Genomic DNA, 68383 nt, shown 5'->3' with positions numbered 1-68383 from the left:
CTTCCTACTAGTTAACAGGATGCTATAAAAATATTGGCAGTTTCTGGGGGACTCTTATATCTTTCTCTTTTTATTTACTTTTTGACAGCAGCCATGATTATTACTTCACAACCTACCAATATGTACCGTGCATAAGAGAAAAGCCCTGTGTGTGACAGCAGGCAGTGTCTCCAGCACATTTGGCTATCAATGGTTGAGGTCTCTCATGGACAACTCCTGGCTGACTGAGCTGCAGTAGACTGCAGAGCAAACTAAAGATCCCCCTTGCCCTGAATGTCAGTCAGGAAAGGGAAGATATTGCTGGTCACCTTTGGAAATGAGGCTGATGTCTTCCAAGGATCTAGAGAAGATAAAGTCTTAAATCACTGCAATAAGAATCATCTGAGGAGCTGCTGGAGCCTGTGGAACACTGAACAGGTGCTTTATGTCAATGGATAATACTATCCAGGAACTAAGATTTCTGCTGTCTGGTTCCTGCGAAGTGTACAGATGTTAGCTGCTGGCACCAGCATAATTCCTATGGAATTACATCCTTCCAACTTTTCTGATAATTAGTTGGAGGCAGCATGCTATCAAATTAAATAGTAGAAAGACTAATTGGATTACTTCAGCAAAATTTGCTCTGCATGTAGTCAGTGAGATGGAAACAGACTCCACTGTTCTTTTTATTTTAAATTATTTGACAAGTTTGAGACTGCGTTGCAATTTGCAGTGCAGAAGAGCAAGGTAGAGTGCATTCATCTAATTTAGATATAATTCTTTGCTTCTCTCCAGACGTTCTTTAATACACGTTCTGGCATGTACTTCTTATAATTTCGGCCGCTTTTCCTTTCTGCAACTCTTGCAAATGCTGTTAATGGTAATTCTTGCTCCTTTTTATTCATGAAATTCAACATCATACAGAAGAGCACAGCTTATCCCCTGACTTATTTAAATTGTCTCATTACATTTGTGGTCTCAAGTAGGATTAGCAGCATTAGTCTATAAGGTTCTTTGCAGTGTTGCAGAGACCTAAAAATGCATATTATGCAGATTACCCAGCTGATAAGAATCTGATTTTTTTTTTTCCAATTCTTTTTTGTTCATTAGGGTACTAAATGGGATACTTAACTCTGTATTAATGCACAACACATCTTAATAGAGCACTTTTAACATTTGCTTAGTTTATTCTTTTCCTGCCCCTACTTAGCTGTTACTATCCATGTGAGATATCTTGTGGTCTATTACACTACACTCAGGACCTACACTGTTTCATCTCTGAGTTCTCTTCATCAGCCAAAAGGTGGAGACAGAAAATAAAGGTAGTCTGGAAATATCTACATAAAAATAAGTGCAACTTCATGTGAGTACTATGTGATAATGCAAAACCGTGGCTTTTATGTACATATCTTGGAATTCTTGAAGTGACTAAACTTGTTTTATACCATTGTAAGAATCTTCCAAGTAAAGGCTGATAACATTTGGTTAATTATGTTTTCGAATGTAGTATCACTGATCACATTACGTGCTTTTAAGCAATAATGGCAAAAGAAGGAGAATTAGGAGCTTTCTTCGAATGTTCTAGATTCTCACTGTCTAAATGTGAGATGTGTCGTGGGAACCCAGCTGCATTGTGCTGCTGAGTGTCAAAAAGAATCAGATGTAGAAAAAGTTGTCTGAAAAACAAAAATTTAAAAAATAAATGAATCCAGGCTTATTCTATTGCTTTCATTTTATTTAAGTCAAGTCAAGAGAAATTTGAGTCTGATATGCTGAATAAGATAGGATAAATAAATAACAGTATGGAAATGAGATTTATAGAGAGCTTTAGGAAGAAGTAGAAAAAAGATTTTGAGACTGTGCTGAACTTGTAGGAGAGATAGTAATGGTTTCAAAAGACAGCAACTTAAAGAGGAATATGACAAGCCAACAGTGGTAGGTTCTTGTGATACCCAGTGTGATAAAGAAAGAAATGAAAATTTATGAGAAAGTTTAAAAAATATAACTTTGAGAAAAACAGGGTAGGCTGAATGGAAGCATTTGTGTACTGGAGACAGGACAGAGAATAAGAAAAACAAATGCCTAATAGCAGAAAGGCATGCTAAGTTAAGAGGCCACAAAAATAATGTTTGTGGTTGCACATTTATTTCTGTAATTTCTGAATTAAATTTTAAAAATGAGAAAACACAACCTGAAGAGGTCTATATACTCTGATAGAACTAAGGTCTGCACTTGACTTGGTTTGCACTCACAGAGTTGTACTTGCTGCAGTGTGCCAGCACTGCAGTCATGTCCTGAGCCACTGGGACTCTGCTGACACATGAAGGGAAAACAGCTTTTTGTGATGTGGGAAATACGCTTTCAGGTATTCAATGATGAATACCTATCAGAACTGCTGAATTTGAAACAAACAGGTATGTTATCTCGGAGAAAAAGGTCTGTGTCCCTGCTGTGATTTTTATGCTTTCAACTCTTCAAGCATAGGAAGCACTGTGTTTTTACTGTTCCAAAAGGGCATCTTCAGTATTACAGTTATTATTGGCAATTTGTTCAGGTATGGCTGAAGCCACAAAACTCTTCATTCCACTTCAATCATCCAGCTGAAATTCAGTCTTTTTCATTGCAAGTTTGAAATCATGTTCTTTAATTGAAAACAGTAAGAATGCTGTTAAATTCCATGTGGTGTCATTGTAATTAATGAGAAGTGCCATTAGAAATGCTTAAGCCCTTTTGCCTAAGTCATGCTGAAGTGGATAATTCAAATAAATGGCTCTTGCACTTCCATAGATTTCAGATTTGATTTTTATCAGGTTTTTTTATTATTTTCTAAAGATTTCAGATATTTCTAGTGAAGTCTCCAAATTTAAAGCTTTCTGCTATTTCTTAAAACAAATAAGGATGTTTGTTTTATTTTCTGCTATTTCTCTTTACATTTCTGGCTATAACTTTTCTTGTTGATTGGAAAAGTAGTGCTAAACTCCTGCACATGTATCCCCCTGCTCTCTGTTGAGGTGCCATGAAAAGAATGCACCTTTAATGTGTCATCATAAGAGCAACACAAGCTCTGTTCTGCAGATGAAGGGAGCTTTCTGTTTGTAGAAGGTCTTTCAGTCTGCGTGTGTTTCCTCTTTAGCTTCATTATCACATCAAAGCTGAGAGCATGAAAACATGCAGCAGACGGAGTATCACTGTTCTTTTCATGAGTAGCTTGTAAGGTTGAAGCAGGGCTTATTTGCACCCTTTAAGCAAATAAAGTGGTGCAAGTAGCATTAGGGCTGCTTTGAAGGCAGAGCCTCTGCTTAGGGAGGGGAGGACTTTGCACTTTTTTTCTGAGTTCCAGATGCTGTGGGTGCCCTATACCTGGAAGCACTCAAGACCGTGTTGCATGGAGCCCTGGGCAGCATGATTTGGTGGGTTAGCAGCCCTGCCCATGGCAGGAGGTTGGAAATAGATGATCTTTGTTATTCTTTCCAACTCAAGCCACTCTCTTTCTATAAAGTGGGAGACCGGGAGGGGGGGAGGAAGGGGTTGGGAGGAAGCTGAAGGAGCTTGAGCCCCTCTGGAGCTCTGGTGCAGCTTGGCAGGAGAGGAGCTGCCTCAGGCAAAACCAAGACTTTGGCCATCTCAGAAACACAGCACTGAGCTGACCCAGGGAATGTGAGGACACGTTTTTCTGGTCCTGACCCTGGCAGCCATCCATCAGTCATAGTTTGTATAGTGTGCACTTTAAACAATGCTTGTTTATTTCCAGAGTGAGGGGGAGATAGACTGATGTCTGATCTGCTCACTACCTGGCAGACCTGACAGTAAGTTGCTCTTACTGCATTCATTCTGGGCTCATTTCAGCCCCAAGGCTGAAACCAGATCTCTGTTTTGGATATTTACTTGCTCTAGTACCAAACTCTGGTCAGTGAGGTTGCTCTGACATTTACCTATTGCCTCTTCTGATATGAAGCAAAATGTGCTACTTCACAAAATTGCCTAACTTCTGGCATGAATTGCATGCACTTTTTTTTTCTCTTTCTCTCTGTTTCTCAGATAAGTGTCTAAATTTGTGCAGCACTGTTTAAAAGAGTGCCATCATTTACAATTCTCCAACCTACAATTAGCTTGATAATTTTTTACTATTGTGTGGGATTGAATTGATGGCAGTTGCAAATTCTTACAATGTTATGAAAGACAGGGGAAGCAATACTGTATAGAACAGCTTCATTTCCAAGCAGATATTATTTTAGTACTCAGAAGACATCAGTATATCTTTAATTCATTGCATTTGTGTTTGTATTTGAAGCAACAGATGTATAATGGAGTATTGAGAGAGTTTAAGAGTGATTCATTATCATCCCTGACTTTCCAATGTAGATACACTTAATTTAATCTTACGTAAGTCTCAATTTTCATAGCCTTTTTTTTTTTTTTTTCTATTCTATGCCAGATGGATAATTTGTCTCATATAATATGGCTTTATTTTCAAAAATTGAAGTGCTTTGAAGTTTCTTTATTTGCAAAAGCACTTCTCAGGGGCCAAGCCTTTCCTTGCCCCAAATAACCCGTTCCCTCCACCTGTTCATTCCGAGCTCCATAAATGCTCACTGCTGCACGGAGGTGCAGGAGAGCTCTTGTCAGTGGTAATTGCTGACCTGCCACAGTTCCCGTCAGTGATCAATAGATATGGCTTTGCTGCACAGCAACAGTGGGGGGAAATTGCAGAACCCACTGAGAATTTGTTCTCATCGTGCAAACCTGGCTGATGGCCTTCAACAGTAACAGATGTTGGGTAGTGACAGGCACCCTGGGGCAGCTTTAAAGTACTGCTGGAACTTGACTGGGCAAAAAGAAACACAAGCAAATTACTCAGTGCATTCTAACAAATCACATCAAAGGAGGGGAAAAGCCTGAGCAAAAGAAAATTACTACTTTCATTTTCTTTCTTATCTTCTGCTTCGACACAGTATGTGAGCTGCCTTAGCAGTGCTATCAACCATGGTACTAATGAGCTGTTCAGCTGCATGTAGTGATGAAGCTTTTATGGGATTGTCCAAGGAGGCTGTGTTGCAAGATAAACTGGAGAGATTAGGAAGAAGATGTACTCCTGTGAGTGCATTAGCAAATTTTCTTAGTTCTGCATACATAGATTCTCAGGCACGAATCACAGAATCCCAGAATTGTATGAGTTGGAAGAGACCTCTAGAGATTATCTAGTCCAACCTACTGCTAGAGCTGGTTCCCTACAGGAGGTCACACAAGAAAGCATCCAGAGGGGTATTGAATATCTTCAGAGAAGGAGACTTCACAACATCTCTGGGTAGCCTGTTCCAGTGCTCCATCATTCTCACAGTAATGAAGTTATTCAAATGTATTTGCTATTCATTTGCTATATGAATTCAATCCAATGCAGAAAAGTAAATTAAATATGACATTTTTGTTCCTTTTTTAAGTTGATCCTGCAGACATACAATATTTAGTGTATCAGAAGTATCATAGAAGTATGAAAGAATGGCTTGGATTGGAAGAGACCTCAAAGATCATCTAGCTCCATGGGCAGGGTTCAAACGTTACATGAGACTGCCCAGGACCCCATCCAACCTGGCCTTGAACACCCCTGGGGATGGAGCAGCCACAACTTCCCTGGGCAGCCTGTGCCAGTGTCTTGCTATGTTCTCAGTGAAAAAAATCCTTCTATTTTAGTTTAAAAATACTTCCCCTTTTCTTGTTACTATATACCTGCACAAAAATTTGATTTCCTTTATGTTTATAATCTCCCTTTAAATATGAATGGAGTCCTTTTGTTTTCAGGAAAAAAAAAAAAAAAAAACAACAAAATAAAACACTTCAAGTTCAGTGAGTCAAAAAGTATAGGAGCATTTTCAGAAATAGAGTTTCCAAAATACAGTGAAGTTACAATCTTTTTTTTTTTTTTTTTTTTCTCCAGTGCTTTGAAAGAGATTATTACTATTCCACCAAATACAAAGAATTACCAAAATGTTACACAAGTATAGCTTCAGGTTCTCTTAGCTTTGAAATACAAAGCTCTGAGGTGGCTTACTCCTACGCATAATCTATGCACATGTCTGATATGTGAAGGGTCTCATTACAAATAATGGAATTAGAGCCATGCTTCAGAGAAATGCTCTGTTTTGGCAGCAAATAACAAAGAGGTCCATGGATGACAAATGATGATGCAGTTCTCTATGTGTGCTTTTGCCCTTACCTGGGGAATAAGAGCCCATCTCTTATTTGTAGCTTTCCTAATAGAAGTTAAAAATAGAGTTATATGCTACCCCTAAAGATCCTCATGGATGGGCTTAGGACATGCAGAGGTTGCAGCTGGGCATGATATATGCAGTGAGTAAAACAAAGAGGGTTTTGTTCTTCAGAGCAAAGGTTATCAACTGCATCACTGCAGTGCCTACTCCATGCTTGTACCTGCTTGCTTTGCTCTTGTCACTGAGATGTCTGGCTGGGCTGAACTGTGGGAAGGAAAGCTGGTAGATATCTCGGAGAATCTGAACAGACAGTGTGGTGTGAGTTAGTCATGCATGCTACTCTGCTGTCTCCTAAAATCTCCCATAAATTGAATACAATCTCACTCTTCAGCGCAGATTTTTTTTGCCTGATTTGTGTTAATACTTCTATTATATCTCTTCTCATATCTTTAAGCACAAAGTTATAAGAGACAGACAGAGCTGGCCTTAAATAGCTGCTGCAGGCCCTCTCCTACAAAACAGAACTCACAGTTTGTGTTCCTGGATCACTTTGCAGGAGGTACCCATTTTAGATGATTAGAAAGTCAAGATGTCCAATAATGCAACTGTAATAGACCTAATGTTGCTAAGAATTCACTGATTTGAGTTGTTATGAGGTATGCTGTGAAGCAAACATCTATGAGTAAGGAATATATTAATAGTATTTTAATAAAATGTACACTTTTATGTTCAGTATTTTGTTTATGGGCCCATATATATGGATTTTCATAAATATATGTGCATATATATATCTGTCTAACGTCAGTTTATTATTGTTATTAGTCTAATTTAAGCATCATTGTTGGTCTGTATCTAATTACTGCAGAACAGCAAAGAAGGCCATCAGAGTAGTTACAGAAAAAAATCACAGTAATAGTAGTTATGTTATTAAAGCTGTAGCAAACATGCTAAATTTCCACTCCTTTTCTGCAGTTATAATCACTCTTCCCCTGCTCTGTGGGCTCTGAAAGTCAGTCTTCAGTCTGGTGTTTGGTGTATGGGGTTGTTAGGGTATGTTGCCAGCATCTGGATTGCCTCTACCAGAAGGAGTAGGAAGTTCATGTTGCTGATTTCCTCTCCCGGTGTCCACTGGTCATTCGTATGTTTGCTGTGTGCTTTTGCATTTTTCTCTCTTCCACTGTTCTGAGGTCTAGCTGGGCATCGGTTGGGAGGTGGTGAGCATCACTCGTCATATACATATGTATATTTCATAACTATTATCCTTCTCTTTTTCTCTTAGTAAATACTTTTATCTGTAAAATAAATCTACCAGAAGGTCCAGAGAACCACAGATGTAGCAGTTCAGAAGCCTTGCAAATGCAGTATAAGGATTTTGGGGGTGAAAAGGCAATTTTTCCCAAAGAATTTTGCAATACATGGTAATAATACTGTGTTCCTATCTAGGTGCTTTAATGCAGGGAAAGCTGTAACTTCAGCTCCCTGCACCCCACCACGCATACACCCTTTGATAAACTTCAGCTTCTAAAAATCTCTGGAGGTGCTTCCCAAAGTAATTGGGGTCATTAGTCCTTGACTTCCTGGGCTAATTACCAGCACAACTGAAATGTTGTCCTCTGAAGAATTGGAACTTGAACAGGTTAAAGGCTGCAGGCACATACCGGTAGAAATAAAGGTGAAGTGAGAAGATAAGACAATTTTTTGTGGCTGTTTGCATTTTATTCTCTATCTTAATGTGCAAGCTGCATTTGCTTCTACAGGAACTGTATACTTTAACAGGCTCTTAAATCTTAATTTCAGTTCAGACAAGTAGAAAAGAGATGTCTGTGCCTTGACTACATTCTTACTTTAATAGTGTGCTTCCTAAGTATATGTCTTAACTAGAAATCAATTCTGTCTACGTTTTAGTCTGAAGGATGCGTTGTTTTCAACTTCCAGTATTTACTATCACTATTTCTGGCTGGTCCCAAACTGAACAACTTTTTCCAAGTTTGATCAACATTAAAATTTTAATAATGAGATGAAAAACCACAAGAGTTGCCAATGCACTGCAGCATCATTTGTTTTTAAATTCTCTTGTTTTATGTCCAATTTTGAAGTCAGTCTGTAATATCTTGTTTGTGAAGATAGGGAATAATGAGCGAGGAGAGAAAGGTGTAAAATATATGTAAAATATACCTCTCTAATATCTTGTTTGACCTTGAAGTGTAACATGAACATTAACATTTTATAGATAAATCCTTGAGGTCATACTAGCATGTAGAAAGCATTTGTTTCCATGCTTTGAGTTGACAAGTTCACTCAATTTGCAACCTGGAATAAAGTGTATGCTGAAGTGCTGATAAATGCAGGAATAATAACTTACCATCCCAGGTCTGGAATTTTGCTCTGAATTGTTAGTTGTGGTTGGCATACGAGGTACTTAGTAATGAGTTTCCAAAAGCAATTTTGAGGAAGAGATCACAGCATTGCCTCATGTTTCAGATAAATTACAGTAATGCTGATAAGTCAAAATGATTCTATGAGGAAAAATGTAAGTAAGTGTGTCTCTAGGGCAAGATTGCAGCTTTATTTGCATTCCTTTAATAAGAGCATGAGACAGGAGTGTATAGTATACAATATGTTTTCTCTAGATAAGTTTGTTGGGCTGTATGGTGTGGTTGTCTCTGGGAACCGAATGTTAGGGCAAGATTTTGGTCACTGAAGAGTGCATTTAGCAGAACTGCTTTAGGTGCATTGGCTGTTTCCTGCATTTTATCCAGCATTTGGAGTACGCTTTGCACTGCTCTGTGAGGGATGGAAAATGGAGGCTATCTCAGTCCTGTTATGCAGAGTATCTGAGCTTTTCTTTATGCACGTGTGAGCAATGAAAGGGGAGCTGAGAGTTAGCTTTACGCCTGCTGCTTAGGCTGGCGAAAATTCTTTGCAAGAATATATTCTTTGTAAATGAAGAGGCTGAGCTCTTCTAACCTTCTCTCCTTTTTTGCTTATGGCCTTCTTCCAACTTTTGGTTATGTTCAATCAGAACAATTTTGAACAGCCATCAGGCTCTCTGGAGGAAAGGATCACTACTGAATAATCTACTGAATGCTGAAGTTGGGGAGGTATATAGATTTGTAATCATTTGCACTGTACTCAAAAATCGACCTGCACGAATTCCTTTATTACAGCTGAAGCAAACTAATCCACTTTCCTATGTAGAGAAAATGTTATGTTTAACAAAGTTTGGGTTGAATCAATGGCAAAGAGCCATTTAGATTCTGTCACTACTTATATTCTAGGTGGCAGAAAAGTAGGACTTTTTCCCTATATAATTTCTCTAGGAAATGGTTTTTCAATAGAGTAGTTTTAATTATGTCTTGAGACGTGGTTCAAGATGAACAAAAATACAGCCATGGAGCAATCGCTAAGGGGAAAGAAGGGAAGAGATATCTGCAGACAGAAAACACCAAGTGAACTGAACAGCTTATTGTGATGAAGGGCTGAGTGTATTCCCAGAGCTCCAAGTCATGGTCTGGAAGTGAAAGTTCAGGGAATATTTTAAAGATCAGGAAACCCTGAGAAACCAGGAACGTTTTGAAAAGATGAGGGTTACAGCCATGTGCCAGTCCCTGTGAGCCTCTCTGTCAGACAGGACTTATTTACCATACGTGGGAAATGAAAAGAAGAACTGATTTAGAAATTTCTGCTGGAATGATATGTAGGAATCTATATTTCTTAAGATGGAAATTTTGTTTGAAAATATTGAATACTTTACCTCTGAGGGGATAGAAATGAAGATTCTTCTGTCTTGTACTTCCTCTGTGCTGAATGCATTAACTCTGTGCCTCCTCTGTGGCTTGCCTGGGGAGATAAGCAGGAAGTATGAGAGTTACTCAGAGGCTTTGGGGCAAAAGACTTCAGATTCACTTCCCAGGAAAATGATAACGAAAAAGTGAAAATTACAAAAATCTTTCAAGGTGAACTTTGAGTCATGTGTTGCCTGTGGAAAACAGATGTTCCTGAAAAATTCTGTCTGCAGTATGTTATGAAGGCTTGAATTTTGCTGCCCTTGACCCTTTTTGGATTAAAAAAAAACCAACACAACAACAAAAATCCAGTCTTAACCAAATCAAACCCCTCCACCAAAAAAATCATCATTTCATTTCAGAAAAAAAAACTTGTCATATTGTTTCATGACAATGGTATTTTAATATCTGACATAACATAATGCATCTTTTCAAAAGCCAGTTCACCAGCTTACCTGAAAAAATGTCAGAAAATGTATTTGGCGTTGTACTCTATATGCTTAGGAGCATTTCAATTTTCTTGGTAAGAAATTACAACTGTGCATTTTGAAAGCAAGTTGAAATTGCCTAGAAATCCTTTTGTCTAGTTCTGTTCTGATTTGTTTTGTTTTTCTCCCTTTCCAGTTTTATGAAGTTTTTAGTATGACATTTGTTCTTCTGCGTAGATTCTTTACAGTAATTGCAAGCTTGAGAAGTGCCTGAACCAATGCTTCTATTCTACCAGTTCATATAAAAGTTTCTTGTTAATGCATATCTTTATTAGTGTGGATAGTTTGTGTCACAAATGGTTCGTTACCTGCTGAGACCTCAACAGTTTTTAACAAAACAAATAATTATATTTACAGGCAAGCTGAGAGGCTGCTCAGCAGAAATAATAAAAGTCTTTTATCTAACTCACTTGAACAGAATGTAATTGGTTATTGGGCTGGAATTCTGAATGAGGTTGCAAATTGACTGTAAATTATGAGCATCATAATTTTTCCAGTTCATCTCTTCTGTGTAGTAATTCTGACTGTTACCCTCTGTGATTTATTACAGAGCTCTGACAAGAGGAGAAAGAAATTAGAAAACAAGTGTGTGCATGTGTGCATGCTTGTGGGACTAAATTCTTGTGAAATACTGGACCTGATTGCTGGGTTCACAAAAAGCAAGGGGAGAAAATGGGAAGAACCAGACTGAGAAACCTCTTGGGCTGAGTTAAAGATGGAGAAATTGTTATTATCATGGACAGAACAAACTCAAACTTAACTAACCTTAACGTAAGAAAAATTACCTTATTTTATTATAGTTAAAAATATAAGTACTAATTAGGTAGTAGTAAATAGAAAGACAGCCTTTAAAAGAAAACCTTTCCTTTGCTTTCTCACAGGCTCAGTTTTACACCTTTGCTCCAAACTGCCAGCTTCCCACACCAAGTGGGGCAGGTAAGTAATGGGGGCTTGGGCCACTCTATAACAGCTCCTCTCTGTACTCTCTCCCTCTCGTGTATTTCACTGTTCACTCCATTTTGATCTTCTCCATGGGCTGCAGGACAGTCTCTGTTCCAGAGCTTCTTCCCCATCCTTATTCTCTGGTGCTTGCTCTGCTGTTCCTCATGTTTTTCCTCTTATGCAATATTCTGCCCTTTCTTATGTTTTCCCATACATGCCATTCATGTTGCTAATTGCCTCAGTGGTGTGCTGACAAATTTTAAAGTTTTCTTGGACATACAAAGATCTGTGAAGAAATTGGACATTTAACAGTAACAAAATTCTGATCTCCTTTCTCTGTCCTATTCTAACAATGATTGAAAACATCATTTTGAGGATCTTTCCATCCTTTAAAAGACCATAAAAACAAAAAAACAGGTCTGTGCTATTGCTCTGTAACTACAATTCAGTTTTCTTCCAGTAGCACAGTGTGAAAAAGACATAAAAGCATGCCAGTATCTTTCCTTCTCTGTTCATTTGAAGGTTCTCTTTAGTATATTATTGGCAATGATATAAACATAATTTTACTCGTGTCTTTCATTTCAGAAATAAATCTTTATAAAGTAATTACTAATAAGACAGTATTTCTGGTGAATGTGAATGCTAATTAAGTAGGTCTTCCCAAGGTGCCTTTACTGAAAACATGTTATTGATCACTGAAGCTAAATTAGGAAAATTCATCAAGTCTTCTGGAAACTGTTTTCTGTGTAAGAGACAAATATTTTTTAAAATTCAAATATTTAAGAGTAAAATGTGTGTGAGTTTTTTAAAGCTGTCAGTGCACCTTACTCTTGACACGCCTTTATTCCTGTGTAGATCATAGAATTGTAGAATCTTTTGAGATACTTGCTGTTTATGAACTTCCGAAAGACTCTGAATACTCAGCATTGTGTTTCTGGCTCAGCTGTGCTTTCAACCTTTTCCTTGCAGAAGGGCTGAGGAACCTCTCATCACACAGAAAGAGATATATTGTATAAACCCTGTGAAAAGAAGATGTAATCTGTATGTACATACTTTTTTGAAAAACTTGAAAAGAAATGTTTATCAAAAAGAACTTAATTTTGGGATGCCAGATATTCTTTTCTTATCCAATAGGTTGTATTAGCATGGCTGCAGAAAACTATATCTTTGTAGAAACAGGAACACTTACTGCTTCAGAAGGAATGAAAAGACTAAGTCTTTGAAACATTTGTTTTCTGTGTTGATCTGTAAGACAAACTCAATCTCCAGAAAATTTCAGAACAATGAAAAACACCTATCTCACAGAAAGGAAAAGGCGTTGTCCTGATTTTTGCTGGGATAAAGTTAATTATCTTCTTAGTAGTTGGTATGGTGCTATATTTAGATTTATGATGAGAATAATTTTGATAGCAGATGAATGCTTTAGCTGTTACTGAGCAGTGCTTACACAAAGTCAAAGACTTCTCTGCTTCTCCTGCTGCCCTGCTAGTGAGGAACTGTAGGTGCACAAGGAGGTTGGATGGGATGGAACCAGGACAGCTGATCCACAGTGGCCAAAGGGTATCTCGTACCACATGGCATGATGCTGAACAGTAAAACTGAGGAGAGTTGGATGGGGGAGCTGCTGCTGCTGCTGGAGGACTGACCGGGCACATCCCACTGTGGTGGAATGAGTGAATGGCTGTGTGGTGCTGAGCCACCTGCTAGGTTAAACCACAACTGCTGTAATTTACGTTTAATATTCTTTCTAAACATGTTATGTTTTAGAAAACTGTTATTTCAAATGATACTAAAGGACTTTCTAAACACATAACAGAAAAATGAGGTTAAAAAGTCCTACCCCAAATAACGAATCAAAAATAGTATGTGATAGGAAGATGTATAAACCATTTCAGGTGAGCTTCTTATGCTGGATGACTTCAAGTTGAAGAAAGAAGAAGAAAAAACCCTCCTAGGATGTAGTTCTGACATATTTCTAGTTGTCTGCTTTAGGGTGTGATGAATTGCATGCTAAAAGGGATGCAGTCACACCATAGATTCTAAACGAAGCCTTGGGTGACTGGCTCAGATTTAAATGTTTGTACAATAATAGTGGGGAAGAGAAATCCCATTCCTCTTACTCTTTTTCATCTTAGTGCATGATGGGAAAATTTGATTGGTATGTTATGCTGAGGGCAGCTATTGAAAATACCATGTTTTGAGGCATAAATACCTTGATTCTATTATCAGTAATAGTCAGCAAACTGCAAATAGAATTAGAAACTTGCTGAGAATGCCTGTGTTCCTTCAGTCACCTTCAGGGGTATGATCTTAGTTACAACCTTGGAAAGAGGAATAATTTAATGATATATTTCTGCTTGACTGATTTAATATTCTTTCTTTAAAAGAATGAGTATCATGCTGATGTTCTTGAGGCTGTTGTTCAGATTCTATTTTACATTCTTTCATGGCACTTGTAAGTACCACACAGTTGTACAAAATCTGTGTAAGAAATTAAAAAGCTACTTTACCACTTTGAACAAATGGGAATCCTAAGTACAGACAGTTTTGCTGTTGTCTAGGTCCCACAGCAAGTCAATCCCAGCTGAGGAGATTTGAATTTCTCTCTCCCAAGTCCTTGCCTAATGCTTTAATTAAACCAATGCTTTTTCTCTGTAGTGGTTGTTGATAGAAAAATCCATTTGTATCAAGTACAAATATGTGATAGGCATGAATGCAGATCCTGTTCGTTCTGTCAGATATCTGGTGTGGGATTGAACTGTGAAGTGTGACCTAGAGAATCCCTCTCCATCTTTCCTGTAGGCCCCATTTACACACAGAAAGGCCACAATGAGGTCACCCTGAAGCCTTTTATTTTCCAGATTGAACTCAACTCCCTCAGCCTGTCTTCATAGGAGAGGTGTTCCAGCCCTCTGATCATCTTCAAGTCCTTTTTCTGGACCCACTCCAACAGCTCCATATCTTTCTTGTGCTGGCAGCTTGGATCCAAGCTTGGATGTAGTACTCTTGTTGGGGCCCCACGAGAGCAGAGCAGAGGGGGGACAGTCACCTTCCTCTCCCTGCTGGCCACCTTTCTTTTGATGCGCAAAAAATCTTCTTATGGAAGAACTTGGTTTCCTCTGGTCATGAAAAGATACTTCAAATTTTTAATAAACTAAAAGATAAGTATAGCTACTCGATTAACAAACCAACACAAAAATTACTAAAGGATAGCTTTCTGCAAGTTTCCAAGAAAAAATCAAAGCCATGTTATTAGTCTACGTGTATATTATATATATATGTATATGTATATATATATATATATATATATATATATATACAGAAAACATATAGGATTTGAAACAATGTTGGAGCTTTCCTGATTTGAATTAGCTGGCTTGGGCACAGATAGTTTGCTATCTTTGGTCCAGAGCAGCTGGAGCATCTGATAAAGCTTTTGGAACTTGGACGTGCTCTCAGTTCAATGGCCCATATAAAAGCATCCAGGTAACTCAGTTTACATCAGGCTTGTCAGTGCTGTGCTACAGACACAATAAAAATGTTTTAGGAGGCTGACTGGTGCATGATAAGAGTTGATATATTTATCTTATTTGTCTGACAGCCCAAGGTAATACAGCATTAAAATGAATATTTCCTCTGGTTCAGAGTTACAGTTTCAGACTCACAGCATCTCTTTGTGCTGTTTATGCAGGGAGCTGTTTTTGCAGGAAAATGGGAGGCTAAATCCTAAGCAGCTTTGTGTCAAAGAGTAAAGAACAAAACCCTATTTATGTGATTAGCCAGATACTAAATCACAGAATCATAGCAGTTGGAAGGGACATTTAAAGGCCATCTAGTCCAACTTTTCTGCGATGAATAGAGACATCCACAGCTACGTCAGGTTGCTCAGAGCCCCATTCAGCCTGACCTTGAATGTCTCCAGGGATGGGGCATTCACATCTCTGGGCAACCTGTTCCATTTCCTTACCACTCTTATTGTAAAAACTTCTTCATATGCAGTCATTCTTTCCTCATTTTTTTTGAAACCATTTCCTCTTGTCCTCCTATTACCACATACCCTGCTAAAGAGTCTGTCCCTTCTTTCTTGTAGCCCACTTTAGATACCAGAAGGCTGGTATCACTTTGAAGCCTTCTCCAGTCTGCACAGCATCAGCTCTCTCAAATGTCTTCGCAGGGGAAGTGTTCCAAATCTTGATCATTTTTGTGGCCCTCCTCTTTATGCAATCCAACAGCTCTGTGTCTCTCCTGTACTGCAGACTCCACGTCTGCATGCAGCACTCCAAGTGAGCTCTCACAAGTGCATAGTAGAAGGGCAGGATCACCTTTCTCGCCCTATTGGCATGCTTCTTTTGATGGAACCCAAGATGTGTTTGGTTTCTAGGCTGAAAGGGATAAATATCACCATCCCTCTAAGCAAAGACTAAGATCATGAAAATAAGAGACAAAGCAGTGCATAGTCATATTTATGAATGCAAAGACATCTCAGAAATCCCCTTCTAGATCTGTGACAGAAGTAGACATTAACTAAAACACTTCACCCTGCTGTGAATGCACTTTTAATTATTTTCTCTTAATCTGGCAGATTCAAGATTAAAGACTCGGCCTCTGCTGAAGATTTTTTCCACCCTCCAGCTGAGTTTTTTAATTTTTGGGTCAGATATTTGACCAGAACAGAAGATGCCCATCTCAGGCCTTCCTTCCTATGGAACTGCTTAATCTCATATGGAGCTGTGTATTATCTGGGTACATGAGTATGGGCCCTTGGCATCTTAGAGATGCATCCTGGCAGCTCCATCTCTTTCTGGCCCCATGAGCATCTGAATGGTTTACAAAAGCCTGAACACTTCAGTTGAGAGCTTGGGAGGGATGTGCATTGGACAACTACTGCAGCACTTGTTCCTGAGCACAGTCAAATTCTTAACCCCTTGCTCTCTTCCAGTCTTGCCAGTAAAAAGATCACCTATTGAAAGTTCAGTTTAAGAAACTAATATATTGCCTATAAGTTGTAGTATCTATGGAGAACAAAAAAAAGAAAGGCTTCATGGGAGAAAGAAAGGAAGTTAAAGACAAAGAACCACCCAGCTCTAATTCTTACACACACAAGCAAGTCCATGATTTTCACAGTGATGACTTGTGAGTAAGATCCAGTTCCACAATTAACAATCTTGCAGAATTGGGTTTTAAATCAATGGTTTTTCTTTTCCGACAGCCAGGCTCCCTGAGGAGTGAGAAAGCACATCCTCTGAGGACAAATGGATAAGACGGATTTCTATACAAAACCAAACACTTTAATTTGTGTTTGCAGTAAAAAAAATGGTGCTGTCTAATGTAAAATAAACTTGTTCATTAATGCTGTATTCTATCAATAACACTATCTGCTAAGTAAGGACTTCTGTTCCTTCTAATTTCAGTGCTCCCACGCTATAGTTCTCTTTTCTCATTCTTTTTTTTGTTTCCTAATAACTACTAGTACTAGAATTTATTGTCAAAATTAAAATAAGGTAAACTCTTTAATAGGATTAATTATGAGATTACACAATTTTCATGAATTTAATTTGCTGCTGCCAATACCTGAAAAAATAGTGTTTTAAATATAGTATGTTTTGGGATATACTTTTTTGTTTGTTTGTTTGTTTGCTTGTTTATGCTTTTGTGTTTAAGACAGAATCTCAGGAAATAATCTGATATATATGAGTTCTGTCATAACAAAGGATTGTTAAGATTGTGCTGGGTTTCCTCTTTTTGGAGAGGATAGATGATCACAAAGGACTCAGTGCTCTAAGGTGAAATGCATTCTGCATGTTCTAATTCTAGTCCTGAAATCAAGTTGAGGAGCTGAAAAACATGGAAAAGTAGCCAATAAACTTAAAGCTTAGAAGAAAAACTGAAAAGGAGTGGTGAACTAACAGGTGCTAGAGGTTGTTTTCAAGCACTGTCTTCAATTTCAGTATAGCCTGTTGCTTCTGTGAGAAGCATCCTGTCCTTGTGAGTATGTTTGTGAGAGCTGATTTTGCTACGTTTGCTTACTATTATGTTCTTATTTATGTACTTACTTTTGCCTATAGGTTGGAAACGTGCAGATACACTGCATGGAATTGCTCAAAGACCACTGAGAAAATAATCAGGGACATTAAGCATTCTTATTTGGTACGCTCACTCTGCAAGTAGCTCAGTGGCAACTGAAATGCCTCTTGAAAGAAAAATTTAAATTTTGCATGGAAACTGCTAAAATCGCCCTCATTCCTAGCAATTCAAGAAGCTGTGAACCCAGCAGGCTCAAATCTCTCATGTACTGCTTCAAAATGTTTCTTCTGCCTTTACTACTAGCACAAGGTAGCAGAAGGGGCATGAATGGTGACCATGGAAAAAAGTAAATGTACTGAAAACCTATGGAGATGGCAGGCAGTAAGGCAGGCACATGCACTACAACTGAGGGCACTAACGGAGTTACCTGTGAACTATTTTCAGGGGAAAAAGTTAAGAGAATTAATTATTACGAATTGTTGGATAGAATTTAGGATCCCAGGGTTGTTAGAAATTTTCTAGGCAACATTCTAACAAGGTAAATTTTTACTAGCAGGCAATTTTTGAAAACTTCTGCTTTTTCTCTCTAATGTGCATTTTGACTCTTTTTTTCTTCCTTTTTTTCCTTCTGATCTTTGTCGTATGGAGTTGTTTCTACATTGTTATTCCATTCAAACACATTCACCCACTTTCTACCTAAGACTTGGATTTTGGGTGTCTTTGCTTTGTGTCTTCTTTACTGTCTTGCGTTCCTCCAGTATCTAGAGAAGATTTACCTTTGGTTGTCATCTCTAGCTTCCACAACCAGGCCTCCCTACTAAATCAGTCCTTACTGCCTCTTCTGCTATGCTGGGCAGGAGAGACTTGGACCTTCTGCGATCTGCAACTTGCTAGGAGAGAGGTCATAAGGATTTGAGCCTGAAAACCAATTCAGATGTTAATCAGAAGTTCTCTTAAGAGAACTGTGGTACTTGTTGCAATGTTATTCTTGCATTCTCCAGGTCATTGTTTGTGTTACTTATTTCCCATCCATGTATTGGTGACGCATTGGTACGCAATGGAGAAAATCATGAACCAAACGTTCATGGTTTCATTGGCAAATATTTGTTGCTTGTCCATTTGTTTTGTGAGGAGATTTTTATTTATTGGATACTTGAGTTGAGACACTTCTTGGGTAGCAGGTAATTTTTTAACTTTTCTTTACGTTACAATTAGCCACATCAGGTAATAAGTAGAATAATTTTTGAGTTATTAGTCTTAAAAAAAAAAAAAAAAACAACATTTATTTTTATGAAAATACAGACAGTGGCTTGCAATACATGTTAATTACTGTTTGCTTACTGTTCTGAAAGACTGTCATCTCCCTTAATCTATTTCTATGTCAGATATTATCTGAGTTAGGATTAACTTCAAAAAAATTTTTTTTAGTTTATGAAGTTTACTTAGATTTACACTGTGTGTTTTGATAAATATCAAGGTTTTTCTCCCTTTTTTCCAACAAATTGCTTATGGCTTTTTCCCGTATTAGACTCTGAGTTAGACTGTGAATAAATCATCTGTTTAGTGTTTTTTTTTCTTTTTTCTTAGAATCACTGCACGTTCTACTTTGCTAGATCACTCATAATATAATGATGCTCAATTTGGATTTCCAGTATTACTCCCTGTTTCCAAGCCAATTTGAATTGATAGGTAGAACTGTCATTAATCAGAGGTACAGCCTTTATGTAAAAAGAAATTGTGAACAATATTTTCTAATAAAATTGCCCCCAATTTATTTCCCTTTCATTCTGTAGTTTGTGCCTTATTATTAACAGGAATGCAGTCACTTTCCCTGCTGGTAATCATGTTGCTTTTTAAGTCACGAGTTTAAAAGTTTACACTTTTTCTTCAGCAGTGTCACAAATGTTGGGAAAGCTGGTGGATTTTTTTCTACAGGTTGCTGTCAAATAGCAACATGTTCCTGCATGGGGTGACTGTCAGCTCAAGACTTCAAACTTGTTTGAAAATTCTCAGCTTTGTCATTTCTGTGACTGACCTCTTTCAAAGGAAGTAAGAGAAATGAACATGAGGCTATCCAGCTAAGCAATGGTCTTTTTACTGTCATTTTTCATCCTCCATGCCCTGTTCATGTGTCTAGCAGTACCTGCTCTGGTTTGGCTAAGGTCCTTGGTTTTGAAAATATTTCAAATACTGTTTTATTCTACCTTCCAACACTGCAGCCCCAGTGGGACAAAAATGCCTTTCAGGCTTTCACTTAGAAGATGTCTGTGAATGAGGCAGTTTTGAACAAATGTCATTTTTCCCTTTTCAGATCCAAAAGTACCACCTGTAATGTGCCTAATTGCTCTGAAATTCAGTTTTTAGATCCTTTGGCAGAGTATCTACTATGAAACTTGTTTTCCTGAGCTAAGGCAACTCTGTTATATAATGCCATATGTGCACGCTGGTAGAGAATAAACACTTTCTCAGGAGCTAGAGAGAAACATGTTACTCCAAATGAAAGGAGTGAGCCTAGAAGAGTCAAATGGGATACATACTCTATTTCCATTTCAGAAGGTTAATATCTTTTTTTTTTTTTTTTTTTTTTTTTTTTTCTGTTTTGTGTTTTTTAGGTGGCTCAATACATTGTTTATCTGTTACAGAGCACTAAATGAATTTTATGAATTACTGCGTTTCATTTAAATATGTCTCTGTCACTGAATCAGTTCTAGTTTCTAACTCTATCTTCTTAATGGATTTGCCAATTTTAGACATCCAAGAACTTAGATCACACTGTATGATTAAAGTTATCTGGCTGCCAATACTTGGATGAATTTACTGGTTTTATAATTCTTGAGGTAAAGGTATATCTAAATTATGGTAGAGCTGACAAGTTTTCATGTTTTAATGTACTATCAAGAGAACATTATAAGTATTGTTAAAGAAATTACAAGCTTTTCATGCGTTAAGATGATCACATTATAGGGACGATAAGAAAAATACATAAATAAGGATTGTTATCTTGATATTGCTAGGAAAAATGTGAAGTCTAGTAGCTACTATGATCCCTAGAACAAATAGTCTCTTAGGTTAACTAAGTGTTTTGCAAATGTAGGTGAAATCTGTGCAGCTCTTGCACACCAGGTTTGTAGAAAGCATTAGAAGTGCAAAGCTGCTTCCCGGTAAATCAAAAGCTATACTTTACCAAAACTCTAATAAATTTTATTCTTTTTTATTTTTCCTTGACAACAATCACAACTCTGTAAAGTGTCTTGAACATGAGCCTACAGAAAAATATACAAGCCCCATTAAGAATGCCTAGAATTATATTCTTTCTAGTAATAATATATTTTTCTGTTTCTAGCTGATATATTCTTTAGCTTCTAATTATCACTCTTCCTTGAGACTTTTCACTTTAAAATTTGTATATATGAAGTTCTGAACTGGACAAAATATTTCAAAGGTCTTTGTGAAAAGGAAGGCTCTATGGAGATCCAAAGCTGTCAAAAACAGTAGAATAACTTGAGCAATGTGCTTCATTTTCATTTGGGTAATATTTTTTATTATGTATGAAGAGTTAGAGTAAAGTTATAGGGTGCAGAATTTTCTTCTCTCTCTTCTTGATTCACTGGCAACCAAAATGTTCACAGCCTTTATAGTATTCCTCTTGACTTATGTGGACTTGACAAGCCCACTTGGTCTTCTATTAATAATTAAATCATGAGACCTGGACATGAAAAATTTACCAAGGCTGTCTTTAATTGCTGCTGTCTGAGTTGTGTTTTTTTCAAAGAAATGTTTTCACCTTGTTTCACATGATTAATCTTGTAATTGAGTTATGGATTAATTGAAGGATTAAGGCTACTGAAACTTAGAATACTTTAGCTACCTATCATGGCAAAAACATTTGGCAAATTCAGAGTTGGTCATGTATTCCTGTTAATTTTGTGGGCAGTTCCTAATCTCATCTATTCAGATAGAAAAAGCAGGGGTTTCTGCTCAAAAGATACACTTAAGAATGCTTGAATGAATGCTTCTAGGAGCCCAGGAATGCTTACTTTTCAGATTTCTTCATTGACACTGCAGTACCGAGATAGTAGGCAATCTTATTTGCTTTTTATCAGGATGTCACAGATGATGGCCTTTGTTAATAATTAACACTGGGATGCAAGGTGATTTTATTTTTTCTTAGTTTCTGCAGGATTTTGTTTTTTCTCTGGGCCTGAAAGCAAGTAAATGGCATAAGCATAAGCCCTGTCCTTTGCCCAGACTAATGTTCTTTGCAAATAAGTAGAGCTATTGCAGCTAAATTGTTTCCATTACATTCATCAGGTTCACCTAGGACTAATGTCTTCTTCCACAGGGCTCCAGCTTGTGTTGTGCAGATAAGATCTTTGTTTTCCTTCCTGAATTAACCCTTCTGCTCAGAGCACTGTTCAACCTGATTTTTATATTGCCTGTTTCTTTCCTCAGTTGTTTGCTTTTTCCTTCATTTCTGTTTCTCTCTGCCTCCTAAGGAAATGACAAATCAGAAACAGTTGAGTGGTCAAGTGTATCTGAAATAAAACAAGCTGATGCATATGGCATGGTTTGGTGGATGGAGCATTTCATTCTGCGTCAGAAAAAACTCCTTTCTCTGCCACTCATTTTTTTTTTTTTCAGCACTGGACAAGATATTTTATTTTAATTTAGGCAGCAGTGAGACAGAAACAATGCTATAAGCTTTTTGTTGAGTAGTTTGACATCCAGGTTTGTAACATGCTATATGAGATTGACTTACCTTTTACTAATTATGGGAGGAGAACTGAGAAGGCCTGTTTATGTGCAGCTGGCATACATCAGAAAGAAAAGCTAAGAAAATAATCCTTTTTTAGGAACCACTTACCTATGGACTTTCTTTGATCTGTAATAGAGCTTGTCATCTTTTCAGATTCTGTCCCAAAAAACATTTTAAAATACATGATAGATGAGCGTGGAAGCCCTGGAGAGTGCAGAACCTATTCATGTTCTGTTTTCTACTGTCAGAAGGAAAGTCCCATAAGAGATGTGTCCTCTGCATGACAAAATTGCAGAAAAGGGCCAGCACTTGTGCATCTTCAGTATTAATCAGTTCTGCTGATTCCAACTTTGGGCATTGCTCAATCTTGCAGATGCAAGGTAGTGTGATACAGAAACCTCTAGGTGATTCTGCTGGCAGAAATTGATGGTCTGACCAAGTTTATTGGGCCTGTCCCTGCACCCATTAGGCTGGATCTGAGCTGGTGTGTGCAGAAATACCTGCGCTTTGGCCTAGTAGTCCTGCTAAGAGAAGTATGATGTTGTCTGCAAACTGCTAGTGTGTATACATAAGGGCGAAGTGACAGCAGCAGTACTTTGGGGATTGCACTGGCAAGAGCTGTGTTAGCGTAGTGCTTGCACCTGACCTGATGAATCTAATTGGATTGAAGCACCTGAGCTTGTTTTGTTCTGCCACCAGGGCTGCAGGCAATGAAGCTGCTCCATAAAAGGCTATCATCTGCAGCTGCTTTGAAGTACTGTCACAGTAATTTTATCACTGAGGGTGCCAACAGAGCCTAAGTTTTTTATTTTGTAGTTTATTTTTTAGTGGCTGGATGCTTATCTTGAGGAACAAAATGAGAAAACAGTAGGTAAGGGCAAGGTTTGGGCAAAGAGTTCTTTATCTTCTCTATTTTTAACCAAGAAGAATAATCTCTCTAAAGAAATGTATGATAAAACCTGCTAAGGAAAGAACAAAAATTTTATGCTGGGGAAGAGCATTGTTTGAAAGAAAAAAAAATAATAATTATCTTTGAGAGAGATGGACATCACGAGATGCAAAACCAGTGAGTTTATTGAATTTGTGATTATGCTGTCTCATAGAACTCATAATTGCTGCAAATAATGAGTGCTGGGTATCAAATGTTATGTTATTCATGTTATTAAAAACTTTCGTGCTGATCAGAATAGATCCTGACTCAGAAGTAATCTGGATATGTTAACTTCTAATGCTATACACTGATTCTTCTGGTAATATACTTCAAAAGGTGATTCAGAAAGTTGAAGTCTGAAAAGTCAAAGAATGTGAAATGAAGCAGTTGCCTGTTATATGTTAGTCTGTGAAATGATAGCACTTGATGTTGAAAAATACTTTCTTGTAGACTTCCAATGAAAAGGAAGTGAAAACTCTGTACTCAGAATTGAAGCACTGCAGTGTAATTTGGGCTATGATCCATATGTATTGTTGTGTTGGAGTGAAATAGAGGCACTGAATGTTCTCATTTGAATTCTCTTGAACAGGCAAACGTTTGTCTGAGTAAAGGATGATATCAGAAAAGAAAGGCAATAAAGCATCAGATCTTTTTGAGCTGAGCCATTATTTTATCTTGTAGATACTTATCAGAAAGAAGTGAGGTCATACATTAGAAATGCATTTTTTTCTCCCGTTGTTCTACAAGAGATATTAGCAGGTATAAAATCGAGTTGTTTTTTTTAAATATTTTTATTTTTATTTTTTTTCCCCTCATCTCTTTTGGTGGTTATTAGGAGGCATTCACTTTATGGAGGCCTTTTCTATCTGATACTGTCTTGAACCTTAATTGTTCTGGTGCAATTCATTTTTTAGGTTTGCATGAATAAAGGATTTAAGGTTTCCTTACTGAGTCCTGCTCTTTCTTGTGCAAAAGCAGCAACTGGTATTTTGTCTTAGTGATAGCTGCTCTCAGAGCAGTAAGAGGGCTTAGAAAGGACATATCCCCCAAGCTGCTTGCTACTACTGTAAGAGTGAGATGTCTCTGGCCACCTGCATGCCACTAGGCCAGGATTGAATACTACCCTTGGAAAATCAGACTATTAGTCTCATGGTCTTGGGTAGCTTCTGGGAAAAGTTATGGTTACTCTTCTGGTGTTCTTTAGACTTTATTACTCAGGTTCTGTCAGGGCTCCAAAGTGCTGTTTCTATGGCTGTGTTTGAGGTTGTCACTGTTGGCTGAGTCCTGGTTTAGAGAAGAGCAAGCGTGTCCTGGCCCTGCCTGTGCATCTGCACAGAGATGTCTGTAATCAATGAGTTGTCAAAAGTGTTCTGAGGTGTCTGTATGAATGGGTATGCACTGAAAGAAATGAGATATTATCTATGAAGAGGATGATACTTAATTAACTGTAGTATAACAGCACTTACCTGAACAATCCATGTGTATTTTTTAACTTTTTTTTAAAATACAAAGTATAATAATTTATATGAAATAAATTCCATGAACTTTATATCTTTTTTCTTTATGTATTTCATTATGTTCCAACCTATCAGTTATCACTTATCTATACAGAAGGTTGAAGTTAATGTGTAAACATGCAATCATTTAGATACTTTTGAAAAATTAAGAACATCCACAATATTAAACAATGTTTCATTTTAATGTAGTTATGCAAAACAGCTTGTTAAGAGACTTCAGTTTAGCAAGTCACATTCCTGTTACGTCTCCACTACTAAAACTTACAAGGTTACATTTACTCTGATTATTCTGTGTTTCCTGGATTACAAAGAACTTCAGAGTTGCCATTTTTTCTTTTGTTTCAAGCTAAAATCACAAATAAACTCCTTTAGAAAATCTATGAAACAATTTCCAAATTTCTTAGAGAAACAGATAATTGTAAATCCATAGGATACTATGGAAATGGACACAAAGAATAGAGTCCATGGAAAAACTCTTCTCTTTAGTCTGCTCCTATTGTAGATACTATTTTAGGCCCCTAAAGTGTTTTGAGGATGAAGTTAGGAATTTAGCATTCATGTGGTATTCAGTCTATAATGAAAAAGTTTTCATGATGATTTCTGTGTGTGTTGCAGATGTGTTTTTGTATGTGTTGGGATTCTCTTATTCTTAAGTGTGCTGGAATAATTAGACCAGAAATCACAAACAGATTGTGGTCCATTTCCTAACAGAAGAGAATGCAGTCCTAAACTTCTGGTATTTTATTTACTGCTGGAGAAATTAAGAAAGATGTCCTGGGCTTGATATACAGTGGTAGGCTCTTTGCATTGGCAACAAAGGTTTTTGATGTAGATAGTGGCTAGAAGAAAAACCTCTACCTCACCTGCCTGTAGCTTCAGATCCCTCCTCAGTCCAGGAGCTTCTCTTCCTCTGCCCTTCCGTGAGCGGGAGACTGCGGTAATGCACTTGATATGTAAAAGCAGCCTACCTCGGGGGTAGCAATTCAGGTAGAAGTATCAGGATTTTATTTTTTCCCTCGGGAGGCTGAGGAGCTGAACAGAATGTAGCAAGAAAAGAGCCTTGTGGAGCTCCTTGTGAAGACCATGTGCAGAATGTGTACTCCACAAGATGCTTTTTTTGTGCAATGTGTGCTGTGACCCAAATCTCTCTTCCCCTTTTGCCTCTGGGGGAGGAGAGGAGGGGGAATACCAACAAAATCAAATACCTTGACATCCTTGTTAGTTCAGTTTTATTTGCTGCTGGGATTCAGCTGCTTGTCTGCAGCATGTGGACTAAAGGAGGAATTAAAGCACTTGAAAAAGCCCAATAAACTTTGAACAGTCTTTTGAAATCAAAACTTACTAAATAGGATTAGGTATAAGAATGGCTGTATAAAACACAGCTCAATGAAGAGAAAATGATCCTCTGTTTACCACAAGTTTCATCATCATATCTTCAAGAATATATTAATATGAGGCAGCAGTAGTGCTGCTAGGATCCCAAGATGCAGCTGTCAAGTAACATCTGCCAAAAATGGACTTGCTTCATTACCTTCAAACTTCTCTGTTGCTCATTAGGTCCCACCAGATGGGGATTCAGTATTTTGAAGTTAGTCATCCTGTATGAAGTATTTTGTTCATGACACTGATGAACAATTATCTGCTCACACAGTTGGGACTTTTATGCTGTTTGTTTCAACTGAGTGCCATTACAGGGCACAGTTTCAACATTCAGTGTAAGAATAGTTGAAATACAAAAGGTCAGGTTATCTGACTACATAAATGAGATTGAAAGTTTTCTGTAGTTTGATGCTAATTTTCCTATAGCAGGATCTATTATTATATCCCTTGTAAGATTTTGCTACGTTTTTAAATTTATTCTACTATTTCAAGTCTTGAAAAACTGCTTACAATTCAAAAATATTGTTCAAACTCATTCAGTATAAGATAAACTGCTGTTCATAATTGTATTTCTGTCAGCTGATAAACATTTAATGGTTTGTTAGGAAACTAATTGTCAGTTTAACCAGGAGAGTGGCAATAATAACCCAGTTAAATATCTATATTGTCACCTGCAGAAGCAACTGTAAATGTGATTCATTCTAAGTCCTGCATGTTGTCTATTGATACCAATATACAGAATCCCACTGGTACAAATTCCAAAACCCACTGAAATGTTTCTATTTTCTGTTGTTCCCAATCCTTATAAGCAAAATATAACAAAATGTCTCTGGATCATGTGAACTGTCCATCTGTGAGATATTGTAATGGTGACTTTATGTGGTATCAGAATTTGAATGCAAAATGTTAAATTGCCAATATTAAGGCAGTAAATGTGATTAAAAACCTGAATGCTAACTTAAGACTTCTTTCTTTCTCTTTTTTTTCCCTTTCACAGTATTCAATTAAAAGATTGCACAGGAAAATCTGTGAGAAATGTGTGTATACAAACACGTGAATGTATATTTGCACATGTATACCCTCACTAGTAAATCATAGTGGAAATTATTAAAAAGAAAGCAATCAAGTGTGTTAAAATAATTCCCTTTAAAGTAAGTAACAATCATTTTCCTGACCAAATGCTCTCTTTGCTGAATTCTTAGTAAACTACATTCTTATTGCTCCCAACAGGAAAATGCATCTAACAAGTCTTCACCCTGAGGTGTGAGAGTCACCATTGGTAGCAGGAGGCAAACTTTTTCACAATAAACATAGATATGACACAATTGTCAACTTTATTTTGGGAAATATACTGTACCTAATTAACTGCAGCAGCACACTGACATTTTTAAGGTCCTTTCTTGGCCTTCATAAAAGAAGTGGAGGAGGAGGCTGTGCCAAAATCTTTCTTGCTCTTTTATTGCATGATTGAGCAGTGGTGTCATTCGACAGCAGAGGACTTTAGGTACTCATCTCTGCTCTTTTTTTCTGGAGCTTTTCCATGGGCTGGTTAGGAAAAAGTAGGATAAATCTTCTCTCTCAGTATGAAGAGAACTGAAGCCAATTTATGAAAAATGGAATTGAATGATGTCACCATCTTCCTTGAAGAACCTACACTAAAAAACCTTGCTTTAAAATTCTAATCTGAAAAAATCTAATCGTCTAAATGGAAGCTAATTCCTTCTCTTTGTGATTTTATTTTCCCTTCAAACTTTATTAAACTGTGATTCTTTTGGTTTTTAATAACAGGTTTTGAGGCCCAAAGAGAAAAAGCAGAATCTCTGTTGAAGATCTTGGAATTAAATAAAGAATTAAAATACTTATTTTCCTCTTAATAAATAAATAAAGATTTCATTTTCCTTAATGGGTTAAAAGTGAACCCAGGTTTTAAATTTAAAGCATCTAGGAACCACAGAGTATTTGGAGATTAAATCTGTTCAGCAAAATTTTTCCACTACAACCAGATCATTTGTGTATGATTGGTTACAGATATGGCTATGTAGTTGCAAACATTTAGAAACTGTTAAATAAAAAAATAATGGTTTGATCCAAGTCTAAATTGTTTGACCATGAAACATGACGAAAATTCTTCTCTGGTTCAAGCTTTAAAGTAGCTCATAATATTCTATGCCTTTCTTGAAGTTTCAAAGCAAATTTCTTGGTGTATAAATTAAAAATAGAAATGATTGGTTGTTATGTATCCTGACTGAGTCAGATTTACCTCTTTTGCATTGGAGGTATTACCTTGGAGCTGAGAAAAGAGCCATGTTGGACAACTCCTAGTAGAACATAATTCTACTAAAAATTGTTATTTACTGAAAATTCCTTCCCTCATCTTTTCAAACAATAAGCAAGGACTGTGCATAACTGTCAAGTGCAGTTGGCATGGGTGCTGACTGATGAGTTTTTCTGCGTTTTGTATCTAAGTGCTGGAAATGCATCTTTCAATGCTCTTTGGAGTATTATTCTCAGTTGATGGTGCAGCATGTAGCAAAAGCAGGAGGGTGGCAACTCTTCAGCCTTAGTGGTGAATTCTAGAGAATCATTGCTGTGCAGATTAGACACTGCCTCAGGAGGACAGGACTTAACTTCACTACTAGTACCACTTACAGCTATGCAACTTTATGGATTGCAGTATGTTTTCCATTTATGGCAGTAGAAGTCACAAGCTGGCTTCCACAAGCATGAAGAACATCTGTGTTTCCAGGTAAGCAATGCTGTGGTGTATCAATAAGGCCCATTATTTATTTATTTATTTTTTCCCACTAGCATTCTTTATTATTCTGTATACTGAAGGATGGGATCTTGCTGAAAATGCACCAGTGGAAGCCTGACTGCAAGACTGAGGCTGAAGGGGGTAAATCCAATATTTAACAAAAAAAATCCATGTGTTAGTGGAAAGTGTGTGAATTTCAGTGGATGTCTATGCATGACTATGCATTTCCTCACATTTTCTAATGAAGATTATTGTGTGGGCTCAGCAGTAAAAAGATAGTTTCTAGACAGGAATGGGAAACCTCAGCAATCCAGAAGCTTTTAACCTGGGACTGTGAATTTTAAATGCTCACTCTCTTCAGAAATTATTTAAAATATATTCAGTGCATTTATGCACATCTGAAAACTGACCCTCATGTATAGCAAAAATATCTTGCACAGAAGTCGAACATCAATATTTCAGTGTTTCATTTGCTTTGTTGAGGAACCTCATCTAAAATACAATATCAATTTTGTAGCTCTCAGCTGCCATTTCCCTCAAGTTAGATAAAAGGTAGCTGAGCACTGTAAATTTAAGGCATAGTCTCTGGCGGAAGTGAAGCAGGAAAGCTGTTTTTGTTTCCTACCTTCCTCTGCGTGCCAAAAGTCATTTAAAGCACTTTAAAATTTTGTTAAACATTTAGTTAAATGTTTTAAATCAATTTTTACTATGAGAGGAAGTACATTTTGGTTAAATTGCAGGCTGTGAGATCTGGCAGTTTTACTAGCAGTTTGTGACACTTGCCTTTACTTCTCCCAGGGCTGGATTGTTTCATATATAATTTACTGTGACAAAATACTGGCTCTACACTGTCCATAAATATCAGCCCATTAGCAGTGTGTAGCTTTTTAATGGCTGCATAATATTCTTGGACCTGGAGATAAGGGAACAGTAAACAACTTTTTGGTTACAAAAGGAGCGCAGCAGAAGTATTCTTCCATAAAATCAATTTATTGTAGTTATATGGCTATTTCATGACAACTTGCACCTATGTGCATACAACCATTAATCCTTTTTACCTCAGTCATATTAATATTTTTGAAAGCTTTGGGCTCATCTCATGATGGGCAGAACTTGGCTCTGTATGTTCACTTCATAAAAAAGAGTAAAATGTTGTTCATGTAGTGAGCCCCCTTATGAAACTACAAAGTGCCAGCAGAGAAGTGGATTGAGACAGATTTTGATAAGTACAGATGGTTTCTTCTCATGCATAAAGTATGGGTAAAAAGACCTGCAGCATATGAGTAGGAGGCAGACAAATATGCAGCATTTGAGAAAAGTACATAGCTTATAATAATAAACTTGTGGCTTTCTGCCATGTCTTAGTTCTAGAGCTGCAAGGTTAAAAACAATAAAATTAATATAGCTGGAAGTCAGGTTGCTGTAAAGATCATTTCAACTGGGATAGCAGTTAAAATGAGGAAAAAATAGGTTTTCTTGCCTTTAAAAAGTTATTAGCTATACTTAAAACAAAAGAAAAATAAGTGGGGATAAAAAAGAAAATTTTCATTTATCTCAAGCAAAAGTTACATCAGAAAAAAATGTTTATAAACTGTATTTCTCTATGAAATACCAACTTTGAAATAATTACAAGTATTGAACCTAGGCTATACACCCAGATCACTAAAAGGATTATTAATTCAAATACAAAAGCAATATACTTAGTCGGAATAGTGTTTATGTAAACTAGTCCTTTACAATAAAGAACAATCCTATTATTTTATTTTTTTAAAGGAACTTAAAAAGATAAACAATAGGGTAAATAATAGCAAATATTTTTGGGTATCTAATATCTCTATACTTATTTGTTGTACCTCTTTGTCCTAGAAACCAGTCCAAGTCTCTGAAGTTCAACTTCCATACTTTTGAAAACTACTTTCTGTGGTCTAGACCTTGTCTACTGGATGCTCGCCTAAACTTTTATTTCCTTAGAATTACAGTTGCAGAATGGCTGAGGCTGACAGGTCCTCTGGCCTAATCCTGGACTCAGGCCCATGTCCAGGCAGCTGCTGAAGGGGGAGCAGAACCCACACACAGCTTCTGGGCAGCCTGAGAAAATACTCCATCACCTGCACAGTACAGAAGTGCTCCTTGGAGGAAACCTCCTGAGCTCCAGCTTGTGCAAACTGCATCATGTTTGGTGGCGCCCAGTGCCAGGAGAGCACCTGCCTCTGTCTTCTATTGAGCTATCCCTTCAGATATCTATAGACATTAATGAGAACCCTTTGAGCTTCCTCCAGGATGAATAGATCTCTTTTTACAGGATCTCCGCATAGTAGAGATGCTTCAATACCTTAATCATCATGGTCATTCAGGTCCAGGTCTTTCTTATAATGAGGAACCCAAATGTGGACCCAGAACTTCAGGTATAGGCTCATCAGTTCTGAACAGAGGGATAGAGCCACCTTGACTAGCTGGCAATGGTTTGCACAGTGCATCCCAAGATACCATTAGCCTTTTTAACACTTAGGACAAATTGCTGGCTCTGAAATCCATCAGGACTCCTAGGTCCATTTCTGCAGAGCTGCTTTCCAGTTTCTTGGTGACAAGCATGTACTGGTGCATGAGGGTGTTTTAACTTTTAGTAGTGAATGTTCTGCAAGCTCTTCAGGCAGTCTGTTCCAGAAGAAAGTAAATGAATGAAAAATTAAGATTAGGTGGGGTTTCTTATTCTCATTTTCCTGCAGCATTTGGAGATCTCTTTCTTCATGTTGTCTCTCTTTTTTGAGACAGAATTTCATTCTATTTTTTATTATTTTAAATATTTAAAATATTTTAAATATTTCTATGTCTATCATCATTTTCCTGAGACTTCTAGTCATATTTTTCCGAGTATTTTCTTTTAAGTCATATTTCCTAGATCATAATCTGCATAACTTTCTGATCATTTTTCTGCTGTTTTTTTTTCCTCTTGACTTTCTGTTGGACCACAAGTCTAGTTTTATTAAAGAGTTAGTTGGTATAGAGTGAAGAATTAACTCTATCTTACATCAAACGTTCCAGTTTAGAAATTGTGGCATTTATTTTTTGTTTATTTTAATGATATAAAAGCTGGAAGACAGTTTTATCCACTTTTATTTTTTCCTTCTTCCTTCATCTGCTTTCATCTGGTGTGAAGTGTATTTGACTTTAACAAAGCACTATGATTTAGCTCTAGCGGGCAGCTCAGCACTACATAGCCACTCTCACTCCTGCACAGCAGGATGGGAGAGAATCAAAATGTGAAAACACATAGGTGGAGAAAAACAGTTTGTGAGGTAAAGCAAAAGCTGCTTGCACGTAAGAAGTAAAACAAGGAATTATACAGTCACAGAATTGCAGGTATTGAAAAGGACCTCAAGAGATTCATAGCGTCCAACCCCTCTACCTAAGCAGGTACCCTACAATATGTTGCACGGGTAGGTGTCCAGAAAAGTCTTGAATATCTCCATGGAAGCAGACTCCTCAACCTCTCTGGGCAGCCTTATCCAGTGCTGTGTCACCCTTAATGTAAATAAGTTCTTCCACGCGTTTTATGGAACTTCCTGTGTTCAAGTTTTAGGCCATTGCTCTTTGTCCTATTGCTGAGAAGAGCCTGGCCTTATCCATTTGTCTTCCAATTCCCTTTAGATATTTTAAAGTAGTTATAGGATCCCTTCTCAGTCTTCTTTTCCCCAGGCTGAACAGTCCTAGGTTTCTCAGTCTTTCCTCATGCAGGAGACATTCCAGGCTCTTTATAATCTTTGTGGCCCCTCTGCTGGACTCCTTCAAGGAGATCCTTTTTTTTTTTTAACCGCGGAGCCTCACTACTCCAGATGTGGCCCTACCAGACATGCTGGCCACGCACTTTTTAATGTAACAAGAGTGCCACTGGCCTACTTGTCTACAAGGGCACAGTACTGGCTCATGTCCAATCTGTTACCCACCAGGACACCTTGGTCCTTCTCTGCAGAGCTCACATTTCTTCATTTCTCTCAGCCATTTCCAAAAAAGCAGGGACAATCATGCTTAATGGTTACTTGGGAAGAAAAATCCATTACTCTAAACATACTCCCCTCCTTCCTCTTTTTCCCAGATTTTATTACTGAGCATGACACGTGATGGTACAGGAGAGTCCTTTGGGTAGTCTGGGTCAGCTGTCCTGGCTGTGTCCTCTCCCAGTTCTTTGTGTAATGTCCTGCTTGAATTTATAGGAGGGAGCAGAGGTTCTTTTAATATCTATATGCCCAGCATGAGATTAAGAAACAACGGATCAAATGTTGGTCCCACCAGTTTATCTTAATTAGGGAGAAGGGTAGGGGAGGACGGACATTACTATGAATTAGGGTAATGGGAAAGGGAAAGAGGACGATAGAAAAGATAGGAAAGAAGAAGCAAAGAGTCTTTGTAGGCAACAAGAGGGAGATAGTCACCACCGTGGGTCCAGTGTGATTCGTAGTTCAGCCACTGATCTTCAGTAGTGGTGAGTTGTCAGGCATTGTTGTTCTGTTGACGATGATGACGACCACAGTTATGATGATGACCCCTTTTCAATGGCTCCAAAGTGGTCGAGTCAGCTCTCTTTGGAGTGACAGCTCAAATCCAAAGTGGTTGAGTCAGCTCTCCTTGGAGTGGCAGCTTCTGGCTTTGGGATCTCAGTGGAAACTCCTTTGTTCCTATCTTCTCGGCCTTGCCAGTAGATAAGAGGGAGCAGGGAGGTGCTCACTTGTATCTTGCCTTCACAGGATACAATGGTATCATCCCCCAGTTTTCCATAGCAAGCTGGAATTATTTGGTCACAGGCCAGATCTTCTGCCAGTAAACAGTCCTGAGCACTATCTTCCGAAGGTAAACAGCTAAAATTGTCCACACAGTGATGTTGATTGCTACACGGCAACATCGATCACTCATCTCCTAGACAAGTCAGTGTTATCACAAGAAATACTTCAGGAAGCAAGCTTTGAGACAAAAAACGAAGGATTCTCACATGTACCCCCTGCTCCTCACTGGCAGAGCAGTGTGAGAAGCTGAAAAGCCCTTGGTTCTGTGCAACCACTTCTCTGAAACAACTGAAATATTGGTGCATTATCAACGCTATTTTGATCAAAAATCCAAAGTGCAGCACCATTTGAGTATCTGTGAAGAAAATTCAAGCATCTGGGCTAGGTAGGTGATGTGGGTATAAATGCAAACATAATCACAATTTTGTGAAATGCGAGGCTACTGAAGGTCATCTGTGCAACTTTCTACCCTATGTAAGAGATTTAGTCCTTAAACAAAAAAATAAAAAAAGCTCTAAAGCATTAGAATACCAGTTAAAATGTATTAACAAAACAGTGAACTGCAAAAGAAAATAAATCGCACTGAGAAATATTTCCAATGCCTTATATTTTACAGTTTCTGAAATTAAAAATGAAGATGTGAGGAGTGCAAGGTACATTTACAATGGTCATTATTCTAGTTTAGTACATCTGTTACTCCATTCTCTAGATTTTGAATCGTGTGATTATTGTATTTCAGAGGAACTTAATGAACAAAACTTAATGAACTTAATGGAACTAAAAGCTACTACTTCTAGTGTTGATGCCATTTTAGTTTAACACCACTAACACTTACTAAGTGAACTTAATATATTTTTTGTCAGTTTGAAAACTATGTTAATTATGTACTATATTTTCTCCAGACCATGTGCATAATTCTGTTTATGTTAAGGACAATATGGCGTTCAGAGTAGATGCTTTAATCTCTAGTGGCTCCTTTATTTTTCTTTGAAAAATTACCCATGTTTCAACTGATTGTGATGTATTTTAAAAGACCATATAGTGTATAGTGCTTTCTGATCTCTGCTGGATCACAAAGTAAACCCTTGGATGGTCTGTTCCAGCAGAAACATTAATCAAAGCAATTTGTCTGAACTGATTCATCAGGGTTGGCAGCTTTCCACAGTATTGACTTTTTTTACAGTTCCAGGTAAGGTAACTTTTTGTTTATTGTGTGTTTATTTCTTATTGAGATATTTTAAAAGTAAATTATCTCTGAGAATGAAAATCAAAATGGTGCAAATAAAGTTTTACAGCACATGTTAATTCTTGGCGGAGTCACTCTAAATCACTTGCCATAAGGAAATAGTTACTTCACAGTATTCAGCAATGTGCTTTAACTCAGTCCTGTTTTCTGTATGTTACTTTGTTAACTACATCTTGCATGAAATTCCTTTTCTGTTCTTACTGTGCTAGAGAAGTTTTAAGTAATTAAATAATGCACAAGCATGTATTTTCAGCAAACTTGTATTTTCAGAATCTGAAAAAACAAGTTTCTAATTATCACTAAACTGAGGAATTGGCTAGTTGTGAAGATATTAGATGGTGTTACTGGAGATGTATGGGAAAGAGACTTATCATTTCTTGGAAGTGGTGCTGGTGAAGGTCTAGTCTTTGCTATCAGCCTGTCAGGCACATCTATTGTTGAATCCTTTCCCAAGGTTGGGATGAAATAGGGTGGAAACGTGTTCTGGCAAAATGGGTCCATGCAATCTAACACCTGCCACTCATAAACTTGGAATGATGGCATGCTGTATAGTGAGCTAGCTAATTTGTGCTGCATAGATCTTCCATAAATAGAGATGAATCACTTCTCTAATGAGACATACGAGAATCCCTCTGATGAGTTTTGAATAAAAAAACCAAAAAAACAAAAAAACTTTTAATTAAGATTTTACTCATAGATTGTGTAAGATTTAACAAAAAAAATCACATGTTGAATATATAGAAATTGGTGCAGCTGTTATCTCATAGGAAATAATATTTACTTTCATATTTAAAATAAAAAATTAGACAAAATATTTAAATTTTGTTATGATTTTAAGATTTTAACACATTCCTACTTGATCTCTTCTGAAGTAATCTTAAAATTAGGTGGATATTTCATACCAGTAGTCAAAAGCAGACAGTGCTTATGATAAGCAGTATCTTTTAAGCTGAGGGACTTCTTGACTTTTGGTAATTGTGGCTAAGGCTATGTTGATGCATTATAGTACAGTATAAATTTATAAGTGTGTTATATAACTGTCTTGTATGCTGTAAACTGCGCCTTACCTAATACCAAAATCCTACTATGACAATGAAGCTTTGGTTTTTAAGAAAGTACTTTAGAGAAGAAATACACAGCCAAAGCACAGCAGGACAACCAAAGCTTAAGAAAAAATGTAAAAATGGAGAGAGGGCAATGTGCCTAAAATTAATAGGTAATTTTAACCTGTTCAGAATAGCATTCAATCTATCAAAATCCATTCAAACAATTTTGTAATTCTCTAGGAATGTAAGTCTCTATGAAGATTGTCAACTAGTTTTTAGTATAAATTAGACCTATTGCAAAGTGGTTCATTAATATTTAATTTGTATTTATTTATTTATAGAGAAGCTGTTTATAAAAAAATAAAGCCATTGAGTTTTCTAGCTACAGAAGTGAATAAGGCTGTTTCAGCTATCTGTTACAGAGTACTAATTGGATTAGACACTTGTAATTGTCATAAAAACATGTTCAAATTTATTATTTACCACAACTGTCTTCATTAATTATTTCTACTTACAGAGTATTGTGAATTGCTTTGTTTACAGTGCATAAACATAGAAGCCAAGAACTGCCATTCACAGTTCGTTGCTTAAGATCTTTCTCAATGTGTAGCATTTTTTCAGTAATTATAAATCTAATGCCTTCAAAAGTTGCAACCAGAGAAATTATTGAGATACTGGGGGAATGTTAGGTTGTGAAGCCTCACTTGACCTCCAAACTGCCTGGGGGTGGTGGTGGGGGGTGCAGGTCTGCATTGTGACTTTGGTCCGATCTGTGGTAGGAATGCTCAATAGTATGCTAGTATGCTCAGTGTTGCACTCAAAATGGTTAGGCTTGCAAATCACATGTTGGCTGTGTGAGAAAGATCATACTTTCAGTGGAAGTATGTAACAAGTTTTATAACAGAAGAAGGGCAATATTAGGGTGTAGTACTCCTAGGAATCTCTCCAGAAGTTTCCAGGTTCTTGCCTGCATTGGAAAAGAAAAGTCCCAGGAGTTGTTCTTGTGATAACAGCCTGCTATAGATTGTTTATCTTTTTATTTGAAAAATAGAATAAAAAATAATTAGAAACACAAGATGTCAAAATAGTACTCAGAAATTCACTCAAATACTCTTGCTTTTCAACTTCCTTGTGAAAATGTAAACATTTTCAGTGAAAGTAGACTCTTTGCAAGGATAGCAAAAACAAAACAAAACAAAGAAAAAAAACATTGAAACAACAACAACAAGAAAAAACAACCTAACAAACCAAACGACAATTTTATTTTTCCACTGGGGAAAAAAATACAGTTTTGTGATAAGACCATTAAAGGTATTTAAATGTTTCACTAAATAATTGCACACACGTTTTTTTTTTTTTGTTTTTTTTTGTTTTTTTTTTTTTTTTTTTTTTTCTGTCACCATATTTCCTTTTCATTTTCCTTTTCACATACTTATTAGCTACAGACAGTAAAGTGTGTACTTCTTTTTTTCTATATGGGAATGCTTTGTTCTGACATATGAGTAATCTCTCTATCCTATTTTATGTTTTATTGATCCCTGCCTTCATTCTACTTTACCTTCTCTAACCTTATTGCTGCTTCTGAGGTCCTAAACGTGTCAGTCTGGACTCCAAAGGCTCATTATTCTTCCATGCTATAAACACATCCAGAATTTAGCCATAGCCCCTATTTAACTTTATGTGAGTGCTTTTAGTTCAAGAATACAAGCATGAAAAGTAAATGATACTTTCCAAAACTGTGCAAGCCCACAAATGGCTCAGTGTAGATGCTTAGAATAAACTAAACTAATAATTGGAAAAAATATCTGGTACAAGCACAGACAACATCTTCATTGCAGTTTACAACTAGCAAGCAGAATACAAAATAAATTAAATTAATTGATTTCCAACTATGCCTTCAAATATGATATAATAGAAGAGTGTGAGTCTGTGTGCATGTAATCCAGTAAAAAAAAAATACGGGAAAAGAAATGCACCAAAGGCAGAGCAGAGGGCTGGTACTGAAATTCTGCCTCTGTCAAAGCCTGTAGGAATGTTACCTTTGATTTTATCCAGGCCACTACTTCACTGCATTTCTTCAGTCTTCCTTCAACACTTATAAGAATCAATCAACAAATATCATAGAGCATGAAAAGGAAAATATGTATGGGCTTGATGCTGGCAGGATATGAATCAGGGCTGTTTCTCTCACATTCTGATAGTACTGACTTGATGGGAAGAACCTTTCTACTGCCAAAAACACTAAAATGTATGGAAAATACAAATCTCTTTTAAACATTTTTCACTAACTTTGAGAATGCATGTAGGTTGGTAGAGAGCATTAATGAGGTTATGTATTGTATCTGCCTTTCCTAGGAAAGCTAATAACTTTCCTCTCTAATGTTAAGGTTAGAGAAAGTTTTGCTGTAACTATAAATTAATACAAGCAGGATGTCTCCTTTTTAATTAGATCAGGTGGGTTAGGGTTCCAAAGATACCAAATGTGGGCCAAAATTACACGAGCTGTTTTCTGGTGGCAAACAATTCCTATTTTCATGACATCTCCTGAAGGATATGAACACAAGTATCTGTTACCCAAAATCACACTGGCTGGTGATTCTGACCCTTGTACCTTGTACTATGACTCAAGTCAGTTCTCCAGTTGTGAAGCCTTGTGCTGTCCACCTTCCTGTAGTAATATAAAATGTGACAAGCAAGAAGAAATCTTTATAAACATTTTATGTGCTACAGCTAGCATGTTAAAATTAGATTGTGCCCTCCTGTCCTGCTGTGTTCCATTCAGATCAGTACTGCTGGATGATACGATAAGGCAGTCCTCAGTAGTGTGGCAGTGATCCTGCTACCTGAGTCCACGGATTTAGGGAACAGAGTGATGAAAAGTATTCTTAAATGTGTAGACATTTACAATTTACATTTACATATAGATGTTTACAGAAAGAAACAATGTGTTTCTTTCTAGAAGCTGAGTGAGAAGCTGTCCTGATGTGTTCTGGAAGGTTTCTTTCTCATCTGAGTCTCTGTGAGAGCACTTACTATGCTACAAGAAACAGAACACAGTCAAGGATGAATATTTCCACAAAGTTGATTTGTGTTACATATCCCTCAGGCATTTTCTTAAATCCTTGTTGTTGTTATTTTGATATTTACAACCCCAGTTCCTCTGCCTCAAAACTAATTATTTTGCTTGTTTGTGATAAATACTTCTACCCTTATGCTAAAACTGTGCATAACAGTAACTCAACATCCTAATGCTCAAAAGCTGAATGGAAAAATCAATGCTTTCGTTAATTACACAAATACGTGCCATTAAATATCTTTATTACCACGCTTTTCTGTGCATTCTTAATTAGATGTACAGCCTTATGTTCTATCTAAAAATATGTTAAACTACAAGTGGTTACTGAGAAATTAAATACTGGTGATGGCCATTTTGAATATGATGCCACTATTACCACACTCTTTCATTTTCAAACAGAAACTAATCTGTGAAAGAAACAGAATATTTTCTGAAGGACTTACTTTTCAGTTTGTTGTTTTCACTGGGCAGTTATGACTGTATTCGCTGTGATGCAACATGGTGGTGCTCTTGACAAAAAGGAGAAAACATAGTGATTATGTAAGGTTTATTGCTTAAAATGCTGATGTAAACTTGCTACTAATATTCTAGTAAATTTTTAGTGTCAAAGAAGCCTTTTAAAATTAATTTTTTTTACGTAACATTTCTTAAGGGGATGAAAAGATAAGTTCTGTTATTTTCTCATTATCCTTCTGATCTCCTCAAAATGGAATTAAATTGGGAAGTGCACACAATCCATAAGCCCTGTAGTGGCCTGACTCCAGTAATGGGGAAATCTGTCCTGGCTGTCAAGATGCTAAAATATTAGCATGAATAGTCACACTAAATGCCATTAAAAATATTTCTTATAAAATATAAACTGCAAGGTATAGCTATCAAATCTTTTCTATCTGTTAAATATTTTAAAGACATACTGTTTACATCACATTAGAGCAAACCAACTGCATGTCTCATTCGATGTAAGTACTTTGTTTTCAGCATATTGTGGTGTCATATCTATTGCTTTGAAAAATTGATGCTTGTTTTTACATAATTCATAGTATCATGCCTGCTCAGATGAGTGAAAAACGTTTAATATATTCATGGTGCTACTTCTGTAACATTTTCAAGGTCAGACATTTAGTTGATGCTTGATTCTAATTCTACCAATGTCAGTATGTTCATTTTTAAAAAGGGAAATGACAAAGAATATTTTCTTAAGTGACTTTTTATGTCTGAAATGTATACAGAAAACGTGCTGGAGGCCTTACACCACTTGATTTATGTTGACTTTTCTACATGATGAGAATTTATAATCTGTATCTTATCTTGGGGAAGGAGCATAATTAATGAGAATTTTCAAAGCTATGGTCAAAAGACCCAAAGTCTTGCAAGGAATAATACTGTATTCAAGTTTGCTTTTGCTTTTACTGCCATTTGTCTCTGGGGTGAGGAGATGTGAGGAGGCAGATTTTGTGTATGTCCAACTTCCCCTCATCCTTTGGATGCTGGTTTAAGAAATCTCTACTCTATGATCAGACTGCTGCTCTCACATAAATGATAAATTACCCTAAATCTAGGGTAACAGCAATCCCCCAAGCTTCCATACCTGTGGGTGACTGGTTTTTCTTAATTGTTCTCACTGGCCCTCCAACTCCTTACTATGGATGGATGGGATACCCCATCCCCCGTGCTATGAGCTGAGAAATGTCTACCTTCATCCAGGTGTTCTTCATTAATCTCTTTTCTCTGCTATAAGTGTAACAAGTGTAGGGCTGGGAAATGCTGAAAACTCATGTTTATTGGGGAATTCAAATGATTTTCAAGTATGGAAGAGAGTAAAATTGTATGGGAATTTGTTTAACATGATTCACGATGCCTCTGAGATGGTTATAGAAACTTATTTGTGGAGGTTGTTATGCAAGTATGGAATTCCTCAGTTGTAAGAAATTAGTCTAGAGCTACTCTAATAGAAGTTGCAAATCTTAAGAAAGTCACTTGGCAGACCATATCTGTATTTAGAAATAATAGAAGTAAGTCTGCAAAATGTATCCCTTGGCATATTTTTTCTTTTATATCCTTGGTTAAACTTCAAGTGTACTTGGGAAAAGTTTCCCAAATGTACTTTTCTCTTAACTTTACCCTTGTTAACACAAACTCGGTCTCCACGCTCAGAGCTGGGAGTAAAATTAAAGCAGTAACTTGTTCTGTTTATTCAAGTGTGTTGAAATAGGACAATGCTGGAAAGGTGATCTGCACTGCCAATGTTGGACAGATGGTCTGTCTCCTGGGAGGTCTGTGTCCCTAAGCCATACAGGAGAATCTGAAAACTTAAATGAAGTTAACTTTCTTAAAAAAAAAAAAAAAGCTAAAAACAAACCCTGCATTTGTCTTTCCTTGCCACATGCTTTGGAGTTCTACCTTCAGACAGAAAAAATTATATATGAGTACAGATTTGTTTGCTTTGCTTTGCTTTGCAGTGACTTAAACCATATCTTTTATGTACTGTTATCTCTAAGAACCTAGGGAAAGAAAACTTAAAGTAGATCATAAGAAATAGAGATCAAATAAAAACTGAAATATTGTGGCTCCCATCCTCCTGTCTGCAGGTAGTACTGGCTTTAACTAAACCATTCCAAACAAATATATGCCAAATGTCTTTATTTAAAAACCTCCAGTGATGAATTTTCTTCTATTAATTACCTTTCAGAATGTTATTTTTTAGTTTTTTTATTGATTAATGTCTAGCTAAAAATGCTTCTGTCAGAAATTATACCTGTTAACCTACTGATGTACCCATAGCAGAAGTGCAACTTAATTTTCTTGTTTCAGCTCTGTGTTTTTCAAAGTTAGTGTCTCCTTTCAGCCTAGACATTTGAAATGCCTGCTCTCTTGGTGTCCAGATTGGATGGGGCCCTGGGCAGCCTGGTCTGGTATTAAATGTGGAGGTTGGTGGTCCTGCATGTGGGAGTAGGGGTTGGAGATTCATGATCCTTGAGGTCCCTTCCAACCCTGGCCATTCTGTGATTCTTACTGCCTCTTTGAGATCTTGCTCTATTACTTACCAACTTATTAAGAACTGTGCCTTAATACAGTAGTACTCCAGGGAGTTTTAACCTAAGAACCATCCACAGAAGGCCTTTCTTCAGTGTGTTTTTTTGCGATAGGAAGGAGAACAGTAACTAAGATCTTTCCTGACTGTACTCTTTAAAATAGTTTTCTCACAGATAATTCTTTAGTGTATATTTCAGCAATCAAAATGGCCCAGGAACAATTCCAGTGGGAATGGAGTGAGCATTAAGCCACTCACTTTTGAATGCTAAGGAAGCTCATAACTATAGACACAAGATGCTCCAGAACATTTTGTTGAAGTGTTTGGGAATGTTTCCAGGATCACTTAATTTGCAAGTATGATTGTTATGACTGCCATTGAAGAAATGCTCTTAGAAGTAACAACATATATTCTGTTTTCACTGAAGCTTTCTGGTTTCTTTTCAGAGAGTTTTGTGGTGAAAAACCACTTGACAGATTACTTACTGGGGAAAAAATAAGTGTAGATAAACACTTTTTAAATGTCTAATACTCAAAGACAAGTATTCAATTGTGTTCAACTTACTTGACTTGGGATTCATATTTTCTTAGTTTTAATACTGTGGTGGAAAGAAAAAAAGTTTTTCCAACACTTTTTTTTTTTTTTTTTTTTTTTTGTGAGAGGGAAAGGAGAGTCAGGGAGGAACATTTCACATCCTAGAATGGCCAAAGTGGAGGATAAATTGAAGCACAAGCCTCTATTTCTAAATAATAATTTGTAACCTGATGAGTATCTGATTTTCAAAAAGTAAGGGCCAAAAGTATTTTGGGTTAGCTTATATGTAATATCTTTCAAATACTTGCTCAAGGGAGATGTTTTAATATTTTCATTTTCAAATACATGCAGAAGTTTAGAGAGGAAAAAAATTCCTTTCTCTCCACTGTCCTTATCTTTGAATGCTTCTCTTACTGGAAGAAGATAAAAATTTATACTCAAAACATTAAACACCTTTGTTCTTTGGATGAATAGCTATAGCTTCAAATCAGAGTGGCTCAGTTTTACTTTGGATATGTATTTTGATAGATTGTGTCTCCTGATATGCATTTATATTCTACAAATTTGTAGAACTCCAGTTTTGAATGTTGATGCTTAAATGACACAAGACTGGAATTCTTTGTGCAAAGAAACAAGAGGCAGTTGTCACCAGATCTTGAAGAGGATAGTTATGATATTTGAGGTTACTATTAAAGTCTTTCTAAGTTTTTTTTTTTTTTCTTTTTTTTAAGAGTACCTTGTTTACGTATGTGAAAAACCTAAGACTTTTGAACTTGAAAGGCTTGGTAGATCACAAGCACATAGAATAAATACAGAGTTCATTTATTTTCAAAATAATTGTTTTAAAGTGGCTTCAGGAGTTTGAGGATTTGGCTAATGTTTTTTTTTGTTTGTTTGTTTTTTTAATGCTGAAGATAAAGAATATGAAAAATAAAGAATATGATTCATAACATAATCAAGTATTCTGTAAAAATGAAAAAGCATACAATGAATATATCATTGCGCTTCTTCAGTAAGTGATAACAGGACAGTTATTATGTTATTATGTCTTCACTGTGTGCTCTGTCCGGATCTAAGGTGAAGGTTGAAAGCATTCAGCCATCAAACTTGATAATGAAATCCAGTCCTCAGGGAACTCTTATTCAAGCAGAAGTGATTTTATTAGAGTGTGTGTAAGGGCAAATGAGAAATGATGCAACACCTAGAGCAATACATGATAGTGAAATTTTCTGGTCTGCATGAATCATATTGCTCTGATCAGATCTATGCTGTAATGCATTTTCACTACTTTTCATTGGAAACAACTGCAACTTTTGAAATGAAGGGTTGCCCTTCCTGTAGAATATGAAATAGTACAAGTCTCAGTGGCCTAGTCGAGGGAGGCTGGAGACTGAACTAGCTGCCATGGTTTGGTCTCCATCAGCAGGTGGATACTGCTCAGTCCTGGAAGGCGACACTTCAGGGATGTGCCTATTTTCTTTTGTTTTCTTTAAATTAATGCTTACAGAATTTGTCTAGCATGTACTTTTCCATATTCTCTTCCAGAAACGTCAAATGAACATGCTTATCACTGATTTGTGGGCTGTTATGAAATAGGTCTCTACAAGTAGCATAGCTCCTTTGTATAAGTGGGTTGTAAACACAAGGAAAATGCAGTTGGTTCTCTGAGGTGTCCAAGAACTGAACAACTGATTGTCCTGTGCAGTGACTGTCTTTGACTCTCTATTACTAAAGATTTGTCCTGATGGAAAGAATCAAACAGCATGTGTATGAATTCAGACCAATAAATAAAAATTAAAAAGTAATAATCTAGATATCCATATGTTCTAGTATAGTTTTACCAATCAATGTCCAGAATCTGTTTGGCACTTCTGTTCGTAGTTATCAAAGTAACAGAGCAGTTATAACAACATTGGTACTCTCTGGTCATCCTTAACAGATGCCATCCAAGTATTTTCTTTCTCTGACTTTCTTAGCTTAGCTACTGATGCTGTTGTGCTTCTAGCAGTTCTAAACTAGAGTCCTGTCTCACTGTTACTCTTTGGAGAAGAAAGTTCTAGAACAGATGCAATCCCTATTCTTTTGGTCTCTGTTTGGAGAGTCTGTTCTGCCTGAGTTGAAAGTTAATGTGCTGACATAGGGGCATTGTTAGGACATGGTTTGAACTGGTGACTGAGCACTGGCTGTGGTTGGCCCAGGTAGCACAGGCAGATTGTTTGCACCTGTGCTCCTCATGTGACCACAAAGGAATAGACCCAGGGTGAAACTACACTGGGCTCACATAAAGGCCAGCCACTGAAGGGAAAGCATCTCTTGGACTTATGCTACTTCCTGAGAGGAAGTGCTGCATAGCTAGAGAGCTCCTTCATCGGCTCAGTGAGTTCAGCTGTTCTTTCTGTATATGACTATTGACCTACCTGTGAATACTTTGCCTAGTATTGCTAAGAACCTGTCAGAAGGAATTTTGCTTCTTTGTGAGCAGAGCAGCTAATGTGCCAAGAGAAGGGAATAAGTCTCATCTTGTTCATTTCTAGTCATTCAAGAATCTATATGTGTTTCTGGTTATATACAGAATAAGTTGCGTTATGAAGTCTTCAGAAAGCAAGAGGCAATAGCTGTTTTCTATTCTTTGTACACAGGGTATTTTCATTTTCATATTTTTTCTCCTTACTAGTTTGCTTAGAAATTTTTGATGAATTTCAAGTCCTTTTTCATGATGTATAATCAAGAAGTGAGTTTATGAGAATGGTTTGGGTTTGTTGTTCTGTTATTCAGGTTGTGATTAGCAAGCTAGCACAGGTGAGGCTTGCTTTTTCAGTTGCATTTGGAAGAAATTTAGAGTAACTTTCCAGGTAGACTCTTTTCTGAAGTTGTCAGCTGTTAGCAAGATAAGTTGGCCTATTCAGTCTCAGGCTTCGGTGAAAGCAAACAAGATATAGCAAATATTGACTTACCACATGTCATCTCAGTAAAGTAAACGTCTGTGTTCTCTTCTTATGTGTGGCATAGGATACACTGAAAAAAAAAACCAAACATTCCAGAATTTCTTGATGCTACCTGGTGCGTTGTGTTCTGAACTATTTAAACTTTGATAAGAAGTTCACTAGATTAGTAAGTTGTTTTTTGTTGTAGTTGTGTATTTTGTTTTTTAGTTGCATCTCTTTATCTGAACTGTGAATACGCAAATACCAGTCTGAACCATTTGACTTGACTTAGAAACTTGAGCTAAACTCATTTAGATAATAAGGATAAATTTCAGATTTTTTTTTTTTTAGATTCATCTTTTCACATCAATCAAATGTCATGATGATGATTAATGCTATTAAGAAGTGTGTATTTGGTTTTCAGACTACATACTATACGTATTTTAGCAGTATACAAAAGGTATAAATAAAAAAAAAGAGACAAGTTTGTATGTTTATGTGAGTTTATTTCTATATAATAAGTGGATCAGAGTGAGAACTAATCATGTTAACTGAGAATAATTCATCATTTTTTTTATTATTGCAAAGTACCTCTAAAATGTTAGTGCAATTTCCCAGCACCTTTGGGAAATAAGTCAACAATAGCATTAATATTCTTGTTGAAATAAATAGAACATGTGTTTCATGAAGCAACATGGAATTCCTGTAAGTGCAAATGTTAAGTATATAGCATATCCAATCTGGTCTCAGAGTCTAGTTAGATTTAACTTATGTATTTTTCTGAACTAAGTTAGTGTTTTCCAAGTTAGTATTGTTATATAGTATCATAATGCTAATGATTACGTAATAATATTGTAGTATTAAGCAAATATTGTTAAAATATTAATAGATAATCTCTTAGTACAGTAAGATGACTGCATAGTGTAAAGAAGTAACAGTGAAGGTCATGCAGTTTTTGAGGAGAGTCCACACATGTATAGTTTCAATTATCTTACCAGAGAATTGTGTGCAGCCGGGTCTGTTCTGCATGGAGTGCTCTCCCAGTGGTCTTGGGGCAGGTCCCAAAGGTCATGGCATCATCTGGAACTGGCTGCCTCCCTGAAATCTTGTCTGGATCTTCTCCTGTTCTGCTCCTGGGGAGGCAGTAGCACAGTAGTTATGTTTAAGGGAAAGGATGGGTTTAACTTTGAAATGATAAATATGTTCTTGATCCTATCCTAGTTTCCAGTTATGCTCATGCTGCAAAATCATTGCTTTCAGAGGGAAGGCGCTGACTGAGAAGACTTGCGTTTCCCACATGAAGTGGGAACTAAGACTAGGGGCTCCACTAGCTTCTCCTGCTATTTACTGTGTTAGATATTTACAGTATTTTATCCCTTGATATTCCACAGATAGCTAGCTCAGATGAAGTTGCTTTTGTTTAAAGTTTATAGCATTGATATCTGACAAGAAATGGGCACTTCAGTTCCTTTCCTTCTTTCTTGATTGCTGCAGGAAATTTACTGTTTCTTTTCCCTGTCAGGCGGCACAGAGAGAGTGCAGTTCCCACTGCTGCATTCATCTGCATTCATCACAAGCATTCATGCATATCTCTAAGCACCACTGATGAATTACATAAGGGTACAGTGTAATTTCATAACAGTTTATTATATACCATATGGAATTTTCTAATGGCTATAGGATGAAAAGTAGCCAAGAAGGATATCCAGATCCTAATCTCGTCTTTACTAGACATAAAACCTGTTTGACATATTGGCTCTCTTTCTGATTTAGAATTGGAAATGAGGAGGCCTTTCCTTTGTCATCGGCTCATATAAGCACTGCAAGGTATTGTGTAAAGTTGAGATTGTAGTGGGAACTGTTCAAAGACCTGGAATGACTACCGAAATAATTATTGTTGGTTGCGTAAAAATATACTTTGTACAGCTTCAAAAATGTAATGAAGATGCTGAACTTTTAAAATTCTGCTATGTCTGTAATTCCTTTCCTTTGTAGCTGGATAAAAAAAAAAAAAGGAAAGAAACAGTTACAGTAAGTACTGTAGTTTTTATTCTTTCAACAGAAGGATGGGATTATTTCAACTTTTGTATTAAAAAACCCTCACACATTAAATGAATGGCATTAAAGTGACATATTAATAACTTGGAGCTAGCAATTTCATTTCCTAGTGCCTACTTTGAGTCCTCATGGTCTAATACATCTTAACTTCAAAGCAGTTTCTTCAGGATACAGGAATGGAGTTTGAGTGTGATTTCAACAATAACAATTGCTTCTGACTTTGATAATTGCTTATACATGCAAGGACAGTTCTGCCTGTCTTTTTTTTTTTTTTTTTTTTTTTTTTAATTCCCTCCTGCCCCTCTGCTTTTTGAAAAGCTTTATAGTTGAAGAGATTGCATGGACTGATTTTATGGATGGTGATGTGTGAAAATAAACACTGTTACAACATTTGATCAAAATATTTCTGTTTCTCAATGTAACAAACAGGATAAAGGATGAGTGCAAATTCTGCTCCAAGTGATAACAATTTTAATTAAAAACAGTGTTAAACTCATCTCATGAAGAAAGGGGCTAACGTTTTTATAAACAGGTCTTATTAGCGTATTCCTCTTACCTGAAATAAGAGTGGCTTTTATTCACCATGCTCCTTACCTCTTCTGTTTAACTTTGCAGTTACAGCCTGATTCATTCGATTTGATTGCTGCTGTAATGTGCACCGTGTGTTGCCTTTGCTTGGGGTGCCAGTTGCTTTAGCGAGATTAAGATCCCAGGAAGATGCTCAATGCTACTGCAAGGCTAAGAGATCATGTGTGGGCACCAGAGAGCATAGAATCCATGGCAGGTATGTGAAATCTCAGCTCTAGAAGAGAGAAGCAAATGACTGCCCCCCGGATCGTGTAGTTCCTTTCTAAGCAGCCGAGGAGAATTCCTAATACTTTTAGAACAAATTTGTGCACCTTTCAGGTAATACATCAGGAAGTTCCTCTGTTCCTGTGAGAGTAGTCACAATTTATTTAAATTCAATACTTATTATTATTCATGCTTCACTGCAAGCACTGGATGTAAGTAAAGGTATAATATTTGGCAAAATTGTTTGATTTCTTACTTCTTCAGTAAAAACTCTTTCCCTTCCTATAGCTAGGTGTATTTATCTCAGCTTCTTTATGAAGGAATTAATCCATTTATTCAGTATTTAAACTATAAGAACAAAAGACTATTTTTTAGGCTAAGCGAACCAGCAAAACAATTATGTAATGCAAATAAAAAGATTTCTGTTGACCATGTTGTTCTTCTCTAAGCTGCAGCATCTGTGTCCCATCAATTAATGCTGAAGTAATTTTTTAGCGCTCACTTTTACATTGTATGGCATTATAATAATTATTATTTTAACTAGGGTATTGTATAGCTCTGGGAATTGATGGTGAAAGATGCATTTTATGTTTTAAATGATGTCAAGAGCAAGAATACTTTATAGGTTAAGTGAGACGATTTGCAATTTTGCAACATCCATTTCCTGTAGGTAATGTCTGTATCTCAAGAGTTGACCTTGTTTTTAACTCCAAGATTTAGGAGAAAGCTGGAGGACACTCAACCTTAAACCTGAATTAACATCACATTCTCTACTTCAAAGTGAAGAAAAAGGTATTTGTTATTGGTGATACTGCTGAATGTACCTATAATCAGGTGAAATTTGTATACTGGCCTTCAGCTTTTCTTCACAGTTATTGATTCACCCTTGAAAACTAGATTGAGACTACAGAACACAGAAAATCCCATTCCAAGTTAATGATGTGGATTTCCATCATTAAAATGAATGTCAGAAAACTTAATCCATTTGCTGTATTGATTTGCTAATGAGAACTCTTCTGTATTCTCCTGTGAATGTTACTTGTTTTGTACATTGGCAAAGCTCATGACCCTGACTGATCTGGAGATGATAGCTATTCTCAACAGGATTTTTTCTAATTCATTACAAGTTTGTATGAAAGAAACTACTTTTTTTCTGAAGAATTGCTGTTTCCTGAGCTTTGCCTTCTAATAATTAAGAAGTGAAGCTGAAAGAAAATATGGAATAATTTACAGACCATCAGTTTTGCAATTAGAAAAAATACATCTTCTTTGACAAGTTGTATTTGTCAACAAGACAAAGCACACCCGAAAATGCATTTTATGTGCAGAAAGAAGCTCTTGTCTTTTCTTTCTGTCACCTATGGGAAAACATTCTGTTATAGTCTTTGACGTCCTTTAAAATTAAGTTGTTGCCTTGACTGAAATGCCTGCATGAGAAAGGAAGAAATCTTTTAGGTAATGAGTTATGAGCTTTGTTTTGTTACAGAGAGGATTGTGCAAAAGTTTGCAAAAGTTGAGGCATATATATATGTTATATAATAAAAAATATATAAGATACATGTATCTTATATATATATATATAATACATATATTACATATATATATTAAGAAAATACACGTTTTAAACCAACTCAGTAAACCTTTTTTTTTGATTGCATTTGGCTTTTCTGTAAAGCAATTGATATAGGAATTTATATATGGACAATATATGGAATAGTAAGAATTATCAACAGGAGGCTTTTCTACTTTCACTGATGGCTTGTTATTGTCTCACAGAGCCTGAAGAAGAACATTTGTCTTGTTTTAATTTCCAGATCTTCAAATGAAGAAAGAAATGCATTCAGAACCTTCAATTTCATGATAGCAAGAAAAAATGGAAAACTCATTGTGACCTTACTTATTCTTTGTGACTTTATGACTTACAAAATATTAAAATTCTATCAGTTTATTGCTTGGAATATTAGAAGCCAGTTCTTTGGCTTGGCATAAGCAGTACGTGTTCTCAAGGAGCACACTTGCTTGTGGAGAATGCACATTTGTTACTTGATCTGCTCAGGCCCTTTGTTTTTTACCTCCTCTCTCCTTTCAGCAGTTGCAAAATACATTTGGGAATAAGTATGTTTCTCACAAGCCACATGGTATGCCCCGTATTTTTGGCAGAATACCTGCTGTGCACTTAATCACTGTGAAATCTCCCTTGGCCCTTATTCTGCTCCATGAACAGAAGATAATCTACCATGTAACTGGATGGATATAGGGGGGGAAAAAAAACCTTGTTTGATAAAACTGTAAAATTCTAAAATACTGCAACAGTCAAAAGCCTCTTTTAGATATAGTATGATTCTCATACTTTTGAGGACAAGTCAGTGCTGTCATCCGATTTCCTTTTCATCTCAGAAAACATTCTTTTGCTGTGTGGGGGACAGAGCACTGGCACAGGTTAGCCAGACAAAACATGAGTCTCCTTTGGAGATCTTCAAAAGACAGACATGGAATCCAGACATGGGCCTGTGCACCCTGCTCTAGCTGTCCCTGCTTGAGCAGCAGGTTGGACCAGATGGATCCAGAGGTCACTTCTAACCTCAACCAGTCTTCACCTCCTCCTGGAAACAGGTATGCGTTCCCTTACTTTTTCACATGAAACAGTCATAGCAAGAACAATTGCTCCAAATACCTTGGGGGGGGGAAAAAAAACATAAAGCTTATCCATACAACTTTTTTTGAGGAGATCTCTCAGACTGTATTGAAATAAGTTACTACTGCATAGTAATGATATTTTTATACTGCCTGGATGTACTTTATCCAGGCCTCTCTTTCATGAGGCATGTCTGATGTAAAGAATAGAACTGAAGAGATAATATTTCTCTATTTAGGGCTGCCCTTCCTGGAGTGGGACATAGTGTTTGCTATTACACCTGCATTCTTGACGGTTGAGTGTGTTTTAATTTTACTCTAGTCAACATATTTCTAAATAAACAAATACTTACATGTCTAAAAAGCTGCAGAGTGAAATAGCGTTTCCTTCAGTGGATACTTGAGATGGAAAAGCTAGGAGAAAGTGGTAATAGGAGGAGGTCAAGATACTACAGTACAGACTACTACAGTAGTTTGATTACAACAAATTGTGTTGGCCCTGTTGTTTATGAAGACTTCATACAATAATAGTGAGGCTAGAACTAAGGAATCCTTTCTTTTCACTGTACATCACTCCTCTCAAAAAGTTTCAACTCCAATTAATTACATGGTCTGGTGAGTTGTTCTTGCAACACTATGGTACTTTGTTAGGTATTTGGATGTATTGTCATCAGCTAGAAGACAAACTGTATAACACCTGTATGAATCTTATAATCCATTCAGTATGGAGAGCAATAAAATTTCTGGTACATATGTGTACATATGTATTTAGTTCATTAAACCAGTACACATCAGTTTCCTTATAATAGATGATTTATTTGCAGGAATGATTTAATTTTATTTAACTTAATTTTTGTCTAAAATATGAGGTTTCACTCATTATAAAAAATATTGAAACACATCTTCTATACTTTCTCAGTCTCTGCATACCCTCTAAATTTTTAAGCATCAAGATATGTAAGCAGAAAGAGGACATAAACAATAACAAATGAATTAATGCATTCCAGATTAATTTCCCTTAAGAAATATCTGGTAAGCTTTCATTGCTTTTAAAATAAAAATTATTTAATTTTAAACAAGTATTTCCAGGCAGTAAGCGAAATGAAAAGTTTTCATAGGAAGATTTTATTTTCATACCAAAAGATTTGTATTTTTTTCTCAGGATTGAAAATTGCCGAACCTAGGAATGAAAATAAAGATCCTCCTGATTGTAGTAAACACTTCCTTGCAGGTGGGCCATACATCCTCTCTGCTGGAGCAGACTAATTCTGTTTACAAATTTATCTATGTAAAATTTCTTGCACTGAACTGATTATTTGGTGCAGTGATATCAACAGGATTAGTAGTTCACCAGGTTTGCTTTTATTGAATTGAACAATGGTTTTGCATATAAGTAGTTTAGGAAATCAATGCTTTCTTTCTAGCCTCTATTGATCCATATATACAGTAAGTATTGTGTGTCAGATATACTGTCCTGTTAGGTCATAGAATCACAGAATTGTTTCACTTGGAAGGGACCTTTAAAGGTCAGCTAGTCCAGCTCTCCCACAATAAACAGGGATGCCTACAGCTACATGAGGGTGCCCACAACCTGGTCTAGCCTGGTCTTGAAATTCTGTAGGGACAGGGCATGAACCACAGCTCTTGGCAACCTGTTCCGGTGCCTCACTACCCTTACTGTAAAAAAACAAAAACAAAAAACCAAAAAAAAAAAAAAAAAAAAAAAACAAAAAACAAACAAACAAACAAAAAAAACACCCCACTTATTCCTTATATCCAATCTAATCTACCCTCCTTAAGTTTGAAAACCTTGTCCTGTCACAACAGACCCTGCTAAAGTGTCTATCCTCTTCTTCCTTATAGGCCCTCTTTAAATACTGGAAGGGTGCTATCAGGTCATCGTGAAACCTTCCCTTCTTCAGGCTGAACAGCTCCTGCTCTTTTAGCCTGTCCTTGCAGGAGAGGTATTTCATCCCTCGAATCATTTTTGTGGCCCTCCTCTGGATTGGCTCCAACAGGTCTATGTCTCTCTTCTACTGAGTACTTTATTTTTGGACACAGTACTCAAGATGAGTTCTCAGCAGCACAGAGTAGAGGGGCAGAATTATCTCCCTTGTCCTGCTGCCATGCTTGTTTTGATGCAGCATAGGATATGGTTGGCTTTCTGGTCTGTTGGCCTTCTAGGCTGTGAAGGCACACTTCTGGCTTGTGTCCAGTTTGCCATCCATAAGTAACCCCCACATCCTTTTCAGAAGGGCTGTACTCCCTCCTTTCATCCCCCATCTTGTACTGGCAGCTGAGGTTGCCACAACCCAGGTGCAAGACCTTATGCTTGGATTTGTTGAAATTTGTGAGTTTCACTTGGGCCCACTGCTTGAGCCTATCTAGATCTTTCTGGATGGCATTCCATCCCTCTATTTTGTTCAAATGGACTACGTAGCTTGATGTCATCTGCAAACTTGCTGAGGGTGTACTTGATCCCACTGTTGAAGTCATTTAATGAAGGCAGGTTTCCTAGAGAGGTTCTTGGTGCCTCTTGCCTGTCAGTGTAAAGGAACCACTAGAACAATGCCCCCAAGAATGTGCTTTATCTTTTGTTTAGCCCTGAAATGGTTAGGCAATTGGACTTAATCTTTATAGGTCTCTTCCAGCTACACAATACTATGCAATTCACAGCTTCTCCTGAAAATCCAGAGTCTCTTCAGCAGGTGATCTATGCTGAAAGGTTGGTGTCTTTAGCAGTCGTATGACCCTGAAATATCTATTACTTTGTCTCATCACTACCAATGCTTATCTTGCATAATTTTTTGTATAAAATCTAGCAATTATGTTAATGTAGTCAAAGGAAGTACACAGCTTTAGCAGTTTTTTCATATTTTTTTAAAACAGAAGGATGATATTCATCTTATGAATACATTTTTAATTTCATCATGTGACTTTCTTCATGCATTGAACTCAAAGCCAGCATGCTTTTTCCACCAAGCAGTCCTCCCAGATAGACGACAGAGCAATATTTACCTCATCTGATCTCTGTTGCAAGTCTGATGGTAGCCTAAAATGCTCCGTTTTGCACCTGATATAGCCATCACCCATCTTGAAAATAAATTGTCCTAATCAATATCAGTGATCGACAGATCTGTGGCAGGTGCTCATGTAAAGAATCCCTCATATGCTCTGCTTGCCATGATGAATCACAGAGGGTCTATGGTCCTGCCTTGTCAACACAGCATCTTGATTGTTTAAGAAAGAATTACTAGAACACTCATTTTTCAATGTACGTAATGAAATAACTTTAAAGTCTTCATAGAAAACACTTTTCCTTCTTTGCTTTTTCCTGTTGTCAGTTCAGTATCCCAAATGTTTGAAATCTAAAGCATTCTTGCTTTTGGGTGCATAAATACGCTACCACAGTGGTCCTCTCCAGGCTGATTGATGATGAGATGTCAGTGTCTTTTTAATTCCAGTCACTGTATAATTTTTGCAGTTTAAAAGATTAGTTTCTAGTAGAGAAAAATTACAGATTGTTCAAGTTTCAACACTGCTTGTAAACGTACCCCACAGGTGTTCAATATGCCTCCATATTTATGCTCTTCAAGCTTGAATATATTTTGTCTCACTGCACCACTCACTCTAACACAAATATGAAGCATGGAAAAAATATGCTTGTAGTCATGCCATAAAGCTGAGCATACCAGAAATTTTAGTCTAAGAAGGTGATATTCCAAACCAATTATTGAACATTTGTGTAGTAGAAATGCAAGTATTTAAGTACTCCAGGCAAATTCAGTTTTAAAATACTTGGGAAATTATGGGGTACTTGTATGGTTATGTGGTTTAGAAGTACACAGCTGCCTAAAATTTATGCACTACTTATTCAGAGATTCATACTAGACATCAAATTTTTATTTTCCACTATGTTCAGAAGACTGCTTAAAGCAACTGTAGGAATTTCTATCTATAAATAAAAATATTTTTATAAAAATGAATATATATCACTCTTATATAACACATATGTAAAATGTTTAAATATACTGTATATTATATGTAGAGTAATTGCCTTTCATAATTCTGGTATTTTTCACTGCTTTTTCTTTGAATTATCAATTAAAAAGTCAATAATAATAATAATAAATTAATTAAAAAAAAAAAAAAACAAATAGCACAATCTAACCAAAAAGAAATATAAAACATGATGGGACAAGAAAGGACAATGAAGTTGTCAGGCTGGCAGCATCTGGGCTCTGTGACCTTGCAGCTCTATTCACAGTACTTATAGTATATGACTGAATTGGGTGTTTGAAAATTAGTATTGTCAAAAGCTATTATGAGTTACCTCTTGATTTGCTACTTATATTCATTACTCTAAATGCTGTGGAAGGGCAAATACAGACTGCTTAAAAATTAATATAGGTCTGACTGTTTGACTAGTGAAATATAGATGTGACAAAAGCTTTTGTGAATCTCTTTTATGTTGTTGACATCATCGCTTCTGTGCAGCTGTTTTGTGATTCAAGTAGTTTCTTGCAACTCTAGTTAGAGGTAGTATAAGATAGAGTTAATGTTCAGACTCACAGATCTTTTGAATGTTTTTGACTTTGCATTAATACACACTTTTTTAACTACAGAAAAGACCAACCTATGTTTTGACAATTACCAAGATTATCATCAAAAGACAAAACTCGTTAGGGGTACTATACAGAGAAAACAGAGTCAGGAAAGACATGGAGTACAGTCTGGGGTATGTGTGGTAGATTTTTTTTTTTCCTTACAGAAAAACAAAACAAACCTGTAAAACAAAATTGAAAACCTTTTCTACTGTGAACAAGTCCTACTTTTTTAATTACTGTCAAATATTCATTAATCGCATTCAAGACACGTGGGTCTGTGTATGTGGATATTTATTATTTTGAATAGGCTTTGTCATGGTGTTGCGCATCAGCACTGCTTTGTTCTTCCCTCCTGTAAAATTCCAACTGACCAGTGCCTTCCTTCTAACCCATACAGCATCCTCATTAGGCTCTTTTGGATTTCTGATTGCCCTGAGGAAGTTTTATATTTCTCATTCTTCTAACTAGACATCAAACTCTTCTCTCTTGAATGCTTTGAGTCTATACTGGCTCATGACTTCAAGTTAAGCAAATATGTTCTAAGGAAAATATGAGTAAGCTGACTTCCTAGTTTAAGAATATTCTAATAAGACTGCTGTAAGTTCTTACCTTTCAAACAATAATAAAAAGGAAATAATAGTACCTCATGGATGGAGGAGACTACAGGTTTCTTAAGTAGATGTAAAAAAGAACTATTTGTCCTGCAACTATGTATGACATTTTGATGGAAGCTGATATCCTGAGTGAAAATTTTTTATAAGCCTAAATTACCTTTCAGTAGTCAGTTTAAAAAAAAATAAAAAATAAAAAACCCTTTCACTTTACCTGACTACTATCAAGTTAAGAAATTCTTTGATAGTAGATTAATAAAATGTTCAAAAACTAGGAAGCTTTGTTTACTTATATCATTTGTTGAGCTCTTCATTTGTCCGAATAACTACTTTTCTACATTGCTGACAAATTTCTGACAAAGGAATTTGGACTTAACATGAAGAAACTTTTTATTAAATGGAGTATAATATCCAGACTTAAAAGGAGATGGATTTGTATTCGAATTTAACAGACAGTAATAAATAGCTCTCTGGTGTCCATCTCCTGAACACGATAGGAGGCAAAGGATTAGGAGTGACAGGCAATCTCAATTTGACTTCCTAAGTTACGCGCAATATCGCTTTAAAAAATATACGTGATCTGCAGCGCCATCTGTTGGGAAAAACTGGCTAGCATAGACAAAATCAAGGAAACAGTAGCCATATGAGTTCATTAGAGGAGAATCATCTACTTAAAATATTCTTTTCTGAGAATCCACTTTAAAGGAAAGATTATATATTACTCTGATCTTCGGCTACTTGTGTATATATTGTATATATTTTCTATCCAATAAATTATTAGAAACAGAATGCTGTCTTAGGTAATTTAGAAACACAGATATTTCATAGAATTCATGAATTCTAGTACCTAAAGTGCTGCTACTTGCTAGTCTACAGTTCTTCAAAAATTTATGTGATTCTGATATTTCAAAAATACATTTACTTTTTTAACTAATTCAAGAGTAGTTAGAGCTTGAAAGCATATTTTAATTCACTTATCAGCTGAATTAAAAAAAATTAATTCATCTTCACTTCTCAACGTTGTGATAAATTACCTGAAAGCTTCTTTCCATTTGCCTGTGAAGAACGTCAAAGGCACAGATGTTGCAAATAAAATATCAAATGCTCACCTGGCAACTGAGAAATTGAATAGCATTAATTAATATTCTCTGAGAACAAATAAATGCAGGAAATTCCAAATGATATGATTTTAAATGAATAGGATTTTAGAATCAACTAAGGCTATATTTAAACATGGTGAGCACATTAGCACAAGCTGGTGATAGATAAATGAAACTCAAAGATGGTTAAGCTTTGAGTGAAGCATTAGAAATATAGTAAAAGTGCCTCTGCTTACTAATTTTATGTCAAAGACAGTGTCTATTCAAGTAAAGAAAAATGTTTCAATTATTCTTTTATAGCATATACTTGAACAATTTAGTAAGGATAATATATGCTGCTTTTTGTGTTGTGATTTTAGTTCCAAAATGCCTATAAAACCAGTACTTAGATATACCAGTGTTCTTATGACTGGTAATGAGTGTTTGGGGGATGATTTTTGAAGAAGATACAGAAACCAAGTTGAATTTGTGCAATTTTACTGTACAATAGGGTATAAACTTTTATACATCATAACATGACAGTAATTTTTACTTTTTTTTTTAAATGATTTGACTAGTTTGTTATAGTATTCTGAAACTCAAAAAGGAGCTAGAATAGGTTAGAATTTTAGTAAATAAATTGATTCATCCACAAAAGGGAGCATTTAATTTTAAGTACATTACAGTACATAATACATTAAAAAATTCATGTAACCAAGAAGGAATTCTGAATGTTTATTATACACATTTTCCTATAGGTGTCTATTTTCTTCAGTAAGGAAAAATCACATCTAGAGTTAGGGAGATATCTTGTGAATAGGTGTAATAGCCTTAAATGGACAAGAACATTTCACAGGAGGATCTGTATGACTCTGAAGTAAAAATAATCATGGTTGTTTTTTTTTGTTGTTGTTGTTTTTTTGTTTTTGTTTTAGTGTTCTATTTTTCTCTTTTCCCTTAAAAAATGAATTTCTATTGTGCATCTAATGATTGAGAATTAAGTTGTTTTTATGAGTTGTTGGAATTCACTTTGCTGGTGCTTGAGAAACATCTATTGAAGAGTTAGCACTTTACCCAGCATCAGTCAAACAGGAATAGAAAGTCTACTCAGGTAAAAATTACAGAAGACCATCAAGGTGAAATATATCTTCCCTTAATAAAGTGGGTCATTCCTGCATTAATGATTAAGATTAGGTTTTTCTCCAGTTCTGTATACTGCTAATATTCTGTGGAGCAAACTAAAGGCCATTTTAAAACTTCAGTTCAATTCTGTTACAGATCTTAGTATTTTAAGATTTGGATAAATTATTTTCTTCTTCAAACTACATACTAGCTGAAATTGTGGAAAGGAGACCTTTATTCAAGCTTTTTCCATGACATAGCAAGTCACGTAAGCAAATATAATAGTTACTTTTTTAGTCTAAAATAGTTTATGTAGAAGTGTCAATCTTTTTCTAAATGGCAGCTAGGGGATAAAGTAATGAATAATACTCTTTGAAAGTAGTCTAGGCAAACAGAACCTACAAACCCTATTATTTTGTTTATCTTCCTCTTTATTTTGGTGTTGTGATTAGTTTTAATTCTAGTTTCTACTAAAAACAGTTTGTAAAGTATTTCAGTCTCTCAGTTTGCTGCTCTAATTTGTATGCAGCTATCTTCAGAGGTTGGGATGAATTCATTTGCTGTGATAAGCATCAGGTGCTCTGTGTGGTGGCCCTACCTAAAAGACGTACAATGAGGCTGCGTGTCGTAATCTTAATATTTTCCTGATAAGAATTATCCTGTCTTAGTTTAGCTACTATGTTCCTGAAAAATTACATTTCAAAGTCACTTGTGCAGATGGTGCCACAGAAGCTGTATATGTGCTGTATTTGAGCACCTGTGAAAGACAGAGATTTTATGGAATGAAGAAAAGAAATTTCTGGTAAACACCGCTATGGATCCAATTACCAGAATGTGAAATTTCTATCAGGTGCAGCTGTTTCTCTTTCCTCTATTCTTATCATCATTACCGTGTCCTCCATTTTAAGAGACATGAAGTACAAGCACCCTACATACTAAAACAAAAACAGCTGTCTCCCTCCTTTTCCCTGCACCTCTCTATGGCAGGAAGATAAGAATGATTCAGTTTCTTGTTTATTCTCTTCGACAGATCTGCTGTTTAACAGGATATGAGAAATCAGGCAACCTTGACAAACAAGGATTCAAACTCTCTGTCTGCTATTTGCCATTCGTGGCTACAGTTTCTAAAGCAATCATTATTTTAGTTCCCCAAAATAGATACATAAACTATGGTAGTTATTCTCTTTGCCCTCATAAAACATATGCATTATATTGGAATGCTCATGTTTGCAGTATGTGTAGAAATAGATAAATAATGCCTGCAACTTTTCTTATAAATATTTTGCTTTAATATTCGTACTTCTGCATGAAAATATATTTTGTCCTAGTAAATCTGAATATGCTTCTGTTGGTATAATGTCCTGAGTAAGAGAAAACTAGAAATTAGATACACTCAGTGTATGGTCAGCCAGGCATTGCACCACTGTGAATGTGCCCAGGGTGTGCTATCATGCTAATGTGTCCTATAGCATCATCATAGATCCTTTAGCAGTCTCATCAGCAGGTGTCTTATAAGGGTGATAGATTTGCACTGTTGGTTTGTGGTGAACTTTTTACAGAACAAAATACAACATGCATTTTTTTGGCAATGTTCTGGGCTCTGTCTTCTGTAGCTCTGCCTAGAGTCAGGGACCCTTGGTGAATATCGCTGCTCATTTCATTCAGACCACCAGATTGAGCTCAGAAAGTTAAAAGACTGTGTAAAGCTGTTTATTATTTTCTTTGATTTTCATCAGGTTTTACCATCTATTGTGAACAAAGTTGTATTAAGCTTGGACTAGTACTGTAGTTATAGGTCTCTCTAAGAATCATTGCAAAGAATATTACACAAAAAATGATTTTTAGTATTGATCTTCAAGTGAACCTTGATTATTAAAATAAAAAAAAATCTATTTATATTTTTCCAAATAGTTGGCATTTTTGCGAGTATGCACATATACTTTACCAGCAGACAATATTAGAAACACTTTATAGAGTTTATAGTTTTATTTTCTTTGGTCATATAGAGGCAAAATCTCGAGAACTTCTATAAATGTTTGTTGCAGTACATAGACAACTCTGAATTGTCTGTGTGCTCTACTCTGAGCGTTTGCCCCTGGCTGGACTGCTTCAATCCTTACAACAAAGACTATGGTGCTATGTTACTGAAGAAGCGCTGCATGAAATTAAGCATGAGGCACATGCATAATTCTGGAGAATGAGGAATGCTAAAGATAACTGTTCTTAGCACAGCATCACTTGCAGTTGTCAAAATACACATAAATCCCATTAAAAAAATATATCCAAATTGGCTGTGTTGAATTCTGTAACATAGACTGAAAACTACTAGGGAAAAGTAAACAAAAGGATAATTAAGTTAAATGGCAGTACATAAAGACACAAAGATTGTAGGCAAGATAGAAATTGGCTGGAGCTGGTGTTGATTGTCTCATACTGTTTTGATTGCTCCATTAATGATAAAGGAAGTATATAAATGTGAGAATAGAGGGGAGTTTTGTATCACTCTAAACTGGAAGGTGGAAAGATAATGCAGTTTAGATAGGGAAAAAAAGCAAAACAGTCTATTTTGGAAAAAAATAACATGAAGGACAGGGATTAGGTTGGACGATTGTATGGTGAAAGAAGGTGATGACAGTACTTTCTAGTATGATACAAGCACCATGGAGCAATAGCAGGTAACAAAGGGTAACATTGCTTCCACCTGAATCCCTGGGTTAGCTATACCTTGTCACCTGATGCTCAACCATATGTTCAGGCTATGACCTCGCAATTCAGCTGCTATGATGTTACTTCAAAAATGTATGTTGGGTTTTCAGAAGTAAACATAAAAATGTATTTAAGTATAAAACACAGTAAGGATGAGGGAAAAAATAGAGGCAGGTTTCTGATAAGAAATGAGGTAGTGTGACCAATTTTAAGCATATAGGGAAATAACATGTCACCAGACAAATGATGGTGCCTGTCTTCACTACTTTGGTGAAAACATGCCTGAGGTACTCTGTCATTGCTTCATTCTGGCAAATGACAAATGATAAGTACTCTTACTAAAAGTGATTAAATATCTGTGAGAATTGTGGTAATGGTTAAAAAAAAACAATCAATCAACCAACGACAACGAAAAAACGGATGAAAGACCTTGATAGTATGATTAGAAACTCAATCTTTTCTTAGGTTTGATTTCCAATCCTTGATCTCTTGACAGTCTTCAGGACTCGCAGTTTCAGGGATTACCATCCCATGTTGTCCAGCATTGTTCCTTTTGCATGTCTTCTCTTCTGTAGAGTGGGCATCTGCATGTCTTGACAGCTGCCTGACCTGAGATAGGCAGTGCCATGGTGAACAAAAGTGACTTTTCAAAACCTGGGTTAGGTTTCTCGCAGTTCACGTTCCTTCAAAATGTTCCAAATAAGGGGCAGAGATGAAAATGAAAAAATTATTTGCATAAACCTCAGTGTCCTTTGTGAATGTAATTTGAGTTCTTCCCATCTAAAAGCAATGGATAGAGCTGGAGAAGACAGCAGAAAAAGGAAGCAGCCATGGCTCAAATTATGGAATGATAACAGGTAAATGAAAAATGAGACTATGATTTTCCTGTTCAAATAGGAGGTAGACGAGGAGACTAATAACTGAGATGTCTAAAATCTTAAGGGCTGTCAAGAAACGAGTTAGCCTCTGAACTCACTATTTTTATTTATTTATTTCAAAAAGAGGGGAGAGATCAAATAAGACAAAAAATAGTACCTTCCACTTGCTTTGGGCTTCGCAACAAATGAATTTTAAGTTTTCACTGTGTAAAAAAATGTTTGCTTAAAAATAAACTTGAAATATCTTTCTCGATGGAGTCAGAGACAAGAACTGAAAAGAGGAACTGGACAATATATAATGAAACATTAGTTTGGCTCAGAAATTCCCCAACTTGCAAAATCTCTCAGGCTGAAAAAAATTTGGGAAACAGTTCTTAAAATCTTCTGTGGGCACCTATTGGTATTAGGAACAAACTACTGCGTGGAAAGGGCTCTTGGTCTCTCCAGCGTGGGTATGTTTGTAGTTTTAATGCTGGTGTTTGATAGAGTTCAGGAGGCTGTGAACTATCTTTAGCTTTCATTAATTAGAATAGAAAGAGAGGTAGTGTATTAATTTACGGATAAAATGCAACCACGTTAAAATTTGTCTTGAATTCTCAAGATGGCACAGAATATTTATTACCTTCTGCCTTAAACTGTTATATTGGCTGGTCACATAGTCACTCAGTCCTGGAGATGGCTGTGTTCAGCTTGAGATGAGTATATATTCCACTACATTAAATTTGTAAAAGATTTTGAGATTCTTTGAGATGAAATGAGCTATATAAATGCAAGCTGGTATTATATTTGCAAAATGTCTGTGACTGAAAAGATCAATCTTCCAGAAAAATGTCAGTAGAAATAACTAGTTCATTATTTCTGGAGTCTGAGAATAAGAAGGGAATAGGAAAGAAACCCAGAGGATTGGATAAAAGTGATCTGTTTTGGTATCTTTTCCTTCCTGAAAGAAAATGGTGGATTCTAGATAGTATCAAATAATGCCTTGAACATGGCCTTTCACAGTTCTTGTACGCTCTTGTACTTATATATCATAATCCGTGTTTCTACACGAAGAAATATCGTAACAGTTTTGCACATATGAGATATATTCCAATAAATCTGTGATTAAGTGGTTAAAAGCATCTCAATTTTTGGGAAGTATTATTTAATAATAGAAAAAATCTGCCTATATATATGTTATATATGTTATTATATATATATATATGTTATATATGTTATAATCCATTAGTTGCCAAGTGTGTAGCTTCTTTCAGCTCTAGTAGAAAACCTGCCCGTTTTCTGTGTGTGGAATCTGAGAAAGTGTTCTCTTCTGAAATTCTTGCAGCTGTACAAGGAGCTAGGAGGGGATTTTACCAGGACAGCTGGCCCAAACTAGCCAAACAGATATCCAATACCAAATGGCAATGCGCTCAGCAATAAAATCTGGGGTGAAGAGAGAGGAAGGGATGAACTGTTGGCATTGATGGTATATTTGTCTTCCCAAGTAACTCTTAGGTGTGATGGGCCTTGCTTCCCTGGAAGTGGCTGAACATCTGCCAGCTGATGGAAGTAGTGAATGAATTCCTCGTTTTGCTTTGCTTGCATGCATAGCTTTTGTTTCACTTAGTAAACTATCTTTGTCTCAACCCATGAGTTCTCACACTTCAGACTTTTCTGGTTCTCTCCTTCATCCTATTTGGTAAAGTGAGCAAGTGGCCATGTGGTGCTGAGCTGCTGCCTGGTTAAACCACAAGAAGAAAGCTGAGAATAGCATGCCAAGCAGATAAGACTGCTTACATTCTAAGATGTTCTAAATCAACTTTCTCCACTTTGGTAGGACCAAAAAGAGAGGCCTAGTGTTTTCTGTACTATATGTAGTATGTGTGCACCATTGAACTGGCTTGTATGCATCAGACATTTTGTGTTTAAAGGAAGTATATGACAGATCATGTAGAATAAGTAATACTTGTTGGACATATTAAGAACACAGTGTAGCATTTTAATGTTAAATACAGTAAGCTACTGTCCACAATAGTAGGGCAAACAGGTATTTCTTTCTGAAATTTTCACCTGGACTCAGAAGGCCTGCTACAGCAATTTAGCAGACACTGGAGCAGGTGTAACCTAGTGAGTAATTTGTTATATAGCATAGTTTTTTTCTATATTGCAAGATAACAAGAACATGTAAACTTCCGATTTCACAGGAAACAAAGCAATAGAAATGGAAATATGTTTGCAAAAATCTGCAGAATTTGTTCACTGTTATTTGTTAGATAGTTTATTAGTCCTTATTGGTAATTTTGCCAGCTATTTTTAAAATATTTATACTTCGGAAAGAATTTCAAATTTAAGTTCAAATATTGGTTTTATTGGTTTTATGTAGAAAGCAACTTTTGGGTTTTTTGTTTGTTTGTTTGTTTTGTTTTGATTTTGTTTTTTTACTATTTTCCATTAGAAATTTGACAATAATTATTCTCCAGAACAAAAGTCTTTCATGCAGTCAAATGACAGCAATAATAGTTTCTGAATTACAGGGAAATATTAATTATTAATAAACCTTAGGTTGAAAACTAATTTCTAAACATGGCTGGTGTAAAGAGCCAATACCATAGAACAAGTTCTGTGGAAATTGTTATAGTCAGAAAACAACTAGAAAACAGAGTAAAACACCACATAATATTCTCAAAGAAGTCATTGAAAGTTTAATTACTTGAGAAAGAGCATACCGGAAGTCTTTATTGATCTCTGAAGAAGCTTTTGGTTCATTGCACTCTACAAATCAACTACTTTTTAGAAATGTTCCATGAAAATCTCTTTTGAATTGCACACAAATTAGTTTTGCAAGTCTTCTGTTGTACAGATTTTTTTATAAATGCAATATGAATAAAAAAATTTTTACATTTCTCGTTTGTACTACTTTCCACATTGTCACAGTTTAGTTGATTCTATCACAGGTGACAGGGTTTTCTCCCTCTTTTTTTGTGTTTCCCAGGGAGGAAGAAGTATGAAGAACATGAACAAGATAAGGAGAGATAACTAATTTACTACAAATGACAAAAGAATGTAAGATGATATGATACAAGAAAGAAAAGAGTTACATGTAATAAATCAAGCAAATGAAAGAGAGAGAGGAGTTCTGACCGTGTTGCTCACTGAGCTGGTGGGAACAGAAGAGAGCCTTCTCCCCCATCACTGTGTTATTCTACCTCTTTTACCTGGAATTGGACATCGCGTGGGGAGTATTGGAGACTTCTGGGAACTGTAGGGTGTATCTTCCTCTTAGGGAGCCCAAACTCACATAAGAATAGCTGATGCTGCTGGGACCCAGGATGTGCAAATAGCTAAGACTGCTAGGATCTGACCCAGGAAAGTGCAGCTCCCCAGCACTATGTTTCAGCACTGACCAGCTTGCCACCCCATGCCATGATATGGAATACTGGTAAAAACCACGACACACGTTTTACCAGAATTTCTTATTAAATAGGCTAATCGAAGAAAAGTGTATTATTCTGTTGCACTGTATGTCAGCCCACTGATGATGGTGCTCAGTGGCTCAATCTCTGGATGGAGATCAGTGACAAGTGGATTCCTCAGGGATCAGTACTGGGTCTGATGCTCTTTAATGTCTTCATCAGTGTTATGGACAGTGGGATCGAGTGCACCCTCAGCAAGTTTGTGAATGACGCCAAGCTGTGTGGTGTGGTCAACATGCCTGAGGGAAGGAATGCTGTCTAGAGAAATCTAGACAAGCTTGAGCAGTGGGCCCGAGCAAGCCTCACAAGTTTCAACAAATCCAAATGCAAGGTCTTGCACCTGGATTGTGGCAACACCCACTAGTGTGCAAGGTGAGAGTTAAAAGGATGATATACAGTCCTACCCGGCAGGGGGTACTGGTGGATGGGAAGCTGGACATGAATCAGCAATGTGCCTGTGCCCAGGCACAGTGGGGAGGCTTTGGAATAGGTTGCCCAGAGGGGTGGTGCCCCATTCTTGGTGGCATTCAGGGTCAGGCTGGGTAGGACCCTGAACAATCAGATCTGACTGAAAGCGTCCCTGTTCATTGCAGAGCAGTTGGACAAGATGATCTCTTCTAACTGAAGTGATTCAGTGATTATGTAATCACATTTCTGATAACAAAGACCATTTGATGTTCTTCAGATCTTCTACCACATTTCTCCTCTCTATATTTTCAGTTTCTCTTTCAAAAGAGTGATCAGCGAACATGCAAAAAAAAAAAAAAAAAAAAAAAAAAAAAAAAAAAGTTGTTAAGGAAAAAAAGAGCAAGAAGACTGAATTATCCTATAACGAGTTCATGTTGAAACAACTTTGGTTTTTATCTTTTCTTGTGGTGCTCTTCAGAGAATCTCAAAATCCCTATGTGTGGGAGCTGGGAACTCCTACTTACCATATGGTGATGATATGGAAAAGCTCAAAGCAATTTATGCAATATTATGTATGTATTTTCTTGCTGTTGTTAACTCCAAGATCCAATATTCTGCTAAGATTATAGTCATCTAGGGCTGCTCTTTTAGCAGTCTTCTTCACATAGGACAGCTAAGATTTTAGTCCTCAATACCATTCATCCAGAACTACGGAAAGATTTTTTGTGAGCTTGTTTGAAAACTTGAAATGTAGAGCTGAGGCTTTTCAAATCGTGTTTGGCAGCAGATTTATAGTTTGTTGTCGAGGCTGTTTCTAACGTTTCCTTATTAACATCTGAATGACCTTTACATACTGGACTCAGTTTGCATCTGTAATCCCTTAGATTTCCTATTCAGTCTTTTGCTTGAGACATTGAATGTCTTGGTCTGTTGATCTGTGGATTTTTTTGGGTGGTTGTTTTTGTTTCTGGTTTGTTTTTTTTTCTTTTTCATCCCCCTCCAGCCTTCTTCCCCCCCCCCCCCCCCCCCCACCATATTGTTTGATTTGTTTTTAAGAAGTAAATAGATATTTCTAACACCAAAATATTTTGATAGGAGTCTAAATCATCTCATCAAATTAGTTTTAAAAGTGGAGATCTAAATTAAATGATATAATTTGCAGCTAAAACAGAGATAGAGATAGAGCCCAGTATACCAGTTGGATGGCTTTTTTGCCTCCCTTTTCATCCTAAAAAATGATTTCTGATTTTATCTGTACTTGAAATTTGCTTTATAATCTCTGAACCTATGTTTGTACACCAATAAGAAAAAAATGAATGATCCACAACTTGAAATGCATCTTCTCTTAACCAGTTTTGATCGTGAACCACTGATGTGTTTCAGCAAGCAGCAGTCCTCCAGCCTTTGTCATCAACTGCTCATCTAGGAGCCATACAGCTAAGCTGTTTCTGTGACTAACTCTATAGAAACACTGTCTTTTTGGTTAGTGTTTGGTCTTCTGGTGACACAAGAAGTAGTCAAATCTCAGTGAAAAGTGTGCCAGAACTGATATGCATTCTGTAAGAACCTTGGTTACAAGTCTGTGCCACAGCCCTTGCTCATCGTGACACCTAAAGGAATGAACAGAGAGAGTCTACAGAGGTGGAGAGAGAGTCCATGCTCCTAGGAAACTGTGGAAAAGACTTGTGGTGTGAAGTATTAACTATTTTCTAAACACTTCTGTCACAACAAAGATTTTCAAAAGATTTTAAAAGCAATAATTACAGCTTGTGTGATGTAACCGTATACAGGGCTGATGCCTTGGATGAAGCATGACTCCTTAAAAAATCTTTTTAGTCTCAAATGTGAAACAAATATCCAGTTGAATATTTTTGTTAATAAATTACTTTTGTCAAAATACTGGGGAGCAGGCCACCTTACCTTAACTTTAGGTAATGCTGATGCTGTGAGAACCAAATATGTTCTTAATGTAGCCCAGTGTCTGGGCTTTTTTTTTTTTTTTTTTTTTTTTTTTTTTTTTAAGTCCTAAGCAGAGTATTTTTATTTTGCTTCTTTCACCAGAAAGAACTTTCTTCAGAAAACTTCAGAACTAACTCTAATTTTCCAGGTATCATTATAGAATAAGAGTAAATATCAGTTATTTATATATCTGTTGTTATATAAAATGACAGTTATTTTTACAATCTGGCTGTACTTGTAAAATAGGATGTCCTGATCACGATGGTCTAAAGCTAAAACAGAGATAATTAAGGGAGGTAATATCTTCTATTTGACATACTGTTGCAGCTTGCAAACATAAATTATCTTTCTTTTATGTCTCACCTTTAGTAGTGAAGGAAAAAATTTGCATATTACAAATGTATTTTCTTGAGATGGAAGTAGATTATAAAGATTACTGGAGTGGCATATTTTATGTTTCCAGACTGCTTTGTGAAGTGATTATAAAACAAATGATATATACTGTGGAGGATAATGGGAGCAGCTATATCCTCACATGAGCAAATACTTCACATGTTCTGCTCATAATCCACAGAGTATCCACAGAACTAATGCAGATAAAGGCATGATAGTTGATTTTTACAAAAATGTAGGCATTTTGGACTACATCATTCATCAATTCTGATTGCAAATGCATTTC

General features: G+C 36.4%; 2 long non-coding RNA genes across 2 annotated transcripts; both read left to right on the top strand.

Annotated features, from left to right (window-relative positions):
• Nucleotides 1–22944: 22944 nt before the first annotated feature.
• On the top strand, nt 22945–31107 carry LOC128090902 (uncharacterized). Its single transcript, XR_008211139.1, has 3 exons — nt 22945–23051; nt 28817–28904; nt 30735–31107. It is a non-coding gene; the product is annotated as an uncharacterized LOC128090902 (long non-coding RNA).
• A 13656-nt stretch (nt 31108–44763) lies between these two features.
• On the top strand, nt 44764–50472 carry LOC128090903 (uncharacterized). Its single transcript, XR_008211140.1, has 4 exons — nt 44764–44850; nt 48072–48240; nt 48963–49040; nt 50063–50472. It is a non-coding gene; the product is annotated as an uncharacterized LOC128090903 (long non-coding RNA).
• Nucleotides 50473–68383: the final 17911 nt, after the last annotated feature.

Source organism: Tympanuchus pallidicinctus, unplaced genomic scaffold (genome assembly GCF_026119805.1).
Source record: "Tympanuchus pallidicinctus isolate F22 unplaced genomic scaffold, pur_lepc_1.0 scaffold5, whole genome shotgun sequence".
NCBI classification, from domain to species: Eukaryota; Metazoa; Chordata; class Aves; order Galliformes; family Phasianidae; genus Tympanuchus; species Tympanuchus pallidicinctus.
Note: the sequence above shows the minus strand (reverse complement) of the source record. Positions and strands in the feature narration are given on the sequence as shown.